This window comes from Sapajus apella, unplaced genomic scaffold (assembly GCF_009761245.1).
Source record: "Sapajus apella isolate SASKATOON/1434 unplaced genomic scaffold, GSC_monkey_1.0 scaffold189, whole genome shotgun sequence".
In the NCBI taxonomy this organism is placed as follows: Eukaryota; Metazoa; Chordata; class Mammalia; order Primates; family Cebidae; genus Sapajus; species Sapajus apella.
Window position 1 is genome coordinate 382,358 of NW_022437129.1, and position 62,325 is coordinate 444,682.

The window sequence follows — 62,325 nt, forward strand, 5'->3', positions numbered from 1 at the left end:
AAAAAAAAAAAAAAAAAAAAAAAAAGAAATAATAGGATAATCTGAAAAAAAAAAAGTTAAAATACGCATTCTTTTTTTTTTTTTCTTTTTAATCTTTTTTTTTTTTTTTTTTTTAAAGACAGGGTTTCACCATGTTGGACAGGCTGGTCTTGAACTCCTGACCTCAGGTGATCCGCCTGCCTTGGCCTCCAAAGTGCATGGATTACAGGTGTGAGCCACCACGCCCGGCCTAAAATATGCATTCTTAAAATGTTCAAAGGCAGGAGGTTTTGAAATAAAAATCGACAGCTATAAAAAAGAACCACGGGGCTGGGCACAGTGGCTCAGGCCCATAATCCCAACAGTACACTTTGGAAGGCTGAGGCTGGTGGATTGCTTGAGGTCAAGAGTTCAAAACCAGCCTGGGCAACATCGCAAAACTCTGTCTCTACAAAAAATACAAAAATTAGCTGGGTGTGGGCCAGGTGGGGTGGCTCACACTTGTAACCTAGCACTTTGGGAGGCTGAGGTGGGTGGATCACCTGAGGTCAGGAGTTTGAGACCAGCCTGGCCAACATGGTAAAACCCTGTCTCTACTAAATACAAGTTAGCTGGGCTCACGCCTGTAATCCCAGCTACTCAGGAGGCTGAGGCAGGAGAATCACTTAAAATTGGGAGGCAGAGGTTCTGCTGAGCTGAGGTTGCACCACTGTACTCCAGCCTGGGCAACAGAGCAAGACTCTGTCTCAAAAAATAAAAAATTGGCCGGGTGCAGTGGCTCACGCCTATAATCCCAGCACTTTGGGAGGCCGAGGCGGGTGGATCACGAGGTCAAGAGATGGAGACCATCCTGGTCAACATGGTGAAACCCTGTCTCTACTAAAAATACAAAAACTTAGCTGGGCATGGTGGCACGTGCCTGTAATCCCAGCGACTCAGGAGGTTGAGGCAGGAGAATTGCCTGAACCCAGGAGGCGGAGGTTGCGGTGAGCCGAGATCATGCCATTGCACTCCAGCCTGGGTAACAAGAGCGAGACTCCGCCTCAAAAAAAAAATAAAAATAATAAATAAATAAATAAATAAATAAATAATAAATTAGCTGGGTGCGATGGCACACACTTGTAGTCCCAGCTACTTTGGAGGCTGAGGTGGGAGGATCACTTGAGCCTGTGAGGTGGTTGTTGCAGTGAGTCAATATCACGCCACTGCACTCCAGCCTGGGCGACAGAGGGAGGCCCTATCTCAAAACAAACCAAAAACAAACAAACAAACAAACAAAAAACAGAGAAAAGAACTGAGTAAAATCTTAGAAATTAAAAATATAATTATTGAAATTATAAATTGTTTTAAATATAATTAAAAGTGCTGGGATTGCAGACATGAGCCATCACACTGGGCCTCACCTTAGATTTCTATACCCAGCAATATTCAATAGAAACATTCAAGAGAGCAGGTGGGAGCAGTGGCTCACACCTGTAATCTTACCGCTTTGGGAGGCTGTGGAAGGAGGACCAGCCTGGGAAACAAAGTGAGACCCTGTCTCTTCAGAAAATTAAAGAAAAAGAAAATTAGCCAGGTGTGGTGGCATGTGCCTGTAGTCTGAGCTACTTGGGAGGCTGCGGTGGGAGGATCGCTAGAGCCCGGGAGGTCTGCACTCCAGCCTGGGTGAAGAGTGAGATTGTGTCTCAAAAACAAACAAAATCTCTCTCAACAAGTTAGGTATAGTAGCTCAACACAATAAAGGCCATATATGACAAGCCTAAAGCTAACATCATACTCAGTGGCGACAAGGTAACAGCTTTTCCCCTCAGATCAGGAAAAAGACAAGAATGTACACTTTCACTACTTCTTTTCGCCATAGCACTGGAAGTCCCAGCCAGAGCAGTCAGTCAAGAAAAAGAAATACAAGGCATCTAAATCGGAGAGAAAGAAGTAAATGTTCTCTATTTGCAGATATCATCATCCTAAGTAGAGAAAACCTTACAGACTCCACCAAAAAATTATTAGAACTAATTAAAAAGTTGATTAACATTTCAGGATACAAATCAACATACAAAAATCATTTATGACTGGGCACGGCGGCTCGCACCTATAATCCCAGTATTTTGGGAGCCCGAGTTGGGTGGAACTCACAATGTTAGTTCAAGACCAGCCTGGCCAAGATGGTGAAACTTGGTCTCTACTAAAATCTACAAAAATTAGCCAGGCACGGTGGCAGGCACCTGTAATCCCAGTTACTCTGAAGGCTGAGGCAAGAGAATCACTTGAACCCGGGTGGCAGAGGTTGCAGTGAGCCAAGATCACACCACTGCATGCCAGCCTGGGCAACAGAGTGAGACTCAGTCTCAAAAAAAAAAAAAAAAAAATTCATATGTGTTTCTTTATAGTAACAATGAATGGTCTGAAAAAAAATTAAGAAAACAATTCCCCAGCCTGGGCAACATGGCGAAACCCCATCTCTACAAAAAAATACAAAAATTAGCTGGGCATGGTGATATGCACCTGTAGTCCCAGCTACTCAGGAGGCTGAGGGAGGAGGATCCCTTGAGCCTAGCAGGCAGAAGTTGCAGTGAGCCGACTCCACTCCAGCACCACTGCCCTCCAGCCTGGGCAACAATGAGACCCTGTCTCAAAAGAAAAACAAATCCATTTACAATTGAATCAAAAAGAATAAGATATTTAGAAAAAAAGTTAACCAAGCAGGTAAGAGATCTTTATATTTAAAACTACAAAGCATTGATGAGAAAAACTGAAGACACAAATGAATGGAAAGATATCCCATGTTTATGAATCAGAAGAATCAACACTGTCAAAATGTTCACACTATCAAAGTGATCTACATATTCAATGCAGTGCTTTTCAAAATTCCAACAGACTTTTTTCACAGAATAGAAAAACAATTCTAAAATTAGTATAGAACCACAAAAGATCTCAAATAGCCAAAGCAATCTTGAAAAAGCTGGAAGCATCATACATTCTGATTTCAAATTATATTATCATCATAATGCAAACAGCACGGTGGCTGGGCGTGGTGGCCCACACCTGTAATCCCAACACTTTGGGAGGCTGAGGCAGGAGAATCGCTTGAGCCCAGGAGTTTGAGACCAGCCTGGGCAACAGATCGCAAGATCCCATCTCTACAAACAACAACAACAAAAATTAACCAGGCATGGTGGTACGCACCTGTAGTCCCAGCTACTTAGGAAACTGAGGAGGGAGGATCGCTTGAGCCAAGGAGTTCATAGCTACAGTGAGCTATGATGGTACCACTATACTGCAGCCTGTGTGACAGAGGGACACTCCATCTCTTAAAACAAAACAAAACAAAAAACGGTATGGTACTAGCGATGAAAGACATATAGACCAACGGAACAGAATAGAGAGCCCAGAAATAAAGGACTATGCACCCCAAAGACAATACCAGAGAGGACGCTGGAATTATAGGTTAAAGAAATAAATCCTTGGGGATTACAGGCACCCACCACCACGCCCAGCTAATTTTTGTATTTTCAGTAGAGAAGGGGTTTCATCATGTTGGCCAGGCTGGTCTCGAATTTCTGACCTCAGGTGATCTGCCCGATTCGGCCTCCCAAAGTGTTGGGATTACAGGCGTGAGCCACTGCACTCGGCTGACACTGGTTGTATTTCCAGTCATTAGCAGCCATGTACAGATGCTTACAGCGGTAGTCCCAGCTACATGGGAGGCTGAGGCAGGAGGATCTCTTGAGCCCAGGAGTTCAAGTCCAGCCTTGGCAACATAGGGAGATCTTGCCTCCAAAATAAAAACAAATTTTTTTCAAAAGATGCTCCATGACTTACAGTGGGCTACCTAGCTACCTCACAACTATAAATTAGAAATATCCTAAGTTGAAAATGCATTGAATGCATCTAACCTACCAAACATCACGGCTTAGCCTGGCCCACCTTAAAGTTGCTCAGCACGTTTACATTAGCTGGCCGCTGAGTAAAATCATCTCAGATAAAGCCTATTTTGTGATACCGTGTTGACTATCTCATGGAATCTACTGGATGGTACTAAAAGTGGAAAGCAGATGGTTTGGTGGGAGTTGGAAGTGTAGCTACTGAACTCGTGTCGCTGTTGTACCATCGCAAAGCTGAAAAACCTAAGTCGGGGACCATCTGTATTTGACAAAAAGGAGCAAAACCCACGGGGTGGATGGTTCCCTAGACAGTCTCAATTATGAAAGGTAACTGCCAAAAAAAAAAGGTATGTGGGGGAGGGTGGTCCTCACCTGAGGCATGAGGGTGTCACAAGCTGAGGCTAAGCCAGTGCCAACTGCAATCCCAGTAATGTTCACCACCTACAAGAGAACCACAGACCTGGTGTGGCAGACGTTCAGGGGACGGTGCCAGTTCAGGGTCACATCAGACAGCTCCCTTCTTATGGAGGAACCTCAACAAGCTTGTCTCTAAAGGGCAACTCCCAGATGCATGCTTAAGGCTCTGCACTTTAGATCAAACGGGTGTCAACATCTATCCTGATTATTGAAAAAATGTGCCTTTTGCCGGGCACAGTGGCTCACACCTGTAATCCCAGCACTTTGGGAGGCCAGTAGTGGGTGGATCACAAAGTCAAGAGTTCAAGACCAGCCTGGCCAATATGGTGAAACCCCATCTCTAATAAAAATCCAAAAATACAAAAAAAAAAAAAATTAGCCAGGCATGGTGGTGGGCGCCTGTAGTCCCAGCTACTTAGGAGGCTGAGGCAGAAAAGTCACTTGAACCCAGGAGGTGGAGGTTGCAGTGAGCTGAGATCGCACCACTGCACTCTGGCCTGGGGGACAGAGCAAGACTCTGTCTTAAAAAAAAAAAAAATGTGCCTTTTAACTAAAAGACAATAACCACCTTGTGTCAACTGGGGAAATGTGAAAACTAGTTTTTCTTAAACAGTACAGCACATTATAATTTCTATATTTAAAGTTAAGTTGTGGGCTGGGCAGGTGTGGTGGCTCATGCCTGTAATCCCAGCACTTTGGGAAGGCAAGGCAGGTAGATCACTTGAGGTCAGGAGTTTGAGACCAGCCTGTCCAACATGGTGAAACCTCATCTCTACTAAAAATACAAAATTTGCCAGGACTGGTGGCAGGTGCCTGTAATCCCAGTTACTTGGGAGGCTTCATCAGGAGAATTGCTTGAACCCAGGAGGTGGAGGTTGCAGTGAACCAAGATCATGCCACTGCGCTCTAGCCTGGGTGACAGAGTGAAACCCTGTCTCAAAAAAATAAAAAATAAACAAAGTTGTGGTTAACATCTAAGGGTGATGCCCTGATCTGCCAGTAGGATGTGCATTTAGTAATAATAGCACACTTTTATTGAGCACATACTATGTGCCAGGCACTGCCCTAAGCCCCTCATGTACACGGTGCTAGGCCGCTAATCTCATTTTTTGTTTTGGGTAACCTGAGTTACAGGAAGTGTATGTCCCTTGCCCAGGCTACTCAGATGGTGACCTGAGGCTGGGAAGCCTGGCTCCAGATCCCAGGCTTTACCCCTCCAGGGAGGAACAGGACTAGTCATGTCACCCTCTTGACCAGCCCTCACCCAGTCCCTGACAACCAAGGGCATAGAGAGTAGCCCGAAGGTAAGGCGAAGGGGCACGCAGGGCGAGGGGCTGAAAGACCCTCATTTTCGTCCTGGGTCTCATAGTTAGCGGTGATGGCAGCCCCAGGTGAGTTAGTTTCTCCAGAGACCACCTCTCTGGCCTGGTGAACACAAACTCTGGCCCCCGCCACATAACTGACAGGCCACACACACTGCCCAGCAGGACCCCGTGACACCAGGGTCTCCATCTAACCGTGCTGCAGGAGGGCTGTGGCACAATGAAGACACACCACGCAGTGACCCTCAACTCCAGCCAGGGGGATGGCGTGACTAAAGCTCCCAAACACCTCAGACCGCCAGGAAAACGGAAAGGTTAAGCATCCCAATTTATGAAAAGTTTTGTGTTTTAAAAAGTCACACACAGCTGGGTGTAGTGGCTCAAAGCTGTAATCCCAGCACTGTGGGAGGACGAGGTGGGCAGATCACTTTGAGGCCAGGAGTTCAAGACCAGCCCAGTCAACATGGCAAAACCCCTTCTGTACTGAAAATACAAAAATTAGCCGAGCGTGGTGGTATGCATCTATAATCCCAGATACTCAGGAAGATGAGGCACAAGAATTGTTTTAACCTGGGGGGTGGAGGTTGCAGTGAGCCAAGATCGTGCCCCTGCACTCCAGCCTGGGCAACAGAGCAAGACTCTGTCTCAAAAAATAATAACAATAATAATAAAGTCACACAGAAGAGTAGGCGGATGGGGGAGAGGGAGAGATGTGTTAAAGGAAAAACAGTTACAGTTAGACAGAAGGAATACGCTCCTGTGTTCCACCTCGCTGCAGGAAGACTGCACTTACCACAGAGAGCTTCAAATAGCTGGAAGGAGGGTACTGAAGCCTGGGCAACATGACCAGGCTGTATCTCTACAAACAATTTTTAAATTAGCTGGACATGATGGAGCGCAACTGTGGTTCTAGCTATTCGGAAGGCTGAGGCGGGAGGATCGCTTGAACCCAGGAGTCTGAGGCTGCAGTGAGCTGTAACTGCGCCACTGCACTCCAGCCTGGGTGACAGAGCAAGCTCCTCAAGAAGGGGAGGGGAGGGGAAGGGAGGGGGAGACAGAAAGGAAGGAAGGAAGGAAAGAAAGAAAGAAAGGAAGGAAGGAAGGAGAGAGGGAAAGGAAAAGAAAGAAAGAAAAGAAAAAAGAAAAGAAAAGATGATATTGAATGCCTCCAACACAAAAAAATGAGAAATATGTTACTCTTCCCTCAGGCTCAGCCTACCCATGTAGGCAGGACCATGGCCTTGGGAACTGCCGCTTCCGCTGTCCTGAGATTTTATCAATCTGAGCTCTGATGTTAGACCTCTCGCTTACAACACACAACTTAACAAAAGATGGAACAAAAATTGCTACTCTGTCTCTGGCGTCAAGCTGCCCAGAACACCATGTTCCATGCCGTGCTGTCTACCTGCTGAGGGTCAAGGGAACTGTGGCTGTGCCTCAGCACCCCGGCCTGCCCTTCCCCCAGATCGAGGCGTCCACAAAACCGCAGCATGATTTCCAGTCTATCCGATGCCACCCTCACCCCCGGCTCCAGGCTTTCTCACCCATGTTCCTTTGACCCAATTCTAACAGCTATTTACGTATCCTTCTTTTAGGGAAGTATTTTGCAAACTAGTTCAAATTCTTTGTGGACCAAGGTGGAATATAAATAAATGTTCTTTTATTTAAACAAAACAAAACCACCTGGGCCGGGCACAGTGGCTCACGCCTGTAATCCCAGCACTTTGGGCGACAGAGGTGGGTGGATCACGAGGTCAGGAGTTCGTGACCAGCCTGGCCAAGATGGTGAAACCCCGTCTCTACTAAAAATACAAAAATTAGCCAGGCGTGGTGGTGGGCGCCTATAATCCCAACTACTGGGGAGGTTGAGGCAGGGAATTGCTTGAGCCCGGGAGGCGGTGGTTGCAGTGAGCCGAGATCGTGCAACTGCACTCCAGCCTGGGAGACAGGGCAAGACTATGGCTCAAAAAAGACACGCGCACACACACTTTTGTTAATCCTTTTATACTATGAAAATGTTTCAAAAGGTAGAAAATGTTTCAAAAGGTAAAAAATGTTTAATGTATTTGGCTTTCACAAATAGTTACCTTCAAAATTAGTCCATTATCTTCCTAGAAGCTAGTTACAACAGCCGAAATACCACCGCCCTTGGCCAAAGATCAGGAGCCCCTAATCAGGAAGAGGCTCCAGAAATTCCTGGGTTGCAACACACTGGCCTTCCCACATACCGTCTTCAGGCCTTTCTATATAAGTTTGGATTTGTATTTACTCTATTCCTGTTATTTTTGCATTGAAAACTAGGAAATCTTTTCTACCCTCATCACTGGGTGATCTGGGGGAGAAACAGAGAGAAACCACAAACCACATATAAAAACTTCAGTTCATTTCTTCCCCCAAGATGTCTTCTTAAATAATGTTAATGAAACAAATGAAAGAATAGGAGTCACAGGACCCTACACAACTATATAACCATAATGTGTTAACCCCTCCCCGTGTTACAGAAGGAAAAAGGGAGAGAAATGGGATGAGAGAGAAGAAAAAGACAAAATCGGCCAGGCGCTCACACTTGTAACCCCAGTACTTTGGGGGGCCAAGGCGGATGGATCGTTTGAGCTTGAGAGTTTAAGACCAGCCTGAGCAACATAGGGAGACCCCCGTCTCTATAAAAAAATACAAAAATTAGCTGGGTGTGTTGGTGCGCCCCTCTAGTCCCAGCTACTTGGGAGGCTGAGACAGGAGGATTGCTTGAACCCAGGAGGTCAAAGCTGCAGCGAGCTGAGATTGCGCCACTGCACACCAGCCTGGGTGACAGAGCAAGACTCTGTCTCAAAAAACAAAAACAACAAGGCCGGGCGCGGTGGCTCAAGCCTGTAATCCCAGCGCTTTGGGAGGCCAAGGCGGGTGGATCACGAGGTCAAGAGATCGAGACCATCCTGGTCAACATGGTGAAACCCTGTCTCTACTAAAAATACAAAAAATTAGCTGGGCATGGTGGCACGTGCCTGTAATCCCAGCTACTCAGGAAGCTGAGGCAGGAGAATTGCCTGAACCCAGGAGGCGGAGGTTGCGGTGAGCCAAGATCGCGCCATTGCACTCCAGCCTGGGTAAAAGAGTGAAACTCCGTCTCAATTAAAAAAAAAAAAAATGAAAAGGGCCCAGCGTGGTGGCTCACACCTGTAATCCCAGCACTTTGGGAGGCTGAGGCGGGTGGATCACCTGAGGTCAGGAGTTTGAGGCCAGCCTGGCCAACATGGCAAAATGCCATCTCTACTAAAAATACAAAAATTAGCCAGGTGTGGTGGCACACGCCTGTAATCCCAGCTACTTGGGAGGCTAAGGCAGGAGAATCGCTTGAACCCAGGAGGTAGAGGGAGGCTGCAGTGGGCAAGATTGCACCATTTCACTCCAGCCTGGGCAAAAGGGCGAAACTCTGTCTCAAAAAAAAAAAAGACAAAGACAAAATCAGGAGACATCCAGGTGAGAGTTCACTGGGATGACAGCACATCTGGAATAGGTGTTTCTCAGAAATATCTGGCCAGGCCACATCTGCACAGGGACCAATCTCAGCAAAAGTAAGTATGAGCTTGCAGGTCAGCAAGAGAAACTGCACCACAAGGGCCAAGGATGAGCTGGCACAGGATGTGGGAACAAGGGAGCAGAAAGGACGGGGGAGTGGTCGTGGGAAAGAGAAGAAAGGGAGTGATTTTAAGGAAATGAAGCTAGCAGGGCTTGCTGAAGGATGGCACTCTGGCTATAAAAAGGGGAAGTGTCTTGGGGGCTCCCGGGCATAGCTTCCTTCAAGCGCTCTGAGCTGGAGGAGTCCTGGCTGCAATCCCAGGACAAGGATGGAGATTCAGAGTTGGGGTACACCAACAAATTGGAGACATTTAAAACAGAAGGGGTGGGGGAGCAAGGAAAGGAGGCAGCCACCAGACAGGTGGCAGGAGAACCCAGGAAGGCTCAAGATGGAAACCCAGGAGGGACAGTCCCCAGCCAGGAAGGAGCAGGAGGGGATCACCGACAACTTTTCCTAGAGCAGATTAAAAGGAGTAGAACAAAGGCCGGACTGAATGACACAATGTTGACTTTCTGGCCAAGAGCACAGGTGCAAAGAGGCCAGAGTGGGGCTGGATGGGTAGATGGGTAGATGGGATGATTTGTTAAGAAAGGAGAGACTTGATATGCTTACGATGGACTGGGAACACTCAAAGGGGAGGCTGCTGCAGGAGAAAGGAAAGTTCCAGAGTGCAGGTGGAAGGCCAGCATGGAAGAGCTAAGAAGTCTGGGGTGGCATGTGGAAGGGTGGGTACAAGGAGGTCAGGGCCCAGTGCTCGGCCCAGGGCGGAAAGAGAGGGGCCAGGCAGAGCTGCAAGAGCAAGGAAAGATGAAGGGGTCACAGGCAGGGCCCCCAAGAGGTCAAGGGCAGGTAGGATGGGTATGGAGACTTGACTTGACAGGGCTCCAGGAATAAAGTTGAGAAGAGACCCCAAAATGAAACCTTAACACTTTTTTTTTTTTTTTTTTTTTCTTGAGACTGAGTCTCACTCTGTTGCTCAGGCTGGAGTGCAGTGGTGAGATCTTGGCTCACTGCAACTTTTCTGCCTCCTGGGTTCAAGCAATTCTTCTGCCTCAGCCTCCTGAGTAGCTGGGACTACAGGTGCACGCCACCACGCCCAGCTAATTTTTTTTTTTTTTTTTTTAGCAGAGACAGGGTTTCACCATGTTGGCCAGACTGGTCTCGAACTCCTGACCTCAGGTGATCTGCCCACTTTGGCCTCCCAAAGTGCTGGCTGGGATTAGATGCGTGAGCCACTGTGCCCGGCCCTGAGTGTTTGTTTTTGAGGCAGGATCTTGCTCTGTCGCCCAGGCTGGAGTGCAGGGTGCAATCTCAGCTCACTGCAGTCTCGATCTTCTGGGCTCAAGCGACCCTCCCGACCCAGCCTCCTGAGTAGCTGGGACCACAGGCGGTGCCACCACGCCGGATTAATTTTTGTATTTTTAGTAGAGACGGGGGGTGCGGGGGGGTCTTGCTATGCTGCGCAGGCTGGCCTCGAACTCGTGAGCTCAAGCGATCCTCCCGCCTGGAGCCTCCCAAAGCACTGGGATTACAGTCGTGAGCCACAGCGCCCGCGGACCCCGCTCAAATCCTAAACCTTGGCCGCCCGTCATCTCCTACAGAGGCGAAATCAGGCACCCACCGTGGCCGCGAGCATGACAGCGTCCAGCTCTACCTTGTCCACATGTCCACAGAAGATGGAGCTGAGGAGGCTGACGAGAAAGATCACCAACTGTGCAAGAAGCTGCCGAGGAGCGAAAAGCAAGGCGCGTTCACAGCCGCCCTCGCGCCCGAAGCCCGCGTCCCCTACTCCCTGACCCCCCGCCCCCCACACCCCCAACTCCCCAACCCCCACAGTGCGGCGGCTGCTCCGGACGCCGCACTCACCACCCGGCCCGCGAGCGCCGCCAGCTCGGCCGCATCCCGCCGCAGGTCTGGGGGCAGCGCGCCCCGCAGACACCGCAGACGGTCGCTCCAGCCCGGGGCCCGAGGCCGCTGGGGGGCGGCCGCGGGGAGCTCAGCGGGGACGGGGGGCGTCCGCGGCCGCGGGTGCCTCCATGCGGGCGCAGGGAGCGGCGGCGCCGGTATGGGACCGCAGTGCGGGGACAGCGGGGGGCAGTCCGGCCCCACCCAACCCCGCCCCTCCCGCCCGGACCCGAGCCGGACCCCCAGGGCCACTGTCTGCCCGCAGAACCCTGGGGGAGGGGGCCGGGAGGAGGTAGGGGGTCAGGAGGGCACTTGGGGGCTGATGAAGGGGGCTCGTGAAAGGGGTCCATGCGGGGAAGGACCCCTTGTGTGCTTTTGTATGACAGGAGTTTTTATCAGGAGAGTTTGCAGTCTGGTTGGAAGAGCAAAATGCCTTGGGGGTGGGCAGACAGGACGGAGCTGGTAATTCCATCCTCCCCCGCCGAGCTCGGGTCTGGCACTTTCTGAGATGCTTCTCCTGGCCTGGGCTTGAGGCCAGTTCAGGTATTTCGGGGAGAGGAGGGGTCCTGGCTGGCTGGGACCCCAACTTTCCTGCGCCTGGCGTCCTGAGTGGTCTCCTGCCAGCGACTGCTGTGGCTGATGGTTAAAGGAACCTCCTCTCATCCCCAGGGGTTCCTCCCCAACCTGGCAAGGGGAATGGCAGGGGGTGCTGGGTGGGGGGACCTCTGCAGTGGCTGCCCCCTGCCCCCAGGCCCAGCCCCGAGGGCCACAGTGCAAGCCTTTATCTGCCTCCCTGGAGAATGGACCACATGGCCCCAAGAACAAGGCACCAAGGGTAGAGAGGTAACCTGAAGGTTACCCCAACCAAAATCAGCAGTTGGGTGTTTTTTTACTCAAAGTAGGTAACTTTTTTGTTATTTCAGGAAAACGCCATGTCTAGAGCATTATGTGAAAAATGTGCAGGCAAATCTCGATTTAGTGTTTTATTTGGGAAGAAAGAATCGCAGTTCAGGGCATCCATGCAGACCAGGTGGTCCTCGGTATGTCCTAGCAACACAGAGAAGGCTGGAGGTTTCATCAAAACAAATGTCAGTATTGCTATTTGAGAAAGTTGATTGGCACCAGGAAGGGTCCTGGGAGCTGGCCAGCTACAATCGGTAAGCAACCGGGCAGGCAAAATTAGTCCTAGAGCTTCAGCAATTATCTCGGCGGTTATGGATAAAGCTGGTCCCAGCTTACAGCAGGCAGTTTCAGCAGCTGGATGTGCGGAAAATTACATTACTAGATTAATGTTATATGCCCGGGGTGCTTTTATCCCCTGCTTCCTGACTTACAGTTGGGTGTGATAAGAATGACTCAGTTTGGTATAATCCACTTTCACAGCACTGCATTTACTTAGTATGTCCTGAGGCTTGCTGAATCAACGGTGTGGACCGCACCCCAGGAAGCCTTAAGGCAGTAGGATTACTACTTACGCTAAAGACTTTATTAAAATTTTGTCCTCTGGCTAGGCGTGGTGGCTCACGCCTATAATCCCAACACTTTGGGAGGGCAAGATGGAAGGATTGCTTGATCCCAGGAATTTGAGACCAGCCTGGGAAACAAAAGGCTAGACCCCGTCTCTACAAAAAATAAAGAATTAGCTAGGCATGGTGGCACACGCCTGTGGTCTCAGCTACTCAGGAGGCTGAGGTGGAAGGATCACTTGAGCCCAGGAGGTTGAGGCTGCGGGAGGTCAGGCACACACCCCTACCAGGAATTATTAGTCTTTGTTTGGATTTCCACAGCTCCAAAGATTACTCAACTGTTTTTCAGTGCCCACAGGGCCTAGATTTAGACCTCAAATGAAGATTAACAAATGCCAGCTGGGCATAGTGGCATACCCCTGTAGTCGCAGTTACTCTGGTGGCTGATGCAGGAGGACTGCTTGGAGCCCAGGAGGTGGAGGCTGCAGTGAGCGATGATGACACCACTGCACGCCAGCCTGCGTGATAGAGCAAGACCTCTGTCTATTAAAAAATAATAATAAACCAGAACAAATGCCATTTGCCCAGCGAATAGTAATCTAAGACCTAAGGAAAGATATATTGTAAAATATATTTTAAATAATTCAGGCAGTAGGAATTCTTAGTTTTATGGGTTTGTGTCTAAAGCCATAGGCTGATGCAGTTAGCACAGTGGTCCTTGCTTCAGATAATCGTGGATGAATAGTTACTCATGTATCTTTCAGACACTGTCTTGGGCCAGAATACAGCTTGTCACCTTAGTTCCTTGCTTTTTTTTTTTTTTTAAATGTATCTTTGCATTCCAAATCTTCGAAATCCATGAGCGCACCTGAATGACATTAACTGAAAGGAAATTGTCACTGCTGGGCCTGTATCCGTGTGTAAGCTCAAAAGCATCCCCACTTGACCTGACTTTGCCTCCTGCGACATCACTGAATTCTGACATATAATCTCACTAAAATCCCCACCAGCAAGATTAAGAAGACCCCCAGGAGCAGAAGGCCTCGCCGCAGCACCAGCTGTTTCCTGGACAACTTCGCGCTGTCCCGTGGATGGACGGTCGGAGGTTGTGCTTGGTGCATCTGCTGATCCGACTGACTCTCGCCTGTCTTTTCAGCATCGTTCATTAAAATTCCTTCATGGTTTTCAGGGCACCCTGGGAGGAAAAAGTAATTTAGTAGCTCACAAGGGATTTTTTTTTTCCTTTGTACAAAGGGCTATGCATAAAAGGAATACTGAGAGAAATTAATTCAGTAAGCAATTGAATAAGATTGGCCATCCCACTTCCCACTGAGCATAAGTGGGTGGATGTTAGGAATATAGCAGCATCCTCATAGTTCTGAAAGAAAATCATATGGGGCGGGGTACAGTGGCTCATGCCTCTAATCCCAGAACTTTGGGAGGCTAAGACGGGCAGATCGCTTGAGCCCAGGAAGTCAAGGCTGCAGTGAATCATGATCACACCACTGCACTCCAGCCTGGGCAACAGAGAAAGACCCTGTCTCAGAAAAGAAAGAAAAGAAAAAGAAAATCATTTTGAACAGAACTGTACCAGCTCACACTTAACAAATTGCTTGCCTTGGTCGGACAGTTCTGGGTGCTCCTCAACCCTAACGTCTGTTGTATGAAGTAAGTGCCATTGTTCGGCCGGGTGAGGTGGCTCACATCTGTAATCCCAGTACTTTCCGAGGCAGGCGGATCACTTGAGGTCAGGAGTTCAAGACAGGCCTGGCCAACGTGGTGAAACCCTGTCTTTACTAAAAATAACAAACGTTAGCCAGGCGTGGTGACGCACGCCTGTAATCCCAGCTATTTGGGAGGCTGAGGCAGGAGAATCATTTAACCGTGGGAGGCAGAGGTTGCAGTGAGCCGAGACTGCATCACTGCACTCCAGCCTGGACAACAGAGTGAGACTTATCTCAAAACAAAACAACAAAAAAACAATAAAAAAACACACAAGTGCTATTGTTATGTGGATTTCACGAATGGGGAAACTGGCAACAGATGTTGATCCAGGAAAACATGGGCCAACCCTTGCCTGAAGATCATTGTCGAATCTGAATAAAACAAATTAAATATCATCTTGAAGGCATCGGAATGCAAACAATGTAATGAAGAGTCACCAGGGCAAGATCCAGGAGACGAAGGAGCCCAGAGGGGCCGCCCAGCCTCTGGGACTGCTTCAGATCAGAGAGTTCATTCAGATCAGAGAGATCAGAGGATGCAGGTCAGACAGATCTGCACCCCGACCACATGACTGAGACATTGAGCAGGGCTTTGGGGACTTGGGTACCTACCAAGAATCAGGCCCTGGCAAACCTATCTGTAGTTGAGCTTGGAACCCTGAAGGGCTACATCCACGAATGAAGGATGAACCAGGCCGGGCGCAGTGGCTGGTGCCTGTAATCCCAGCACTTTGGGAGGCCAAGAAGGGTGGATCACTTGAGGTCAGGAGTTTGAGACCAGCCTGGCCAACATGGTGAAACGCTGTCTTTACTAAAAATACAAAAAGTAGCCAGGTGTGGTGGCACACACCTGTAATCCCAGCTACTTGGGAGGCTGAGGCACAAGAACCACTTGAACCCAGGGGGCTGAGGTTGCAGTGAGCCAGAATCATCCCACTCCACTTCCAGCTACTCAGGAGGCTGAGGCAGCAGGAGAATCGCTTGAACCCGGGAGGTGGAGGTTGCAGTGAGCTGAGATTGCACCACTGCACTGCAGCCTGGGACAATGCAAGACTCCTCAGAAAGAAAAAAGATGAACCCCAGAAAAAGTAAACCAGGCCTCACACTGGCTGCAGCACACCTCAGGTCAGCTGGGTGCTCCAGAAAACTCCCATTTCCAAGACTGCCCTAGACTGCTGGTCACCCCCAGTGTCCAACAAAAGAAAATCCTCTCTGAAGATAGACGACATTCTTTCAGGCTCAAATTACTTCTACAGAAAATTTTCAAATATAAAGTCTGCAACATAATCAAAGATAACCAGGCCAGGTGTGGTGGCTCATGCCTGTAATCCCACTGCTTTGGGAGGCCAAGGCAGGAGGATTGCTGGAGGCCAAGGCAGGAGGATTGCTTGAGCCCAAGAAGTGGAGGCTGCAGTGAGCTATCATCGTACCTCTGCACACCAGCCTGGGCAACAGGGCGAGACCCTCTCTGTATTAAAAAAATTTTTTTTTCTTTAATTGAAACTTTAAAGAAATTGATTAAAATCAAAGATACTCAGATACACAGCACGGGAGCCTAGACAACATGCAGAGACACAATTGACCACTGACTGCAAATTAGCCATTCTGTGAAGTCAGTGTTTAAATTATAAAGGAGCAAGGATTACTGTGAGTGGGTGGCTAACTGCCTAAGGGGCCAAGAATGGGGGAGGGGGGAATTCCTCAATTGACTGAAGAAAACCATAACCACAATTGCATGATGTGCAGCAGAAGCAAAGGTCAGAGCAACAACCTGTTTTAAAGCCCACAAGTGTCTGCCTGATGAGCAGCAGGAGCCCCATTAAAACAAACGAATGTCAGTTTCCAAGCTAGGATAGCAGCACAGTACCTCCAAGTGTTGGAAATGCCTGCAAAGTGCTTGCGGAAGTACCACACATTAGGGGAGGAACTGGGGACATTTTCATCTGTATAGGTCCCAGTTAGTATACTGCAGTATACTAATGTGTGGAATTAAAGCAAATAAACTTTAAGTCAGTTTACCTTGAATTGGGTGTTACTTGACTTCATCACGTGTTTCTGAAACATTATTGCCCTATTTAAATGGGAGCTCATGGCAGCAAATCTAGCTGTGTCTCACTAACAGCCCCTCCAGTCCCACCTAGACGGGCCTGCAAGGGCTGAGGGAGTCATATCATACCTGGGTGAGGCAGATCCTGCGCGAGAGCAGAATTCCCACTCTGAGCCACGTTTACTTTCAAATTGGCATGTACCTGAGCCTGGAAAATGAAACTCAGTCAGTTCATCGGGCTTCATGATGGTGTTAATAAGGTATTTTACTTGACCACCTGGTTTAGGAAAAGCCAAGCCACTTTCCCTAATTGGCATGTGTAGCTGAAGCTCCTCTCATTCACCGGTCATCTTTCGTAAAGACTGAAATGGGGCCAGGCTCAGTGGCTCACTCACACTTGTAATCCCAGCACTTTGGGAGGCTGAGGAGGGAGGATTGCTTGAGCTCAGGAACTCAAGGCCAGCCTGTGCAACACAGCAAGACCCCATTTCAACTAAAAAATTAAAAAACAAACAAACAAAAGCCAGGCACGGTGGTGCATGTCTGATTCCCAACTGCTTGGGAGGCTGAGACGGTAGGATGATGTGAGCCCAGAAGGTTGAGACTCCAGCAGGCTGTGATCCTGCCACTATAGTCCGGCCTGGGTGACAGGGTGAGACCCTGTCTCTTAAGATTGAAATGGGGTCCATGAGGGGGAAGGTGGGATGGGAAGAGTACAGAGTGAAGGAGGTGGACAAGACAAGAGAGGGACCAAGATCACTACTTTATCTCTTTTCTCTTCCTTTTTTTTTTTTTTTTTTTTACAGAGTCTCGCTCTGTTACCAGACAGGCTAGAGTGCAATGGCACGATCTCGGCTTACTGCAACGTCCGCTTCTTGGGTTCAAGCGATTCTCCTGCCTCAGCCTCCCAAGTAGCTGGGACTTCAGATGCCCGCCACCACACTTGGCTCATTTTTGTATTTTTAGTATAGATGGGGTTTCATGATGTTGGCCAGGCTGGTCTTGATCTCTTGACCTCGTGATCCACCTGCCTCAGCCTCCCAGAGTGCTGGGATTACAGGTGTAAACCACCATGCCCGGCTCTCTTTTTTCTTTAAAAAATTTTTTTATTTGTAGAGACAGGGTCTCACTCCATCACCCAGGCTGGTGTGTAGTGAGCGGTGCAATCACAGCTCACTGCAGCCTCGAACTCCTGGGCTTAAGCAATCTTCCCGCCTCAGCCTCCTGAGTAGCTGGTACTACAGGCATAAGCCACCCGTACCTCGACTCATCTCATTTTTCTATCACCTCTTTCTAGACCTCACATTGACCCTAGAAAGCTGAAGGGAAGGATGCACCAAGTATCTTCACAAAACATCTGGGGATCATAAAAACATCAGGATGACTTTGATGCATCCCACCTTTCTCTTCCGTTCTAATTCTTGTCCTGACATTGGATTTTCCTGCACAAGGGGAACAGCCTGGCATGGGAGACAAGGAAGAAAGGAACCTCCTGTTTTTCTGGGAGTGGATAAAGCTGGGGTTATCTGGCCCTTCACATCTGAATTGTCTAGTGAAAACAACAAGAAAAATAGTATTCATGATATAAAAATAAAGAAAATGAGAAAAGAACTTTCCAAAATGAAAAAGGGAGAGCCGGATCAGAGCCTATTTTTCTAGGAAAGGAACCAGGACAGAATGAACATAGTTACCTGCTGACAGGCTTTTTCCCAATTTAGCTGAATAATAAAGCCTAGAAAACACACAGCTTGAAAGACTGTACAGATGATGATCCCTGACCACAGACCTAGAAATAGAAATATTTAATAGAGGTTAATTCCACAGAAAACCAGCTGCCCCTGGGGAGTATGTTTTGCCTATCTCACTTCTGTCAGCCATACTGAACTTCTGCTTTCATGGCCGACGTAGAGCCCACAGTGGGCCAGAGACCTCTACCCTGCTCCTTCTTGGGCTTCCAGAAGGTTCCGGAAGGTTCTAGAAATCACAGTACTCCCTGAGGCCTCCTCCAAAAGGGCCATCTCTTGTGGTTCAGGATTTCAAAACAAATATTCGGAGGATTTTTTTGGCCATACTGACTATAATGCTTGAGTATTAAGAAAAATGTCAGTTATAAGAAAATTAAAATTTCCCAGGACCAACTACTTCTGCCCTATTTTCCTCAAAAAAGGGGACTAACATTAAAAAAAAAAAAAAAAGCAGAAATCACTAGCTATGTAAATTAATAATGTTCCCTGCCTCAGAGTTCCTACCAGACCTTGGACCTTAACTTGCTTCTGACAGACTTTGCTGGAAGCTCCCAGAGGAGGGCTGTGCACCCAGAGATGACTAGAGAACAGCAAAGGCAGGCCTGGTGGGCACAGGTGGTGGGAAAAGCCCCATGGATCTCAAAGCACCACACAGGACACAGTGGGAGACGCCAGGTGAGGAGGGTTTTTGGTCAACAGTAAACTCATGGCAGAACCAAAAGCGCCAACAATAACCAAGAGACAAGGGCCTGACCATAATAAAAACAGACCTATTTTGGGTTCTGCCCCACAACAGACAGCCCAAGAAACCACCCCTCTCTACAATAAACCCAGGAAGCCAGCCTGCCCTAAATCAGACTTGCAGGAAGCAAGATGGCTGCCTCCGGTGACAATCCAGGAAGCTAACCAGTAAATTCTGTAACGATTGGCCCCAAATGGTCAGGACTTGATTAGCAACTGACAGCTTCTCTAACTTTGGTCCGCATTTCCAACTTAGAACCAACCAGAGAAAGTAAGATACATCCCCCTAACCAATCACACGGAGGCCTATTCCTAGTCAGCCCTCTCCAGCATCCCCAGATCAAGTCTCAGGGCACACCTGCAGCCTCCCCTTTTATCCACTGGGATGCTTTCCCACTCCTTTGCCTGCCTTTGAGTCTCTGCCCAAATACAAGTGGTGGCAGCCAACACCCTGGCTGAGAATATGCCTTTGCTTGTCTTGCTTGGTTGGTCCTGCTTTATTTCCACAGCTGTCCAGATCCATGTAAGGTTTAAGGTGGCTAGTCTGGGTTCCTGGTTTACTGATTAGGTACAAGGTTGACAGCTCTGTTTCTTGGTACCAGTCACATTTTTTCAGGTATGACTAGCTTGCCCTTTTGTTTGCTTTTTAGAGGCAGGGTCTTGCTCTGTTGCCCAGGCTGGAGAGCAGTGGCGTGACTACAGCTCGCTGCAGCCTCAAACTCCTAGACTCAAGTGATCCTCCCGCCTTGGCCTCCCAAAGCACTAGGATTATAGGTATGAGTGCACCCAGCCTAGCCTGCTCTTAGAATAGTATAGTTGGTGTCACCTGCTAGTCATATAAAAAATTATCAAAAGGAAGCTACTGGCTTCCTCTTTCAAATCCAGTGTTCTCAGTGCATAGAAACTACAAGCTCACCCAAACCATCTTAAACAGAAAATAACTAGCAAACTCCAGCTATAATTTGGAAGTTATGAATTAGATTTCTAGTAGTTTAGCATAGATCATTTAAAGATTTCTATTTGATCCAACCTAGGAACCCAAAGTAGGATGAATATTAGAATCCCATGGGCAAGGCCCAGGAATTTACATATTTAAAAGTCTCCCAGGGATTCTGAGGGTCATTATGATTTTCTGGGGTTGCTTCTGAGACCCTGCAGAATTCTGATGCTCTCCTACACCCTGTATAGGTATACTGCATACCATACTACAGGAAACACAAGATTCAAATCCAGTTCGTACCATACTTTCTTCTAACAGGTGGGTGGAAGGATTGACTACAGTCTTCTCATAGAGCCCTCACATCCCCAGGGCCCCCATCATTTCTTTTCAGTGATTCTCAACTTCTACTTTGCATATTTAGTTTTTTTGTTTTTTGTTTTTGAGATAGAGTCTCACTCTGTCACCCAGGCTAAAGTACAGTGGTGCCATCTTGGCTCACTGCAACCTCTGCCTCCAGCATTCAAGCGATTCTCATATCTCAGCCTCCCGAGTAGCTGGGACTACAGGTGCACACCACCACATCTGGCTCATATTTGTATTTTTAGTAGAGATGGGGTTTTGCCATGTTGGCCAGGTTGGTCTTAAACTCCTGACCTCAAGTAATCTGCCAATTCAGCCTTCCAAAGTGCTGGGATTACAGGCATGAGCCATTGTGCTCTGCCTGTAATCCCAAATATATTTACTTAACAAAATATACTGAGGCTCATCCCTCAGTATATTTTGTTAAGTGAATAGGTGAGCCAAGGACAGCACTTGGGATATGGATAGATTTATATTTAAAAGCAGATTCCTCATGCCTGTAATCCCGGATACTTGGGAGGCCAAAGTGGGAGGATCACTTGAGGCAAGGAATTTGAGACCCGCCTGGGCAACATAGCAAGACCCCATCTGTAAAAATGAACAAGAGAATAAAGTAGATTCCTCTTCTAAAAAAATTGAAGTCATAGACGTAGAGAATAGCATGATGGTTACCAGAGACTGGTGGCAGGGAGGGGAGGATGTGGGAACAGGAAGTTGTTAAGACACAAAGTTTCTGATAAACAGGAAGAATAAGTTTTGAGGTCAATTGCACAGCAGGGTGACCATAGTCAATGTACATTTTGAATCAACTAATTTCAAATGCCTTACCATAAAAAAGAAGTGAGGTGATAAGTACATTAATTAGCTTGATCTAATCATTCCACATTTATACATATATCAAAACACCACACTGTACCCCATAAATGCATACGATTTGTCAATTTAAAATGTAAAAGACATAAAAAAGAATTAAAAGTATTTCCTTAATATTTTATACTGATTGCATGTTACAATAATATTTTGTCTATATTGTGTTACATGAAATACATTGCTTTAAAAATAAAAATAGATTCTTATAATATTTGCATTAGCTATCCAATTGGCAAATCCAGAGTATGAATCATACCAGAAACTCAGCTAAATAATTTTCTGCACTATCATGCAAGCCCATTGAACTCTGCACTGGCAATTCTATTCTTTGAACAACTCCTGTATTTTTAATTAAAATATTATTGAACTTGAGAAAAATGTACCACCTAAAGGAACACACTGAACTGTAAGTTCCCCAGAGGTATCAGGTGACTTCTCACCACCTCAGAACCTGCCAAGTACGGATGGGTCAAAACAAGCCACGCTTTACATCAGTCACTGCTCACCCCGAAGATAATGTCCAACTTTTCATATCATCATTTATTAACTGCCAATATATTCGGAATTATTATTTTAGAAATCAAAGCTGGGCAGTCATTTATTTCCACACTTTTAGAAATGATTAGCTCTGGTAATTTCAGATGCTGTGGATTAAGCTTTTTCTTCCAAATGTGGGAAGGTGCTCGGGTCCACCGCCTTCCTTCTGTGCTGTTCACGTTGACCACGTGCATGCCCTTGTGGGGAGACCCACAGACACACAGCTGAGGCCGTACAGGGAGGGAGGTGGAGACTGCGGAGTGCGATGGGGGTGATGAGGAGGGCACTGGCCACCCGATGCCCTCCAAGGATCCAGCCACGCTGCCTGGTGAACGCACAGGGCGCTGCTTTAGGATGTACAGTGCCACTGTGAGTGCTGACCCTGTGGCACCCCATGCATGCAGGACAGACCACCTATGACGGCCTCCACCCTGCAGACTCACCCTCAGGGGCTCACACGCTGTCTAAAGAACAGCATGGAACATGCAAAAGGGACGCTTCCGAATGCTTCTTCAGCGGTCCCTGCTGTCACCCCCTTTGGAGAAGTGAGGGCTGGATGACTCAGAACAGGAGGTGAATAGAAAGGGCATCTGAGCTCAAGTTTGTCCGAGTGGAAGACTGCCTGCAGGGGTGGGAGGGGAGGACCACGGAGTCTTGGGGCCCTGGCTAGAGCTGGAGGCCACTTCCTGAACATCCTCTAAGCTCTCTGACAAAACACAGAATGGACGTGAGCGAGCTCCCAAATTTCAGAGGTGGGCCTCAGTAAAAGGCCTGTGTGCTCTGACGGTCATTTCCTGGGCTGGTGAGCAGCTAAGCCCTGCCTGCACAGGTTAGAGCTTACCCATCACTCCAAGTTTGGTTGCAAACATCAGCGCGATCCCAACGGGGAGGCCCACCACATAGTACCCAACGGCATTCACGACGGCTCCCACCTTCTGATTTCCACTCCCCCTCAGAACGCCACCGCTTGTGCACTGCAGGCAGAGAGCATCCCATCAGTGCCAACGAAGCCAGTTCTCCTGAAACACGCCCATCTCCTGAGCACTTCATATTCTGTAGGACTCTGACTCTAAAATCCATGATAAGATGACAGCATCCTTCTAAACGAATATGATAATAATATTCAATCTTCCTACCTACCCTGGCCCCTCCTCGCAGCTGAAATTTACCACCATCAGAAGAAATTCATAGATCAAAACAGTGCTTAGGGGACTGCTACATAATACTTACAGCAAGCGCTTCAAAGAGGTGGGAAACAGCATAAATTGGAACCACCTGAGCCACCAGATTAATGATGTCTCTGTTAGGAAAATAAAGCACATGTTGATTAGGAGCCAAAGTGGAGAAAGAAGTATATAGCTTTCTGGCAGGTGCAGTGGCTCATGCCTATAATCTCAGCACTCTGGGAAGCCGAGGCAGGCAGATCACCTGAGGTCAGGAGTCTGAGACCAGCCTGGCCAATACAGCAAAACTCCATCTCTACTAAAATATAAAGGGAACCGGGCCTGGTGGCGAGCACCTGTAATCCCAGCTACTCAGGAGGTTGCAGCAGGAGAACTGCTTGAACCTGGGAGGCAGAGGTTGCAGTGAGCAGAGATCACACCACTGCACTCCAGCCTGGGTGATAGAGTAAGACTGTATACTTGTAAAATATATATATATTATAAATATATATATTTATAATATATAAATAAATTTTTATATATATTTATAAATATATAAATATATATCTTAAAAGTATACATTAAAAATATATATTTATTAATATATAAATATATATCTTAAAAGTATACATTAAAAATATATATTTATTAATATATAATATAAATTATATAATATATAATATATATTTAATATATATATTTTAAAAAGCATATAGCTTTCTGCATGTAACACACATGTGCATGCATTGCCGCCAGCAGCCTAGTCAGGGACAGTTCTCCTGTTGCTGGGCCCATAGAGGAAACTAACTGCATGTTGTATCTCATGACTTTTAGGAAAAATACAAAGCACCACACTCTTGACTTCAGGAGATATGTTTCAAGACCCCCGGTGGATACCTGAAATAGCAGAGAGGACTGAACCCTAAATACACCGTGCTTTTCCTATACACTCATACCTACAATAAGGTTAGTTCATAAGTTCTGCACAGTAAGAAAGTAACAGCAGTAGGAACAAAGTGGATCATAACCACACGCCAGCATCGCTGCTCTTGTGCTTTGGGGCTCTTACCCGCACTGTGATCCCAGTGCAGTCAACCTGAAATAACCATCGGGTGGAAGCACACGCAGCATGGAGATGCTGGACAGAGGGATGATTTCACGTCCCAGGTGGGGTGTGAGATTTCCTCCTAATACTCATAACAGCATGCAATTGAAAACTTGTGAATTGTTTATTTCTAGAATTTTCCACTTAAGATTTTCAGACCAAAATTGACTGCAGGTGACTAAACCCTAGAAAGCAAAACCAAGGACAAGAAGGGGCTGCTGCATAGACCACTTAGTCAGTGTAGACAAATTAAGTGATTTGGTGACACCCCTCCCCCGTGCCCCACCAGCAACAACAAAAAGAAGTTTGGCTGGGCACAATGGCATACTCTTATCATCCCGGCAAGTTTGGATGCTATGCTTATCCTTCTTTTAAGATGATGCCACAGGCCAAGCCTGACTGTGCCTCTCAGTGAGCCTGAGTGAAACACTACAGAGTAAGAATTAAGTTCCCCCTACAGAACCAAGGTTGGTAAGAGCCATAGATATATTCTGCAGAGATATCCTTGGTTCCTAGAAATACAACTCCTAAAGCTAGAGACTTGGATTCTAATGCCTACACATGAAGGGAGACAGAAAAATGCTGCCCCTCACCTGGGGAAGCAAGAAATTCACAACACCCTTCAAGTGAGTTTGGTCACTCCGAAATAGAACCTAGAACACTGCCTGGCAATAAATATTTGTTTAATTAATAAATAAGAAATCCAGCACTGGGCCAGGCGCCGTGGCTCCCGCCTGTAATCCCAGCACTTTGGGAGGCTGAGGTGGGCGGATCACCTGAGTTTGGGAGTTCAAGACCAGCCTGACCAACATGGAGAAACCCCGTCCCTACTAAAAATACAAAATCAGCCAGGCATGGTGGCACATGCCTATCATCCCAGCTACTCAGGAGACTGAGGCAGGAGGATCGCGTGAACCCGGGAGGTGGGGGTTGTGGTGAGCCAAGATCGCACCACTGCACTCCAGCCTGGGCAACAAGAGCAAAACTCCATCTCAAAAAAAAAAAAAAGCAATCCAGCACTGAACAACATGATCAGTTCCTCCTCATCAAAAAGAAGAGAAATATAGTTATTTTATTAAAATTATATTTTTTGAATAGGTAACATGCACATGGTCAAAAAACGGAACAATATGAACAAGATAGTGAGGAAAGTCTCACTGCGATGCCCTTCCAGGCTGCTTACTACCAGTCCTGCTCCTCCAGGTGACAATTCTTAGCACTTTTCATGTTTGTCTAGAATCTATGAAAATATAAGCAAATACAAATGTATATTCTTAATTTTCCTTTTTATATTCCATCATTTCACATGCAGCATTCTCTGTATGATGTTCTGTACTTTGCTTTTTCCACCTGAGATATTATATTCACTTTGCTTTTTTGAGACAGGGTCTCACTGTCGCCCAGGCTGGAGTGGAGTGGTGAAATCATGGCTCACGGCAGCCTCAATCTCTCCAGCTCAAGTGATCCTCCCACCTCAGCCTCTCGAGTAGCGAGGACTACAGGTGAGCGCCACCATGCTCAGCTAAATTTTATTTTTTGTAGAGATGGGGTTTCGCCATGTTGCCCAGGCTGGTCTCAAACTCCTGGGCACAAGTGATCCTTTTGCCTCAGTCTCCAAAGTGTTGGGAGACTGAGCCACAGCGCCTGGTCTATATTCACTTTTACATTTCACCAAAGTATATTCTTTTCAATGTGCTGCTGAATTCTAATAATATTTTACTTTGGATTTTTAAATTGATATTAATACATAAGAGTGATCTGTGATTTTCTTTCTTTTTTAGGTGCAAACTTTGTCAGATTTTGGTACCCATGTTATATTTGCTTCACAAACAGAATACAAATTTTTGTTTTTCTGTGCTCTGAAATTTTCTATGATTTATGTACGTTCGCAATTCCCTATGTTTTGAAGATTTTATAAAATTATCCTTTGGAACCTTCTGGGGTTATGTTTTTGGCATTTTAAAATCGCTTTCACTTATTTCTCATCAGGAAATCAGTTTACTTAGACCTTCTATCTTTTCTAGGGTACATACTGATCAATTATGTCCCTAGAAAATGATCTGTTTATTCCAGGTTTTTAGATTTCCTTGAAAAAAGTTGTGCAAAGTGTCTTTTAGGATTTTTTTAAATGATTGTGTTTAGTAGTGCCACCCCCTTCATTTGTTAGAGGGGCCTTTTCCCGGCCCTGTGACTAAGTTAGGTAGAGTCACCTCTGTTTCACCGATTCTACCAGGTTGGGTTGATCCCGGCCACCTTACAAGTAATTTGATTCTTGAGTTTCCAATGTTTCCCTGTCTCATCAGCTCTATGGTTTGTGGGCCTCTTGTTTTTCATTCTTTACCTGCTGTGGACAGATTCAGTGTCCAACTTCTACCAAATTCCTACTGAAACCATCTGTCTATCCTGGTCCTCATAAAGTTCATCCCAGCCGGGCGTAGTGGCTCACGCCTGTAATCCAAGCACTTTGGAGGCCAAGGCGGGCGGATCACCTGAGGTCGGGAGTTCAAGACCAGCCTGACCAACATGGTGAAACCCCGTCTTAAAAAAAAAAAAAAAAAAAAAGGGCGGGCGCGGTGGCTCAAGACTGTAATCCCAGCACTTTGGGAGGCCGAGGCGGGTGGATCACGAGGTCAAGAGATCGAGACCATCCTGGTCAACATGGTGAAACCCCGTCTCTACTAAAAAAAATACAAAACATTAGCTGGGCATGGTGGCGCGTGCCTGTAATCCCAGCTACTCGGGAGGTTGAGGCAGGAGAATTGCCTGAACCCAGGAGGCGGAGGTTGCGGTGAGCCGAGATAAAGTTCATCCCGATTCCCTTTGTGAGAAAAGCCAAGTATTTACCGTCACCTTCCCCACTCATTCTGAGTGAGGGATCTACAAACATCTTTTTTTTTTTTTTTTGAGATGGAATCTCACTCTGTTGCCCAGGCTGGAGTGCAGTGGCATGATCTCAGCTCACTGCACCCTCCATCTCCCAGGTTCAAGTAATTCTCCTCCCTCGGCCCCCTGAGTAGCTGGCATTGCAGATGTGTCTCACCATGCCTGGCTAAATTTTTTGTATTTTTAGTAGAGACAGGGTTTCCCCATGTTGACCAGCTGGCCTTGAACTCCTGAACTCAAGTGATCCAGCCGCCTCAGCCTCCCAAAATGCTGGCATTATAGGCGTGAGCCACCGCTCCTGGCCTAAACATCTATTTTCCCATAACAAAACAGCTGAAGCTGAAAAATGAAAACCTACCATCTGAAGTCAAAGGACAAATGTGTGAAGGATAAGCCATGAAGTTAGTTCTGTCCACTCTGCCAGCTTCCTGAATCCATGAAGGCAAAGTCAATTTGCATTTTGTAACTGCTGATAAAGGCGTCCCAAATAAGAAGTATCCCCACAAAGTTTCTATATAGTCAGAATGTAAACACTAGCATCACTGATGAAGGAAAAAATTCTGCAGAGCAGAGGGGACTTATCCAAGAATTCCTCAGTCATCAATCTGAGAATGTGACTTTTGAGACAGCTCACTGGCGAGATTTTAACTTCAATTCAGTTTGCCATATTATGCAACTACTACACACCAGGCAGTTTGGCAGATACTAAGAAACGAAGAGGATTCTTATCATTGGAAACAAAATAATTAACTGAAAATGTAATTAACTGTACTGAAAAGGAGTTTCCACCTTTAAAACATGACCACCAGAAGCATAAAATCATCACCAGTGCCCATTGGTTGGCATGGTAGACTATGGAAACCAGTTCCTACACTGAATATGTTTTTCCCAAGTAACATCAGTGGAGCCGCTGATCTGCTGCAACAACCACAGGCAGCCCCCCTGTGATAGCATCTATCCAACTTAACCATTTCTTTTTTTTTTCCTTTTTTTTGGGACAGAGTCTCACTCTCATCACCCAGGCTGGAGTGCAGTGGCATGACCTCACCTCACTGCAACCTCTGCCTCCTGGGTTCAAGCGATTCTCCAGTCTCAGCCTCCTGAGTAGCTGGGATTACAGGCACCCGCCACCACACTCGGCTAAGTTCTGTATTTTTAGTAGACATGGGGTTTTGCCATGTTGGCTAGGCTGGTCTTGAACTCCTGACCTCAGGTGTTCTGCCCTTCTTGGCCTCCCAAAGTGCCAGGATTACAGGCGAGAGCCACTGTGCCCCACCGGAACCATTTCTTTATCACAGATTTCATTTTTCAAGAAAACCCCAGCACTCACCGGTCAGTAGTGAAAATGTACCCCACGTGATCCTTACAGCTTAACAGCAGGACACTGAAGCCTACAGCAAAGAGCACTGAAGGTGAAAACGGCAGAAGAAACAACATGGTCAGAGAGAGATCCACAGGAAGCGGGGGAGCCTGGGGTTTACATGCAGAGACTGCACCGGGAGCCTCAGGTGAAGGGGTCTCCGCACCTGTGATGAGCAGGGAAACCGTGGAGGACTTCCGTGCCTGCTCCATGTTTCCAGCCCCCAGAGCAGTTCCCACCCGGACACTGGCAGCCACGCTGAAGCCTGCAGGAACCTAAAACGAAAAAGAAACCTGCAACAACGCAACTGCAGCGTGAGAACACATGCAAAGAAGCAGTCTCATGCCCCACACCTGGTGGGAACACTTGGTCCTAAAAGTTTTGAAAAGACCAATCTGCAACATCCCCTTTGTCTAGCTGGAAGCCCCCAGGCTACGGTGGAAACTGAGCCCAGGTGATGATGCTTAGCACAGATGGGGCTTTTCTGCAGAGCTTCCAACCTCTGCCACATGGGGATGCTGCACATTCTTCCTCTGGGAGTAGGGGGATGCACTGACTCACCAGCAGCCCAGGCTTGTGTCTGGTTTGTTTGTTTGTTTGTTTTAAATAGGGACAGACTCCAGGTGTGGTGTCTCATGCCTATAATCCCAGCACTTTCAGGGGCTGAGGTGGATGAATCACTTGAGGTCAGGAATTTGAGACAAGGCTGGTTAACATGGTGAAACCCCATCTCTACTAAAAAATGCAAGAATCAGCTGGGCACAGTGGCACACACCTGTAATCCCAGCTACTCGGCAGGCTGAGGCAGGAAAAGTGCTTGAACCTGGGAGGCGAAGGTTGCAATGAGCTGGGATAGTACCACTATACTCCAGCCTGGGCAACAGAGTGAAACTCCAACTCAAAATAAATGAAATAAAATAAGTAGGGACAGGGTCTCACTCTGTCCCTCAGGCTGGAGTGCAGTGGCACAATCATAGCTCACTACCACCTCAACCTCCAGAGCTCAAACGATCCTGCAACCTCAGCCTCTCAAGTAGCTGGGATCACAGGCATGCGCCACCACACATGGCATGGTGTCTGTCCTGAGAGATCATCCAGGGATTCAGTTTAGAAGACAGGAGTGGTGGGCCGGGCGCGGTGGCTCAAGCCTGTAATCCCAGCACTTTGGGAGGCCGAGGCGGGTGGATCACGAGGTCAAGAGAACGAGACCATCCTGGTCAACATGGTGAAACCCCGTCTCTACCAAAAATACAAAAAATTAGCTGGGCATGGTGGCGTGTGCCTGTAATCCCAGCTACTCAGGAGGCTGAGGCAGGAGAATTGCCTGAACCCGGGAGGCGGAGGTTGCGGTGAGCCGAGAGCGCGCCATTGCACTCCAGCCGGGGTAACAGGAAAAAACCCCCGCCTCTAACAGATAAAACAAAAAAAAAAGAAGACAGGAGTGGTATTAAAGGAACTGCGGGGAAGCAGCCCTGCCTTGTGGTTAGGGATCAGGATTGTGAAGCCATATTGCTTAGGTTCAAATCCCAGCACGCCACTTATCAGCTACATCACCCTGAGCAAGATACTTACCCTCTCTAAACCTCCAGAGTTTTGTTTTATCTGTAAAAGGGGTTGAATCATAGAATCTATATCATTGGGTTATTGTGGGAATTTAATAAGTCCGTACATGCTAACTGCTTAGAAGAAGCATGTAGGAATTGCTCAATAAAGATTTACCATTATTATTTATAAAGTTAGCACTTGAAAAATCAATATTAATAAGGAAAAATGAGTCCTCACTTGTTGAAACACGAACATTGCCTTGGGATCAGAACGACTAATGACCAGCTTAAAGAAAATCTGACATAGGTTGGGGAATAAAAAAGTAATAAAAGACTGAGTCTCTGCCTAGAAATTCACAAGTAGGAACAAACATAGCGATCGCCTGACAGATTCTTTATTTATTACAAAAGGAAAGGCAGTAACTTGACAGCAGACACCTGGCAGGCACCACCTTAACCAAGAAATCAAAGTTAATCCTGGCAGGGTGCAGTGGCTCATGCCTGTACTCCCAGCACGTTGGAAGGCTAAGGTGGGAGGACTGCTTGAGCCCAGGAGTTTGAGATCAGCCTGGGCAATGTAACAAGACCAAAATTTTTTTTAAAAATTAGCTGGGAAAGGCCAGGCGCGGTGGCTCACACCTATAATCCCAGCACTTTGGGAGGCCGAGGCAGGTGGATCACGAGGTCAAGAGATCGAGACCATCCTGGTCAACATGGTGAAACCCCGTCTCTACTAAAAATACAAAAATTAGCTGGGCATGGTGGTGCATGCCTGTAGTCCCAGCTACTCGGGAGGCTAAGGCAGAATTGCCTGAACCCAGGAGGCGGAGGTTGCGGTGAGCTGAGATTGCGCCACTGCACTCCAGCATGGGTAACAAGAGCAAAACTCCATCTAAAAAAAAAAAAAAAATTAGCTGGGAGTGGTGCTACACACCTGGAGTACCAGCTACTCAGGAGGCTAAGTGAGAGGATTGCTTGAGCCCAGGAGGTCGAGACTATAGTAAGCCAAGATCATGCCACTGTTAACAGCCTGAGCGACAGAGCAAGATGCTGTCTCAAAGAAAACAAAAACAAAAACAACACCACCCCCAACTAAAAAGGTCACATCACCAACACCGAGACAGATCAACATCACGTGCCTCCTGATACAGTGCACTAAGAAGGTCACAGCATCACTTCCGTAGCTTTCTTGCCCAAAACGGACAATCTAAATCTATTTATAAGGAAACATCAGCTGTACCACATAGAGTGAACTTCTACAGATAATGGCCTATGTTCTTCAAAAATGCCAAGGTCAAGAAAGATGAAGGAATAATGAAGATCTGTTCCAGATTAAAGGACACTAAAGAGACGTGACACTAGGGAAACTTAGTGATACAGGACATCACCAGAGCAATTGGTATTGTTTTGTCCTGACTGTATTGGTATTGTATTTGGACATGGACTGTGTAGATAGATCAGAAAGAACAAATGGGGCAAAATGTGAACAACCGGTAAATCTGAGGAAAGGACATACATCTTTCTGTTGATTAAGAAGAAATATAAGTGTAAATTCTTACAAGCCTATTGGAAAGTATATGGAAAGACATGCAAAAGACATAAAGTCATACTTTTGTTTCACTTTTATGAATCTTAAAGAAATAGTCAGACAAGTATATAAAGACATTTGTCCTAGAATATTCCTTGAAGAGCTGTCAATATTGAAACGTTGGAAATAGGAAATTGATTTTAAAAGTACACCACGTATAGTGGAATTCTATATACCATTAAGCATTTTGACTTATAGTTAATGAATTTACTCAAATATAAAATGCCAATAAAATATTAAAAGTGAAGTAAAATATCCATGTTAAAAAACTCTGCCAAGGATAGGAAAACAAAAACGACCATAGGTCTGCAAGAGAATAATTATTTATTTATTTATTTATTTATTTTTGAGACGGAGTTTCGCTCTCGTTACCCAGGCTGGAGTGCAATGGCGCGATCTCGGCTCACCGCAACCTCCACCTCCTGGGTTCAGGCAATTCTCCTGCCTCAGCCTCCTGAGTAGCTGGGATTACAGGCACACGCCACCATGCCCAGCGAATTTTTTGTATTTTTAGTAGAGACAGGGTTTCACCGTGTTGACCAGGATGGTCTCGATCTCTTGACCTCGTGATCCACCCGCCTCGGCCTCCCAAAGTGCTGGGATTACAGGCTTGAGCCACCGCGCCCGGCCGAGAATAATTCTCTAAAAAAAAACAGGAAATGTGTACTCTCTGTACTTTTAAAACACAACCAGGATCACAGGGAAAAAACCTAAGTGTTACCACTGCAAAAAATGCCAAGCGCATTTTCTGGGTTGAGTTTTTCCCCACATTACAATCTCCCTTTTCTGTTTTTATGTTTTAAAAATGGTACGTGCTTCCTTCAGAATCTCCAGTTGATGTTTTCAGGAAAACGAAGTCAAAGGAAAGCTTCCTAATGACTGGTGTTCCCTATGATCGAAAAAGTCTGACTCATACTCCACTGTATGCATAGAACTCATTTTGTTTATCTCTCCATCCACCCATGGACACACAGGTTGCTTCCACATTTTGTCTCCTGTTATGCTCCTGTGAACATAGTTAACACATATCCCTTTAAGCCAGGCACGGTGTCTCACGCCTGCAATCCCAACACTTTGGGAGGCCAAGGGGGCGCAGATCACCGGAGGTCAGGAGTTCGAGACCAGCCTGACCAACATGGTGAAACTCTGTCTCTACTAAAAATACAAAATTAGCAGGATGTGGTGGCGTGCGCCTATAATCCCAGCTACTTGGGAGGCTGAGGCAGGAGAAACTCTTGAACACTGGAGGCAGAGGTTGCAGTGAGCCAAGATCATGCCATTTTACTTCAGCCTGGGCAACAAGAGTGAGACTCCATCTCAAAAAAAAAAAAAAAAAAAATCCCTTTAAGACCCTGCTTTCAGTTCTTTTGGGGATCTACCTAGGAGTGGCCATGCTGTGTTTTCAGAGGCTTCAGAACCAGGCAGGAGCAGACATGGTGGCACACGCAGAGTGGTATTTATGGTCATATACCCAGTCTCATCCCTCTGCTAAGCAACCCACATGGCCCCTCAAGGCATTTGTGTTGTGGCAACTGAAAAAGATTCTAAAAATATGGAAACAAAGGGAAGATTCGGCTGGGAACTGCGTTAGGAGACGGAGAAGCAGCAGATCATGAGCAGTCTCTGTCCAGCCCCCTTCAGTTCCCAGGGAAGATCCAGCCATAGCAGAGGTACCCTCCCATGCTCAAGGATGGGACTGGACTTTTGTCCATCATTTTACCAACCATTCACGTACTGCCTGTGCTCACCCATCGACTCTTTCAGATACCGAGCAAGGAAACGCCTGGCACCTCCCCACGGCTGGCCCCCGCTGCTTACCATGTACACAATGATGGCCAGTTCATACACGATGGACTGAGCGCCCAGCTCCACCATGCCGAGGATGCCTGGTGAAGAGAGACAGCTGTCGCCTTGCACTCAGACAGGGCCCCCGGGTTCCCACCAGTCACCGCCATCCATCCTCATACGGACCGCTGAGGAAGCTCCCGACCTCATAGGCCCACCACTCCATGCACAGCATCAGCATGCTGGGGACGGCCAGGCGGAGGAAGGAGGCCCAGTCCTGCAGGCACTCGAGTGACCAGCCTGCGGGCGGGACACACACATGTGCAGTGGATCTGGCCATCAGGCCGGAACTCAACCCGACAAAACCCACGTCCCAGTTGGAAGACAAAAGGCAGTCGTTACCTCCCCATGTCGCTTGATGCAGTTTTTTCCCAAGGATGTAGAGAAAGAGGAGTAGAGCCAGGGTGTACTGGGAAATCAAATTCGCCAGTGCGGAGCCTCTGGAAAGAACAGTCCCAGTGAGAGGGAGGTACCCTCCTGCGCCTCTCCCTGCCCCACCCAGTGAGGAGGGGAGATTCAGCCCCTGCTGTGCTGTCCTCAGCAGGCCCTGAGGTCTTCTTCCCGGAGCAGCATCACCCTCCCTCCCTGGCAGTGCTTCCCACAGTGGTGCAAGAAACAGCCACGCATGGACACAAGAACCAGCGGAAGGGCCCGCTGTTCTCCCTCCTGGAAAAACCACATGCAAGCCATCCCTTCTCCCTGTCCCGAGAGTGTGTTAGACTCACATCACCCCAAGATGCAGTTGATGGAGAAACAGATAGTTGGCGAGGGCATTGACAAGGTTGGCTGCAACTCCAGTCACGATCTGGGGCAGTACAATTTCCTGGAACAAGGACACCGCATGCCACCCTTGAGATCCACAGAACAGGACGGCCTTTCTGCCAGCCAAGCACACGCCAGGCTCCAGCCGGCCCGCTCAGCAGGTGTCACAGGCATAGCAGGGGGCCTGGACTGGGAAGGCCCTTTCTCTGCCTTCTCTCTTGGAGGCATAAAGTGTGGAGCTCTGGCCACAGAGAGACACAGGCAAACCATATATAATAACAGGGATGGAAGCAGAGAAATGGCTTGTTTCCAACAGGGCAAGGACTGGCAGGGCCTCAAAGGGTCAACAAGCCATCTTTGACCCTGGACTATAGGAGAAAACGAAAATTTTCTTGACCAAAATAGAAATTCAGAAAGTTGACCTAAGATCTTGAAGAACCCAGAGTTTCATTCTAGAGTATGGAACGGATTCCAGCATATCTAATTCTCAAAAGTACAGCGACGGGAGAAGCATTCAGACTATTTGGTGTCTCAGAGGAAGGCGGGGCGTGAAAATAAAATTACATCAGACCAAGGAAGTAAACCTCTGTCCCGCCACGCATCAGGATGGAATAACAGAGACAGATAAAGTCAGTGCAAAGGGAAGAGGAAGCATCCTTTCTCCCAAGGCCACGCTGTCCCCACAAAGTGACATTACTCCCCTATTGGAATGACAAGTGCTTTCTGACTCATTGAGAAACTTTGTTCTCTAAAATCGTTGAAATCAGCCAGGCCTGGTGGCTCACGCCTGTAATCCCAGCACTTTGGGAGGCCAAGGCAGGTGGATCACGATGTCAGGAGATCAAGACCATCCTCAATAACATGGTGAAACCCCATCTCTACCAAAAATACAAAAAATTAGCCAGGCGTGGTGGCGCTTTGATCTCAGCTACTCAGGAGGCTGGGGCAGGAGAATCGCTTGAACTTGGGAGGCGGAGGTTACGGTGAGCTGAGATCGTGCCACAGCACTCCAGCCTGGGTGACAGAGCAACAACCCATCTCAAAAAAAAAAAAAAAAAATCCCTGAAATCAGACTGTTCAGAAACATTGCTGTTTGAAATCAGATCAGGAAAAAGAAAACATCCCACTCTTGCCTAGAGGCTCAGTATCACTTTAATATAAAAAGTAGCCTCGATTTCCAACCCAGGCCCAGAGCTTCATGGGAGTTCCTGGATGTGACATTCTACATCTGTCCACCTTCGATATCCTTCTAACATTGGGTTTACAAAGGAGGAGCACCAGGTCCATGTCACAGCCCAGACCTATGCTGGGCCCCTCCCTCACAGATCTGCTCAGCACCTATGAAACCATGGTGTCGTTTAAATGTCACTTGAACCTCACCCTTCTTCAGCCCTTTATAATAACTCTTCCTTTGGTGAGGCATCCCACGGCCCCTCTGGTCTCTCTCAGTGTGACAGCTTGGTAAACCCAACTGCAAACCCACTGGCCTGCAGGTCTGTCTCTGGTGGTCTCAGGCTGATGGGGCCCGGCCTTGCGTGGCCACATATTTATGGGGAGACACTAGTTAGTTTTTAGCAAGGGAATTAGTGGTCAGATTTACTCTTCAGGCAGATGGCAGTGGATGGAGACGGGTTAAAGTCCTCTGAAATGACACAGAGGACAAACGACAAGAAATGAATTCAGGGCCGAGTGTGGTGGTTCACGCCTGTAATCCCAGCACTTTGGGAGGCCAAAGCGGGTGGATCACCTGAGGACAGGAGTTTGAGACCAGCCTGGCCAATGTGGTGAAAACCCATCTCTACAAAACATGCAAAAACTAGCCAGGTGCGGTGGCACACATCTGTAGTCCCAGCTGCTCAGGAGGGCTGAGGCAGGAGAATCGCTTGCACCCAGGAGGTGGAGGTTACAGTGAGCTGAGATCGTGTCACTGCACTCCAGCCTGGGTGACAGTGAGATCCCGTCTTGAAAGAAGGGAAGGAAGGGAGGGAGGGAGGAAGGAAGGAAAGAAGAAAGGAAGGAAGGAAGGAAGGAAGGAAGGGAGGGAGGGAGGGAGGGAGGGAGGGGGGGAGGGAGGAAATTCAGGTGGTGGCATGGAGGATTGGAAGAGCAGGCAGAAGCTTAGGACCAGGTGACTGACCAGGTGTGGGAGGGAAGGATGGAGCTGAGGGTGTGACAGGGAGGACAGGTTACTGAGAGTGAAAATGGCCGAGGCCACGCAATTCCACCCATTGCCACAGAATGCAAGAAGGCAGAGGAGCAGGCCTGTGGGAGGACAAGAGGAGGAGGCCAAGCCTGCAACATGCAGCATCTGCATGCCCAGTGGAATGACCTTCTCCTCCTCCTGCAGCTTCCAGACCTGCAGGCTCTCTTCCCGCCCCCTGCCCTTCCCGGGGCATTCACTTTCTCCAGACTCCCAGATGCTTCTCTTTGGTTCTACGCCCAGCTAATGGTCAGCCTGTCTTCCTAGGGAAGGGCCCCAGGGCAGAAACTCCTTCCACCCTGCGGCCGGACAGCCCCTGCCATTTCTACAGAACCCAGCCACCATCCTATCCCCACTGCTCCCACAGAGCAAAGCCTTTCTTCATCATAGACCCTCACCATCGTTTGTTTGGATGATGTCTGTAACTCTTGCCTCTTCCTCTGCCAATATTAGTTAATTTCCCAGAACTAAATGCCCCAGCAGAGGACACAAGCCTGGCGCGTGCTGACCCATGGCCAGCCTACCTCTCGATGCCATCATCTCACTCTGTCCCCTACCACCGCCGTGGCCTAACGAGACTCTGCCGTCCCGGCCCCTAGGAACAAGCTCACTGCCCCTCTGTCTGGGATGCCCTGCCTTCCTTCCCGACCTTGGAAACCCCACGTGTCCTCTGTAACCTTGCTCCCAACCGCGCTCAGCTTGTGGCTCCTACTTTCAGGCCTTTCCCTGTGCCCCGGAGAACCGGAGAGAAGACTTTCACACGCACTGTCCTCAGTAGGCCACATCAGACCCTGAGCTTAGGGCCATTGCAATTGTTGGAGGACTGAGTCTGGGAGGAGGCCCTGCCTTGCGACGGCATCCCCTGCCTTAGACAAGCATCTAGACGGAAAGGAGACCGCCCAGAGCCGGATGAGATGCACAGGTTTCCTTCTTTCTAGTCTACACCTGTTTCTGACATGTCATTCTAACACTAATAGGGATTCCAAATGTTCTTGTTTTGTTGATAGAGTAAAATCCTGCCTGGGTGCAGTAGCTCATACCTATAATCCCAGCAATTTGGGAGACTGAGGCAGGAAGATTGCTTGAGTTCAGGAGTTCGAAACCAGCGTGGACAACATAGCAAGACCCCATATCTACTTTAAAAACATTATTTTTTTTTGAGACGGAGTCTCACTCTGCCACCAGGCTGGAGTGCAGTGGTACAATCTCGCTCAATGCAACCTCACCTCCTGGGTTCAAGTGATTCTCCTGCCTCAGCCTCCCCCGAGTAGCTGAGACTACAGGCACACACCACCACGCCCAGCTAATTTTTGTATTTTTAGTAAAGACGGTGTTTCATCATGTTGGCCAAGATGTTATCGATCTCCTGACTTCGTGATCTGCCCGCCTCAGCCTCCCAAAGTGCTGGGATTATAGGCGTGAGCCACCGCGCCCAGCCTAAAAACTTTTTTTTACTAGGGTAATATCTTAACTTTAAGAACACTGCAATGGTGGGAAACTTCCTCCCTTCCTCCTCCCCACCGGCCTCTGTTTCATGTGCCTGGGGAACCTAACAGTGTGGCTGGGATCTATTGCCAGGTACCCCTGTTTATCTGGACTTATCTGGAAGAATGTGGAGAGTCCCACATATATTGGCTTCATCAGTCTACTGCTACCAAGCCAGGGCAACACGCTGGGGCCCTTGGCCACAACTGTTTAGTCACATAGGAAGAGTTGTGGCTGACGTTAGGTATCATTGGAGTTTGAGCTGTCAGGTCCTTGCTGAGAAAAGTGGGGCCATTCAGACAGAACAGAGTAGACAGGCAGGTTCCCTCACTACCGGACGAGGCGTCCCCAGCCTGTGCTCTGTCCCGGGAGCAAACAGGCATGCACCCTTCTTTCCAGGACACTGGTTAAATGCAGAGCCAAAGAACACTGCAGCTCTGATCCCGCCCTGCCAATGACAATATTTCCAAGTGGGCATTGGATACAAGTTTTCCAGAGCCAAATATAACATGTTCTTTCCTTGATATCACTTAACAAATCTCTCGACATCCAAGTCCTGTGTGCACAACACTGAGAAAATACCTTTCAGTGGCTCCCAGCCGTGAGCTCTCTCCACCCTGGAGTCCCTGGTCCCGGAGTATCTTCAGGGCCCCCATTCCCAGAAAGGTACAAACTCCCATGAACCTCCCAAAGGAAGAGAACACTCAGCATTACCTGGTTGAGCAAATATTTAACTTGTAACAAATAAAGAAAGGTTGCCTACAAGAGAATGAGAGAGACGAATGTTAGTGTTTCGGCCTTGCCACACAGCAGTGAGGTCACATGGCAGGGAGCTGGGAGCCACAGCCATGCCTTGGCTGCCCTCTGCTCCCGCACGGAGCCACAGAGACTGGCATTTCAGGATGGGGCTGAGGCCAGGGGGTTATGGCCCAGGGGCTACCCAATTCTCCTTTATGGGTGAATATGCCCCAAGCGTAGTCCCTCCATCTGGCAAAAGGGGATGCAGCTTCCCTGGTTGCATGTCCAGGACTCTTCTGGGGACACTGGCATGGAAAGGGGCCCCTGGGCAGACTCCAGGTGGGCACCTCCATATAGTCTGGTCTTATGTGGTGGAATCATGAAAGACTGTCACATTGACACGGTTTCAGGATAAATGAGTGAGCACAATGCCAATTCTGAGGGCAATTGGTGTCCCTAGATCCATACATTGAAGCCCTAGAGTCTCCAATGTGACTATTTGGAGGTCTTCAAAGGGAGATTAAATTAAAATGAGGTTTTAGGGTGGGGCCCTAATCCAATAGGACTGGGGGATGAATGCATGGGGGACAGCCTGCAGAGCGGGGCCACTGCAGCCAAGGAGACAGGCCACAGAGGACACCAATCCTGCCGCACCTTGACCTTGGACTTCCAGCTTCCGGAACTGTAAGAAAATAAAGTTCTGTCTGGGCACGGTGGCTCACGCCTGTAATCCCAGCACTTTGGGAGGCCGAGGTGGGCAGATCACCTGGTCAAGAGATCGAGACCCTCTGGCCTACATAGTGAAACCCCTTCTCTAATAAAAATACAAAAATTAGCTGGGTGTGGTGGCGCCACCCGTGGTCCCAGCTACTCAGGAGACTGAGGCAGGAGAATCATTTGAACCCAGGAGGCGGAGGTTGTAGTGAGCTGAGATCACACCACTGCATTCCAGCCTGGGAGACAGAGCGAGACTCTGTCTCAAAAAAAAAAAAAAAGGAAGAAAATAAAGTTCTGTTGTTTAAGCCCCCTAGTGTGTGGTATTATATGATGGAAGCCCCCAAAGACTCATGCATCTACAGTCTCCAACTAAATGACAAACACTTAGCTCTTAGGTCAGGCGTGGTGGCTCACACCTGCAACCCAACACTTCAGAAGGCCAAGGCAGACGGATTCCTTGAGCCCAGGAGTTAGAGACCAGCCTGGGAAACATAGTAAAATGCTGTCTCTACCAAAAAATGCAAAAATTAGTTGGGCATGGTGGTGTGCACCTGTACTACCAGCTAATGAGGAGGCTGAGGTGGGAGGATCACTTGAGCCCAGGAGGCAGAGGTTGTAGTGAGTGAAGATTGTGCCACTGCACTTCAGCCTGGGTGACAAGTGACATCCTATCTTAAAAAAAAAAAAATATATATATATATATATATAACCTTACATGGCTGAGAAAAAAAATAGCAAGACTTTGTCTCTACAAAAACTAAAAAATTAGCCAAGTGTGGTGGCATATGCCTGTAGTTTCAGCTACTCAGGAGGCTGAGGCAGGATGATGCTTCAGCCCAGGAGGTCAAGGCTGCAATGGGCTATGATGATGCCACTACACTTCATCCTGGGTGACACAATGAGATCCTGTCTTAAAAACACCAAAAAAATAAAAAATAAAAGGCCAGGCGTGGTGGCTTACACCTGTAATCCCAGACTTCGGGAGGCCAAGGCAGGCAGATCATGAGTTCAAGAGATCAAGACCATCCTGGCCAACATGGTGAAACCCCGTCTCTACTAAAAATACAAAAACAATTAGCTGGGTGTGGTGGCACACATCTGTAGTTCCAGCTACTCAGGAGGCTGAGGCAGGTGAATTGCCTGAACCCAGGAGGCGGAGGTTGCGGTGAGCCAAGATCGCGCCATTGCACTCCAGCCTGGGTAACAAGAGCGAAACTCTGTCTCAGAAAAAAAAAAGAAAGAAAGAAAAGAAAAGGAAAAAACACTTAGCTATCATTGTTCATTGACCATACACTGCTGTGTCAAACATTAACCCATGCTTATGGTTCTGTGTGGTCAAACTCAGCAGACCAGAAAAAGTCTAAAGGTTCTAAGTGACACCCTCAGGGGTTGTGAAATGGGTGAAACTTTGCTCAGTTTGCATTTTTCTCCATGGATGATTCTGGAAGTCTCTCCAGCTCTACTCCAGGCCTCCTGGAGTAGCCTCGATCTTGGTGTTCTTCGAGATGAACATCTGTTTTGCCTTTAACAGGCATAAACAAAAACAGGCTTCCTCGAAGGCACCAACGCCACAGAAGAGAATCATCTAAGACTGAGCCAATACATTGGACTCACAGACACGGCGGCTGCCTTGCACCCACAGACCCCAAGAAGGGAACCTCTTAGCCCTTGAGCACTTACAGGAAGAGCTGGAATGAAGATCGTGACATAGGTCTGAGTAAGCCTAAGTAACGAAAAGAAAACAAAAATTGTGACGGAGGCCTTGGTTTCAAGGGAAAAGTAGGCAGAAGAAAATAACTAGAACTGCCGTTTGCATTCTTGGCTCTTTCAAAATTAAAGGGCTTACATTGCTGGAGTAAATGTGAAAATTTACATATAAAGCTTGTCATCTTAAAACCCAGATAACCTTTCTTGGTTCTTTTGTGTCTTTATGTTTAGGAAGGGTTTTTCAATTTCAGCACCATTGCCAGGTAATTTTCCACCTGTTGTGGGGTACTGTCCCGAGCACAGCAAGATGTCCCACAGCCTCCTGGGTTCTACCAGGAGTACTCCCTACTGCCAGCTGTGATAACCAGAAATGTCTACAGACATTGCCAAATGTCTCCTCGGTTCAGAGCCACTGATCTAGATAAGAGCTTTGAAAGCTCTTACCCGGCCAGGCACGTGGCTCACACCTGTAATCCAAGCACTTTGGGAGGCCAAGGTGGATGGATCACAAGATCAGGAGTTCGGGACCAGCCTGGCCAATATGGTGAAACCCCGTCTCTACTAAAAATACAAAAATTAGCTGGGCATGGTGGCCGGCGCCTGTAGCCCCAGCCACACGGGAAGCTAAGGCAGGAGAATTGCTTGAACCCGGGAGGCAGAGGTTGCAGTGAGCAGAGATCACACCACTGCACTTCAGCCTAGGAAACAGAGTGAGACTCCATTAAAAAAAAAAAAAAAAAAAAAAAAGAATCCTGGGAGGTGGGGACCAGGGTACAGGTGGGTTTGAAAGCACTCAGCTGATTTTAATATCAACCAGGGTCAAGATATACTAAACTTTGAGCAAACGCCACAAACTACCATCCACATGGAGGGTGCTTGCAAATCTATTTTCATTCAAAACTCACAGCCATGCAGGTCACCCAGGAGGGGAGTGGGTACATCTCGGGTGCCAGATGTGAAAAGTACTGAGACCTAGAAGACGTCATCCAAGGAGAGATTAGCACCACTCTGGTGTGCAGCCTTGCCCCTGGCCTTGGCTGCACCCAGACGGGATGAACTTTCTGTGGGATGGACACCCAGTCCCGCCACAACAGGTCCCATCTTACCTGGACACACCTGGGTCCTGCCTGAAGAGCAGCAGGATGTGTTGGGTGTTGAGAAAGAGCGCCCAGCAGGGGAAGCAGCAGAGGAGCAGGATGAGCGCGCTTCGCTGCAGGATCACGCCCACGTGCTTCAGGTTCTGACTCCCGTACGTCTGGGGTGAGCACAGCCAAAATGAGCCCATTAGCACGGACCCAGCACCCAGCCATCCCCCAGAAGCCTTCAGTCATGCCTCATAAAGAAGCAGGTTGGGTTGAGCACAGTGGCTCATGCCTGAAATCCCAGCACTCTGGGAGGCCGAGGCTGGCAGATCATGAGGCCAGGAGATGGAGCCCATCCTGGACAATATGGTGAAACCTGGTCTCTACTAAAAATACAAAAAAATTAGCTGGGCGTGGTGGTGCACGCCTGTAGTCCCAGCTACTCGGGAGGCTGAGGCAGGAGGATTGCTTGAACCCAGGAGGCAGACGTTGCAGTGAGCCAAGGTCGCCACTGCACTCCAGCCTGGTGTCTGGTGACAGAGTGAGACTCTTGTCTGGAAAAAAAAAATTAGCCGGGCGTGGTGGCGAGCACCTGTAACTGCGGCTACTCAGGAGGCTGAGGCAGGGGAATCGCTTGTACCCAGGAGTCAGGTTGCAGTGAACCGAGATCCTGCCACTGCACTCCAGCAAGACTCAAAAATAAATAAATAAATAAAATAAGAAAAAGAAAAAGAGAAAAAGAAAAGAAAAGAAAGAAGCAGCAGGTTGGCCAGGCAAGGTGGCTCAGGCCTGTAATCCCAGCACTTTGGGAGGCTGAGGCGAGCAGATCACTTGAGGCCAGGAGTTCAAGACCAGACTATGCAACATGGTAAAACGCCATCTCAATAAAAAATTGGTTGGGTGTAGTGGTGCATGCCTGTAGTCCCAGCTACTTGAGAGGCTGAGGCAAGAGGATGGCTAGAGCTCAGGAGTTCGAGGCTGCAGTGAGCTGTGGGTGTGCCACTGCAGCCTAGCCTGGATGACAAAGCAAGACTCTGTCTCCAAACAAAACAGCCAAATTTTGCACATCTTTTCAAGTTGTGCACATCTCCCCCAGCTCCATGTTCAGTGACATCTCTGGTGGGTTGAAATTAACCAGAGGAAATACTTACACACCTGAAATTGGCAAACACTGCCAGTCACGTGTTTCTCCCTTCCCCCTTTCCCCCAAGACTTGGTTGCTGAACATTTACCAGCCTGCCACTGGGTGGGGACAGGAAAGTTGGGTTTTAAGAAGTCCTCCAAGCGACTCTGATGCACGCTCAATTTAGAGAACCACAGAACTATACCAAATTCAAACCAAACACGTGGGGAGCGATAGAGGGGAATTTCACAAAATGCCCCCTATTTGTTCAACATACAGTGTAAGACAGTCGTGCAGACAAACACTAGTTTACAAGGCTGAAAGAAATCCAGTGACATTTCAAATAAAGCAGGCCAGGAGAAGCGGAGTCGCTGGCAGACAGACACCGCAGGTGCTGCCGCTGGGCTCTTGTTGCCAGTGGGGCTCTGCCATCTACACTGGAGAAAAGGTGTCTGAGGTCACTGTGAGCGTGTGGCCACTTCCATTTACCTGGGAGATGAGGGTGTCACAAGCAGAAGATAAGCCAAAGCCCACCGAGACACCAGTGACATTGATAACCTGTAAACAAACCCAGAGATGAGTACCTGCAGAGTTAAAGGAAGAAAGGAAGATTAAATCCCTGCGTGTGTTGATCAGAGCCTGCAAAGCTCCTCCTTCAGCATTCACAAGGCAATTTTATCAACTCTGTCAGCTGCCTGAGCCCCCAGTCAGACTGAAGCCATTCTCACAGGTTTAACAAAAATTCTGGACAGAACTAGAGTATTCATCAGGCTGCACTTTGACCCACTTCCTTATAACCGAAAGTCACGTGGCACCAGACACTGACCATGTACATCCCCGTTGTTCCTACAGATGGGATTTCTGGTGTCACAGTCACAAGGCTATTGTTTAAGAATTGTTGACCCAGGGCGGTGGTTCATGCCTGTAATCCCAGCACTTTGGGAGGCCAAGGTGGAAGGATCGCTTGAGCCCAGGAGTTCAAGACCAGCCTAGGCAGCATGATGAAATCTCATCTCTACAAAAAGTACAAAAACTAGCAGGCATGGTGGCATGCTCCTGTAGTCCCAGCTATTTTTGAGGCTGAGGTAGGAGGATCACTTGAACCCGAGAAGCAGAGGTTACAGTGAACCGAGATTACACCACTGTACACCAACCAGTGTCAAGACCCCCATAAAGGAACTGAATCAGCATGAGAACAGTTTCTTCACATCCCTGTCGCATGACTTCACACTGCACTCTTCAACCAATCGACAATCACACTTCAGCCCATTCGAAAACCCTTAAAAACGCTAGCCCTAAACTCTTCGAGGGAGACAGATTTGAGGTTTCCTCATTCAGTGGCCTTACAATTAAACCTCTTTCACTGTTGCAACCTGGCATCTTGGCGTATTGACTTGCCATGAGCAAGGCGACAAACCTATTATGGCTATAAGATTTGGCTAGGTTAAAGGACACGCACAAGCTTAGAAGGGGAAGAAAAGTCTAGGCCAGAGGTGATTGCCCAGACTTTCTCTTTTAAAAGTCATTTTGCTCTCCAATTTCGGGGCTCAGGGACACTGCTTACTGGAATGCAATGACACAGCAGCACAGAAGAGTCCACCTCCTGGAGACCTAGCATGGCCCGCGTCCTTACCCTGGAGGGCACTGGGAGCGCAGAGGCAGTCTGAAGTCCAGGTTAGTGCCAGAGCCTTTCCAGATGTGCTCACCTTCACCAAGGGTCAGCAGCAAACCCTAAAGCTTCGGGGAGCCCAGGGCAGTGCCCCCAAACCAGGGAGTGGTATCACAGGATGTCTGACGCATACCCCTTCTGGAACCTGGTGCCTCCACCTGATTCTACAGCAGGGAACCCGTGGGCAACAGCCCAAACTGCACCCAGTCTGGAAGCCCTGACTTTGATAAGCCTTTGGCCACATCCTGTAATTCCTTGGCCAAAGAGAACCTGCTAAGCCTTGCTAAGTGCGTTTCTGTCTTCCCTTCTATTGCAAATACAATACTTAAAAACAAAATGGGGTGCTGGGGGCGGTGGCTCACCCTTGTAATCCCAGCACTTTGGAAGGCCGAGGTCTTCCAAAGATCACTTGAGGTCAGGAGTTCTAGAACAGCCTGGGCCGACAAGGTGAAACCATATATATATAGACACAAAAATTAGCCAGGCGAGGTGACAGTCGCCTGTAATCCCAGCTACTCAGGAGGCTGAGGCAGGGAGAATTGCTTGAACCCAAGAGGCGGAGGTTGCAGTGAGCTGAGATCATGCCACTGTGCTCTAGCCTGGGCGACAGAGCAAGACTCTGCCTTGTAAAAACAACAATGGATAATTAAGCCTGGGGTTGTCCATGTTGTCCCCTAAGGCCAAAATAAAATAAGCCATATGTACTCATAGCTAGTTCCACATACATTTGGTGACTAATTCCCAGCAGTCTTGCATAGTTCACAGGTAGCAAATGTAATGCCTGGTGAGACCAGGCAGATAAGTGAAAGTGTGTCTCCATCAGGGCTGGAGCAAAGGGGAAATGCATCCATCAAAGAGCCATTGAATACACTTTTGTAGAAACACCCAAACTAGACAAACCAAACCCTTCGGCCTCGCATGGCCAGTTGACAACTCCTGGCTGAGATGGATGATATGTCTCTGGTTTGGGGGGTTTGCATCTACAATACGGAGAGGATTTGGAGTTCCTCTCAATTTTAAATTTGGACACAAAGATATGGACTTTCGCCTTCCAGACCCATTTCTAGGTTAGGACTCTCAGTAAGACAGACAACTGAGTGGGGAGCATGGGGGGAGTCACTTCCTCCTGAGGAAGTCAGACTTGAACTCCCCTTTTACTGTTCCCTTCCCCGAACTGTGGGACCAAGAGTGGGAATCAGAGCACCATGAATCACAAGTAAGATGATGGCTGGGCACGGTGGCTCACGCCTGTAATCCTAGCACTTTGGGAGGCCAAGGCAGGTGGATTGTTTGAACTCAGGCATTTGAGACCAGCCTGGGCGACATGGTGAAACCCCGATTCTACTAAAAATACAAAAATTAGCCAAGTGTGGTGGTACACACCTGTAACCCCAGCTACTTGGGAGGCTGACGCAAGAGAATCGTTTGAACCAGGAGACAGAGGTTGCAGTGAGCCGAGATCACGCCACTGCACTCCAGCCTGGCGACAGAGCGAGACTTCATCTCAAAAAAAAAAATAAAGTAAAATAAAAAACAGAAATGAGAGGATGTGGTAGACAGAATAATGCCCCCTAAGATGTTCCCATCCTAATCCCCAGAAGCTAGGAATCTGTGAGGTTATATGGCAAAGGGGAATTAAGGCTGCAGCACCTTGATTTTAGCCCATGAAACCCACTCCAGACTTCTGCCCTCCAGCACTGTAAGAGAATAAGTCTGTGAAGGTTTCAGCCACGACCTTTTGGTGATTGGTTACAGCAGCAGCAGGAGACAAACACAGGCAGCATTGGTAAACCTGCCAGAAAGCCACCACGTACCGCGATCGCCAGCGTGACCGCGTCCAGCTCCAGCTTGCCCAGGTGGCCGCAGAACACGGAGCTTATGAAGCTGATCAGGAACACCATCAGCTGAACCAAGAACTGGGAAGAGAGGGGAATGGGAAGGGAGGTGAGTGCCCACCATCGCAGGAAAGCCTGGGGGCCCAGGGGTGACCCCAACCCAACGACACCAGTCAGAAGTAAAGAAACCCAGCTTCAGTGAGCCTCTGCCGCCTTTCATAGGCAAATGTACAATTTCTGGGGCTGGGGGTGGGGGCCTCTTGAGATCTCAAAACAATTTATTTGCAACCACGGGGTCAGAACCACTTTTTTGAGAACCTCCCAGCCTTTTCGGTTTTTCACTTCAGTTTCTCAAGCTACAGAGCACATTAAGTTTCCTCTGAAATCTGCAGAGGCTGCCTTCTGGGATAACTCCCTTGTTATCCAAGATTCCTAGTGTGGACTGGAGAGAATACGGGATCCAACAGCAAGAGCCCACTCCAGCCAGGAAGTCCGCAGACGAGGAGCTGAAGATAGCGATGAGATCGTCCACCTGGAGTGCCGGTGGAATCGGGATTCTCAGGGGGAAACAGAAGAGGCCCACTGAGCACTTCGCATTCTAGGAAGCCTCAGATGTGAAGGCAATTTCTGGAATATTGAGCCATTTCTTCCTCGAAATTCCAGCAGGCAATTCTATGAATTGCTCCACAGCGCTTTCAGTGCACCATTGGATAACGAGCTTATTTCTGGAGGTTAACTTAAAATCACCAGATTTTAATCACCTGCCCCCCACCCACCAGACCCAGGCAGTCCAGTATCTCTCTTGGGGAAGCCCCTCTCCCCTGGCAGGCTACGTGGCCCAAAAGGGGGGGTTCACATGACCCCTGCTCCCTAGGAGGAGAGGATGGGTGCCTTAGGACTTGCTGCTGCCACTGCTGCCTATGTCTACCCCATGGGGCCCTCACTGAAGCTGATGCCCCAGAGTTGGCGATGCTTGCTGCTGGTCCAGCTGCAAGGCCGCCTCTCACCGCCCTCAAGCAGTACAGACTCCCCTGTGCTGAGCCCACAGAAAAGTCCCTCTTCCTAGGGCTCCAGTGACTTAGCTTCTAGAGCTGACCTCCACCAGGCTCACACACAGCCCATCTGCCAGCTCTGCAACCACCTCCAAATTCAGGCCCCTGAGCCATGATGGTTCCCATCACCTCCCTCTTTTCCTCCCCAGAATCCACACCTAGGGAGAGACCATTTTCAACTCCTGTGATGGGCCCAGACCTTCAAAGCATGCAAAGCCTGTTTTTAACTGTGTGTGTGTGTGTGGTAGCGGATGTATCTTTCTTTTAACGTTGTCTACGTGACCCAGACACCTCCCTACCACAGAAGCCAGGTGTGAATGTCATCTCCAACAGTCGCCCAGCTACTGAGCAGGTGGAGCACTTTTGTAAGGCCCTGCGTGGGTAATCCAAAATAAGACTGAAGATGGGAATCAAAAAGGGGTGGGGTGGAGGTGCCAATCAAAAAGGCTGACATGAAGAACCAGATGCTGTAGACTCTAAAGCTAGAGCCAGTGGACGTCCCGTAGGCCTGTACCAGCAACGGTGACACATGATTTAGGCGTTGTCACCACCCTTACAGATGTCCCCTGTGGTTTCATTAGGTGGAGCTTGGTGTCTGTTTCAATTGTGAATTCATGTACCTTTAAAGGCCACAGGGTCCTTTCTACGTGTGAACTCCGCATCACTTCCAAATCTTTCCAGCTTACTGCGCTTTAAGCCTTTGCACATCATCTGTCACAAGCGGTTGTGTTCACAGAATCTGTCTTCTCCTTCCCCGTGGAACATCGCGTTTCTACTCCATGGTTCCCTGCCTCCCTGCGGGCCACCTGTGAGCTGTTTCTCATGGCTTCGTATGGAAATGTCCTCAGTCACCCCTACTGCCCAGCCTTTGGAGTCCCTCCCAGATTTTGCCATCACAAATTGCATCACCCTGAACATCTTTCTCACTTGGGTGGGGGCCGGTCCAAAGGTGAGAATCATTGGATGTCTCGGATACAAAAGGCCAGGAAGTCGAGCTGAGCTAAACTAATCCAGGTGAGATGAACCTTCAATGTCAATGCCAGCAAAAACGTTTTTTTGAGAGCTGCTGCGGCTCTGCCGGGGTTACAGCAACAACCTTGTGCTCTGACTGCCTGAGTCAGGCAGTCCATCCTGAATGTCCGTGCCTGGGATCTCGGCTTGAGTCCGGATTTGCTAACCTCTTCTCAGGTCCTGGTTTCAAGCCCTTTGGGTAAATACTTGGCCACAGACTGTGAATCATGTACACAAGGGTCACCTGGGAGCCTGTGCCCTGGCCCATCGCAAGACCCAGGAGGCTAGGCCGAGCTCAGTGGCTCACACCTATAATCCCAGCACTTTGGGAGGCCGAGGCAGGTGGATCACCTGAGGTCAAAAGTTCAAGACCAGCCTGGCCAACATGGCAAAGCCCCGTCTCTACCAAAAACACAAAAAATAAGCTGGGTGCTGTGGTGTGTGGCTGCAATCCCAGCTACTTGGGAGGCTGAGGCAGGAGAATCGTTTGAACCCTGAAGGCAGAAGTTGCAATGAGCTGAGATTGCACCACTATACTCCAGCCTGGGTGACCGAGAGAGACTCTGTCTCAAAAAAAACAAAAAACAAAAAACGACCCAGGAGTTTGGTGGGGCTGAGGAATCTTCATTTCAACATGTCCCCACGCTCCCTCACACACACCCAGGCTAGGTGCATGGGGTCCTGGGTCACATTTTGAGCATGCTCCAGACCCTCTGGGACTGTGCTGTCGCAGACGCATATCTGCGCCCAGGGAATGAACCAATTCTGAACAAAGACCTGTTCCACTAGCTGTCCCAGCAGCTGCTGTCTGAAGAGCAGCCTGAACTGGCAGTGGCTTGGACAGAGCCAAATGGATGACAGAAATTGCCAGAGTGGGCCGGGCCCAGTGGCTCACGCCTGCAATTGCAGGACTTTGGAAGGCTGAGGCGGGAGGACTGCCTGAGCCCCGGAGTTCGAGACCAGCCCAGGCAACATTTTGTAGTGATCCCATCTCTAGAAAAAAATACCAAAGATAGCATGTGTGGTGGCACGCACCTGCGATCCCAGCCACTCAGGAGGCTGAGGCAGGAAGGATCACCTGAGTTCAGGAGTTTGAAGCTGCAGTGAGCAGTCCATACCACTGCATTCCAGCCTGGGTGACACAGTGAGACCCTGCCAAACCCTGCCAGACTGACTGTGCTTCCATCACTTCTTGTCACTGCGACCCTGCTCAGATTTTGGCCAGACAACAATAAGCAAGCTTGGCAGCCAGATTAAAAACCTTCAGCACCTGGCAGCTTTAGAGGGTTCTCTCCAGGGCAAGGCGCCTCCAGACCGCTTCTCCTACCCCCTCCCATGACTGCTGAAAGTTCACTCACCGGAAGGAAACTGAGAGGTCACCTGGGGTAGCCCCCCCCCACCTTTCTTTTACATGTGAGGAAGCACAGCCCAGGAGTTTTCGCAAGGAGCCCAGCCACGTGACTCTCAATCTCAACTCAGATGGTTACTTACGGCCACTGTCTTTGAAGCACAAAGTACATCCAAGCACTGGGGGGACAGGTGTGAGTTAGACACCACTGCTCCACTCCCGCCCCGTGGGACCCACAGTACAGACGGTCCCGACTACACGATTTTTCAACTTCGCAATGGTGCAAAAGCCATGTACGTTCCGTAGAAACCATACTTGGAATGTGGAATATTGATCTTTTCCCGGGCTAATGACGTTTAGTCTCAGACTTGCAGTACTGGTCAGGGCAGTGGGCCACAGCTCCCCATCAGCTCTGCCATCATGAGGGCAAGCAGGTGACACTCTGCCGTGGAATGTGTTGCCAGTATTTTTTGGGTATTTTGTTTTGTGTTTTCATACATCCTGTCATGACTACAAAACGGCCATCTTGTGTCTCCTGCTTCTGGGGAAACGAAGGCAGCTATGACTCTTATGATGGAACTCAAGATAATTGGCCAGCATGGGGGTGGCAAGCCCATCACGGCCATCCACGCAAGTCAGGACTTTCACAATCCATGATCTCATCCTTTTGGTGCATGTAACCCCATCATAAGCCAAGGAGCATCTGTAGAGTAGGGAAAGACGTTCAAAATGCAATAAATAACATAGCTCAGGACATGTGCGTGATGAGCTGTGGGGTGCGGCAGGGGAGTCAGAGAAGGTTCCTGGGGGAAATGAAGTGGAGCTGAAACCTGCATGACGAGCAGGTTAATGTCAGGTAGGCAGGGGCAAGAGACTTGTCTGCCAGGGAGGACTTCCCAGGCGGAGGCACTGAAAGGAGGCTGGGTGGAGGATGTGGCCAGGAGATGAGGACCAGAGACGAGGCTGGAGGGCTGGCTGGGGCCAGGCCATAGAGGGCCTTACAGGACCAAGGAAAGGGTCCGGAGCAGGAGGCACAAGCTCAGATGACCATTTGAAAAGAACTCGTGGCTCCATGTGGCGAATGACAGCGGAGATATAAAGAAGTGGATCCCTCTGAGAGGTATTTAAGGAGCTAAAACCTAAGGCCTTGGTGAGGATGGATTAGAGGAGGAAATGGGGAGCAGAGGCGGTGGGGGCCAGACCCACCCAGCTTTCCTCTTTCCAGCTCCTGCCATCTTTGACCACTTCCTCACAACCATTGAATGGGAGGAGTCACCTTCCCTGAAGGTCTTCCCCCACTTAGGCCTAGGCCTGTCTGTCTCCAGCCAGGCTTCTCCTGCTGAATCTGGTGTTAGTAACTACTTCCTGATCAATATCTTCCCCATGGCCTGCAGGATACAAACCAAAAGGTCAGCCTGCACTTTCTCCTTTGTGAGTCCTGGGTAAAGCGGGTCTCTCCAGATCCCCCACCTCACTCCCTCAACCTGCCTGCCTGCTCTGATATTTCTGCTCCACAGCCATAGAAAGCCTGCCAGCTCCTTCCCACACAAGTGGAAACATTTATTTGAGTTGGAGCCTAGACTATCCCACGTCTGTTACATCCTGGGCAATGCCTGGGGGTCCGTCTTTGGGGTTATTTTTCAGAACTGTTGCCAGCCAGGTGATGAGAGGCTGTTGACAAAGAGGAGGCACAGCTGGAGTGCCTGAGGCCAGGTGTCTGCACACTCTCTCCCTTGCAAATCCAGTCTTCCTCAAACTTTCCCCAGGATAAAATGGGTGGAGCTTTTGAGAAGTAAGCACCATTCAGCTCACACTTTCCTTTGTGCTATGGGTTATTCTCTTTACAAATGCCTCATTTAGAGTAGGGCAGGGTGGCTCACACCTGTAATTCCAGCACTTTGGGAGCCCTAGGCAGGCGGATCACAAGGTCAGGAGTTTGAAACCAGCCTGACCAACATGGTGAAACCCCATCTCTACTAAAACTACAAAAATTAGCCAGGCATGGTGGTGGGTATCTGTAATCCCAGCTACTCAGGAGGCTGAGGCAGGAGAATTGCTTGAACCCGGGAGGCGGAGGTTGCAGTGAGCCGAGATCGCGCCATTGCACTGCAGCCTGGACAACACAGTGAGACTCCATCTCAAAAACAACAAACAGCAACAACAAAGGCCTCTTTTAAAAGCCCAGTGGGAGACCTCAAGGGTCAGGGTTAACTTGAGAGATCTGGAAGGGAAAGGGTGAATGAGAGAGAAAATTACAGCAGGGAGAGCCAGACAGGCATGTTCCTTATGTTATGTTGGAGGCTTGGAGAAGAAAGTATTGGACAATGAGCATAGGAACAGAAGGGGGTGGTCTCTCCTTATCCCCTGCCCCTTGGGAAACAAAACTTTACAGCAGATGGGATTGGAGATGGGAGACAGACCCAGGGGAGTCCACATACACTTCATCAGAGACTAAAGAGGTGGCAAAGCTCTCCACATTTTCAAAAGCAGAGACACACACACAAAGGACTGGAAGCAAAGTTCCTAAATGACCTCTCAGTGGTGAGATTTCAGAGGTTTTTTTTTCTTTTGTTGGTCTTGGTTTCCTATATTTTTTCTACAGCGAATAGGCATGACATTTGTAAGCAACACAATCATATATAGATGTATGTACGCACAGAGAAAAGGTGGGGTCCCCGGCAGGTCAGTCTTGTGGTCATCCCTGGAGACCTGGAGAGGTCCCCCACATCAAGGAGATCAGGCTACTGGGAGGGGTTTCAGAAAGCTGCCCTGTTATTATTATTATTGCTGTTGTTATTAGTGCTGTACTATTAAAGCAATAACAGGCTGGGCAAGGTGGCTCATGCTTATAATCCCAACTCTTGGGAGGCAGAGGCAGGAGAATCGCTTGAGCCCAGGAATTCAAGATCAGCCTGGGCGGCACAGAGAGACCCAGTCTCTAACCCCAAATACAAAACTTAGCCAGGCATGATGGCGTGTGCCTGTCGTCTCTGCCACTTGGAAAGTTGAGGCTGCCGTGAGCTGTGATCGCACTACTGCACTCCAGCCTGGCCGACAGAGCAAGACCCTGTCTCAAAAATAATAATAATAATAAAGCAATAAGAGCCTTAGAAAGCCACTTCTCACAGCAGCTCTGTGAGGGGGTGCTGGGACAAGACACGATTATCATCCCCATTTTACAGATGAATATGCAGAGGCCAGAAGAGGTTAAGAGGCTGTTCCAATCCGCACAGCTGCTTCCTGACTTAACCTTCGGAGGTCAAAGCAGGGCATGCAGCCCCAGGTCTTGAGATTCCAAATCATGAGGTTGTTTTGTTTTGAGACCAAGTCTTCCTCCGTCATCCAGGCTGGAGTGCAGTGGCATGATCTCAGTTCACTGCAACCGCCACCTCCCAGGTACAAGCGATTTTCAAGCCTCAGCCTCTGGAGTAGCTGGGATTACAGGCGCCTGTCACCATATTCAGCTGATTTTTGTATTTTTAGTAGAGATGGGGTTTCAACATGTTGGCCAGGATGGTCTTGAACTCCTGGCCTCGTGTGATCCACTCGCCTGCACCTCCCAAAGTGCTGGGATTACAGGCTGAGCCACCGCCCGTCGTCCCACATCGAGTTCTTTGCGGTCTGTGAGAAAGCATCGCTGATGGATCTTCATCCCATGGCTTTGACCTCCGCATTTCTCTTGCTGTCCTGCGCACCACAGCGAGTGTCACAATATCCCACACACCACAGATCCCACTCCGGGGGCGCAGCGGCGCCTCAGCCCACACATGTGCAGAATCTCAGCCTCAAAGCCAAAAGCTTATTCACGCCTTACGTGCGCATTGGCTGCTGCTTGTCCTGCCCTTCGGTTTCAAAACCACCGAAGCTGGCAGGGGAACGTGGATAGGATTAAATTTTTATGGTTTTTAAAACCACATTACTTTTAGAAGACAAGGCAGAAACAGCCCTAACCTAATGATTAAAAAGAAAAGACTCCCACAGATAAGAACACCGCGGCCCCACAAAGAACCACATTAAAACCCTGGTTTTCTCTCACATATAATGATTGGCGGGAGCGGGTGGAACAGGACGCCTCTGGTCTCCGCAGACGTTGACTGGATTCCGGAGAAATCGTTTAGCAGCTCTAAGTCCACGACAGACCACGCACCCCCTCCTCCGTGCCTCGGGATTATTTAGATCGCTGAGCTCCCGAAGTTTTTACCGCTACTTTTCAAAGAAACAAGTTCCCTCATCTTTTGAGGTTCAGGCAAATTGCTCTTCGTTGGCTGGAATCAGCTCCCAGGGAAGGCACCCGCGGGTGCAACTGCAGCCTGGACCTGACTGAGCCCCGTTGGGTGCAAATATCCCGGCTCCCCGGTGTCTCCAGGCGCAGGAGGCGGGAGTCGCCGGCCTCTCCGAGCCAACGTGCGCCCGGGCGCGTGCCAGCCGTGCCCGCAGTGCCGCGCGGGGCCCCCAGTAGTGCGGTGCGGAGCGGAGGGCGGCCGGGACGCAGGAGGAGGAGCGGGGGTGCCCGACTGGCTCCCGGTAGGATGCTTCCCGGTGCCCGCCCGCGGCCAGCTCACTCTGTCCCTAAACCCCACCAAGCCACCCGCGGAGGCAGGAGTCACCAGGCCGCCAGCCCACCGGGACCGGTCTCCCACTGAGGCCACCCTACTCACCGCTGGGCCCGCTAGGACCAAGAGCGCCCGCAGCTCCTCTCGGAAGTCGGACAGCCGCAGGCGGCGAGCCTCGCGGAGCTCAAGGATGGTCTCCGGGCCTCCGCGCGCGGGCACGGGCGCGAGCTCCTCAGGAGCCTCCATGTGCCAGGCGCGCTGCGGCCGGGGAGGGCGGAGGCCTGCTGTGGGGACCGCGTAGCGCAGCCTGTTCTGCAGTCCCCGCCCCTGCCGACCGCCCAGAGCCCGCCCCGCGCCTGGCGCCCTGGGGCCAGACTGAGTGCGCCCCAGGACGGCAGTCTGCTACCTTGGGCTCGCCCCTTGCAGCTCTCTCTGCAACACTGCGGACGCCTGCGGGTCTTGCAAAGACCAAGGAACTCCTGTATTTGGAAGGCAAAGTTTGAAAAAGCTCTGTTGGAAACTAACGGAACGCGCTCCGGCGGCTGGGTCCTCCAAGTCTCGGACGCCAGGGCTCACCCCTGCTCTGCGCCTCTCCTGGGGGTTTCAGGTTCTGAATGCCTTGGCGTGGAAGGACCCAGAGGCCTCCAGCCAAGACTCGGTTAGCAGCCCGCGGGGTACACTGGTTGGGCGCATTTGTTGTGCAGATTGAGTTGGGTACATTCTTTGATACTGGTTTGGATGTTGCATACTCTTCTCCTCTCATCGGTTGTTCCAATAGAGAACTTAGAACCTACCAGGACAGAGCAACATGCTCCTATTTACCAAGTAGCACAGTTGGCGCCCATTGGTCGTGTTGGAAGTTTATCCATCAGTCTGCTATGGGAGGACGAGAGGCTGGGGCTCAGAAGGGCACAGGCAGCACGCTTGCCTCCCAGAGCCTCAGTTTCCTCATCTGCAAGGGTGAAATAACATCTCGTCGCCAGCTGTGAAGATTAGGGTTGCCTGGGCAGAGGACCTGAGTCAGTGCCGCCTGCCCTCAGCCTGGCACCGGCCATTACCTAGTAAGTGTCATTTACCAGGACCTGAATAATTTCTGTAATAATCCAAATTCCTTCTGTTGTAAGTGATCCAATGTAAGTAGAGAAAACGGAAAACAAATTTTTTGGCTCACGTAATCAGGAAGTTTGGATTCTGGGATTTAAAAACAAGATTATTCATGCTGTCCCTCTCCCCATCTCTGTACCTCTCTTCCTTTCTCCTCGCCCCTTGGGGTTCTTTATATGGTTTCTCTCCGTCCTCTGCAGGCAGCCTTTCTCTTCTTGTGCAGGTGACAGTAGCCTCCGATACCCTCATTCCTATCTTTCATCTGGTAAACCAGAAAGTAAGGCCCTCCCCTCTTCTCTTCTGGCTCCAAACTAAAAAAACAAAAAACTGGGAGAATATCTGATTGGCTCTGCTTAGTTTTCTTGCCCACCTCTGAAACAATCGCCCTGGGTGGGAAAACAGGGTCTTATGCTTGGCTGGCTCTGGACCATGCATCCAGCTTTGTACCTATGGGGTTGGGTGCTATTTGTGACCAGTCTCGTCCCACCAGAACTGCACGTACGGAGTAGAGAAGTTTCCCAAAGGAACTGAGAGTCTCAACAAATATCCGAGGATATTCACTAGATCTCTGATCACTGCTGTTCTTTGATAGTCCTCTGGAAGTCCTGACTGATGTAATAAGACAGGAAACAGAAATGTAATGTACATGAGGAAAGAAAAGGCAAAGGGATTACTCACAGTAGAATTGCCAGACTGCGCCAGGCACAGTGGCTCACGCCTGCAATCCCAACACTTTGGAAGGCCAAGGCAGGAGGATCACTTGAACCCAGAATTTTGAGAACAGCCTAGGCAACATAGTGAGATCCCATCTCCTAAAAAAAAAAAAAAAAAAAAAAAAAAAATCCAGACAACCCCAAGAAATAAAATGTGAACAAAAGCTAATAGAAATGATAAAGGGGTTTAATAAAGTTGCACATAGAAGTTCTTCAACAAGTCATAGCAGTCCTTTCTTTAATAATAACATATATGAAAATATTAAAAGAAGGAATCTTTCACAATAACAACAAAAATAAAAACTCCTTGTGATGCAAAGCATAACACCTCACTCCTTAAAGGTGGATTGTACACAGTGACTTCCTCCCAAAGAGTAGAGCAGGAAAATTAATTTTCAATTAATATATTAGGTTTTAGTTCACTTTTGTTAATTCTATTCTTTTAAAATTTAATAGAATGATGCTAAAAGTAACTGACAGTGTAAACAGGAAAAGATATAACAAAAATTCTGAAAAAGAAAAGTAAGGAGAAGAGAAGTAGTTCTATTAGCTGATAGATAGTTTTTAAAACAACGCGTGGCTGGCTGAGCATGGTAGCCCATACCTGTGGCCCCAGCACTTTGGGAGGCTGAGTTGACAGGATTGACTGAGCCTCAGAGTCTGAGATTGCAGTGAGCTGTGATTGCACTACTGCATTCCAGTCTGGGCGGCAGACTGAGACCCTATCTCAATAACAAACAAAAAACAATTTTTTTAAAAAAGAACTCTGTTACTTGGAAAGTGTTGGGATTTTGATTGATATTGCATTATATCTGCAAATTTATTCAGAAAGAATACACCTCATTAAAAGACTGTCTTCTAGGGAGGCCGAGGCAGGTGGATCATCTGAGGTCAGGAGTTCGAGACCAGCCTGACCAACATGGAGAAACCCCGTGTCTGCTAAAAATATAAAAATTAGTCAGGCATAGTGGCACATGCCTGTAATCCCAGCTACTTGGGAGGCTGAGGCAGGAGAATCACTTGAGCCAGGAGGCAGAGGTTGCGGTGAGCCAAGGTTGCACCATTGCACTCCAGCCTGGGCAACAAGAGTGAAACTCCGTCTCAAAAACGTAAATGAAATAAAATAAAATACTGTCTTCCAGTTTAATCATATCCCTAGTCTAATCAGTACTCATCTAGGGGAATGGGAGACTGTTTGGACTAGGGATATGGTGAATTTGTTATTGATGCTTGATAAATAGTCATAATTATGTTCATATGTGGCTCTTAATTTGCCAAAAGATATTATTAAAAGAATGTATTAAAGTTAAATTTCATCAGATTTTTTTTTTTTTTGAGACAGGGCATCTCTCTGTCACCTAGGCTAGTGTGCAATGGTGTGATCTCTGCTCACAGCAGCTTCAACCTCCCTGGCCAAGCAATCCTCCCACCATAGCTTCCTGAGGAGCTGGGACTACAGGCATGCGCCACCACGCCCAGCTAATTTTGTATTTTTAGTAGAGATGGGAGTTTCTCCATGTTGGTCAGGCTGGTCTTGAACTCCTAACTTCAGGTGATCCACCCGCCTCGGCCTTCCAAAGTGCCAGGATGACAGATCTGCGCCACCATGCCCAGCCCCAATTCTCTTTTTATTGTAGGATTAATGGTGGTCATTGTGGCTAGCTCCCCAACATTCCTTTCACCCCAAATGACTCCTTTTAGCCAGTCACAAGAATCTCATTTTCCTCATCAGGGGCCTACATAGGGCAGGCATGACCCCATTCTATTTAATATATTTATATATATATTAGAGACAGAGTCTCACTATGTTACCCAAGCTCATGATTCAATTCTAGCCATGAAACTTGAGTGAAAATCTGATGGCATTTCTGGAAAAGATTTCCTATTTCTAACATTCAGGCAAAAAAAAAAAAAAGGCCCCTATTTTCTCCTTCAGATGTGGTATCCAAATTTTTTATTTTTTTGAGACAGAGTCTCACTCTGTCTCCCAGGCTGGAGTGCAGTGTGTGATCTTGGCTTACTGCAACCTCTGCTTCCTGGGCTCAAGCAATCCTCCCACCTCAGTCTCCCAAATAGCTGGGACCACAGTAGGGTATCACTATGACTGGCTCATTTTTATAGTTTTTGTAGACATGGATTTTCACCATGTTGCCCAGGCTGGTCTTGAACTCCTGAGCTCAAGCAATCCACCCTCCTCGGCCTCCCAAAGTGCTGGAATTACAGGTGAGCCACCACACCCAGCGGTATCTGAATATTCTGCCTGAAAGTGTGACAGCCATGATGCTGCTGGCCCCAGATAAAGCCAATATAAGCAAAGGGCAAAGCCAAGAGGACCACAGATATTCAATGAAGACTCAGAGAGGGAGAGAGGGAGGCAGAGAGCATATAAACAGATGATTATAAAAGGCAAATATCTGTTATTGGCAAGAAAGGGGAAGGCTTTTTAAATTTAGACACACAGGCTGGTGCAGTGGCTCACACCTGTAATCCCAGCACTTTGGGAGGCTGAGGCAGGAGCGTTGTTTGAGCTCAGGAGTTCAATATTAGCATGGGCAATATGGTGAAACCCCATCTCTGCAAAAAAAAATACAAAAATTAGCCAAGCATGGTGGCATGTGCCTGTAGTCCCAGCTACTTGGGAGCCTGAGGTGGGAGGATCATTTGAGTGTCTGTGGGGGGAAGGCTGAGGCTGCAGTGAGCCATGATCATGCCACTGCACTCCACCCTAGGTGACAGAGTGAGGCCCTGTCTCTAAAATAAATAAATAAGCTTAGACACACAGAAAGAGAGCCAACTTTTTTAGTTTTATTAACTTTGCCCACAAATCTTAAAGGAAAACACAGAATTCAAAACTAACCAGTTGGTTTAAGCTACAGGTATCAAAGGCTGCTTTCCACTCCAGGGAGAGAAAAAGCCATTTTCTAATTGCGTAACTTGCACTCACACTGTCTATAAACAATAAAGACAAAACTGAGGAGCCGGGAGACATTGGGATCTCCAAGCAAAACACACAAAGCAAAACAACCACCACAACGAAAATCCACCCACAATAATCCAAATTCCTGTTCGGTCTGCTGTCTGGCAGAGCGCGCCTAGTGGTCAGATCATGAAAACCTCATGGAAGAGGGCATAAGTCGCTGTATGCAAATCAGAACCCAAGCCAGAAACAGACCTGGCCAAGAATCAGACAGAAACTAGAAAGTAAAACAGAAACAAAGCCAGCAAACAGTCAAAAAACAAACAAACAAAACCCCACAGTGTGGGAAGAAAGTTGCTCAGGTGCCAATGCAAAAGACTAAAGCCACAATCTGTCCCAGCATAATAAATGATTACTTAGATACAGCAATGATGCCAGATATATTTACTGATTATTTAGTTACAGCAATGATATATTTACTGATTACTTAGTTATAGAAATGATACCAAATATACTTAGAAACAATCACATAATTATATAATCAATCTTAGTAAATCATTATTCTCTATTATTAATCTTTAGTATTATAGCATAGAAACATCTTAGCCTTATAATATAGACAATCGGGTGAAATATAATTAGGAACTGAAGGGACATTGTGAGAAGTGATCAGGAGGCGGGAGTAGGAGCCTTGCGGTGGTGCCAGCGGCTGGGAAGGCGCCCGTTACTTAGCAGGCTGTGAAGGGGAGTCTCCCTTTCACTGGGGAGTTCAGAGAACACTCTGCTGTGGCTGGTTCTTGAGGAAGGCCTGACCTCAGCCAGGCTGGCCCGCAGACACCCAGGGGCTTAAACGTCTCTTCGCGGTGCTGTGCTCCGATGGTCACCAGCCTTGTCCACTTTCATGTTCCACTTTCCCACCCGATGCTCTGTTTAAGTTCTTAAAAGTCATGAGAAACAAGAGTAGATGAATCCTAAAAGCCTTTGATCTTTCTGATAAGTGCATAGAGAGATAGTGAGGTATGTGTCCCCCCTCCTTGCAGCGCCTACCTGAGAGGGGGGGGGGGCCCTGTAATTCACCCACGTGACCTCCTGTACTATACCCACGTGGCCCCCCGTATCATAGGTACGTGATTTCTTTGGCCCCGACCAATCATGTCAGATGAGTCACTCTCCTGGCCCTGCCCCCTGCCTTGTATACAATAAATAGCAGCTGGTCCAGGCATTGGAGGCCACTGCTGGACTCCGTACGTGGTAGCAGTGGTCCCCGGGCCCAGCTGAATTCTTGTCTTATCTCTGTGTCTTGTGTCTTTCTTTCCTGGGATCTATGGTCTTCGCACACAAAAGAACACCCACTAGACCTTGTGGGGCTGGACCCTGCACCACAGGATTCGCGAGAGTTAAGCTTTATTGCCTCACGAAATTCATCCCTATTGGGAGGATCAATGGATAAAATGAGTGTAAAGTGCACTGTGAACTCCATTTTTTTTTTTTTTTGAGACAGGGTTTCACTCTGTCACCCCAGGCTGGAGTGCAGTGGCGTGATGTCGGCTCACTGCAGCCTCAAACTCCTGGGCTCAAGCGATCCTTTCACCTCAGACTTCTTAGTAGCTGGGGTTACAGGCACACACCACCACTCTTGGCTAATTTTTCACTTTTTGTAGAGATGGGGTCTCCCTATGTTGCCCAGGCTAACCTCAAACTCCTGAGCTCAAGCGATCCTCCAGCCTCCACTTGCCAAAGTGTTGTGATTGCAGACACAAGCAGCCATGCCTGCCTGTGAACCCTGTTGAGCATGCAAATATAAGCCATCACCATTAACGTCATCTCCAAGAGCCACACACCATCTTCTCTGTTTTCCGCATGATTGCTCCGGAATGATCTGAGGCAGGTATCTTCAGATATTTCCTGTTCAAAAGGAAATTTCCGTAGCTGCTTCTGGGAGGTCGACTTTATCAATGATCCCCTTTTGACTAAAGTCCCCACATCCTGCAAACGAGGTGTCCAGAACAAGTCCCGCTTCCCTGGGTATGATCTGTTTCGAGAATCCAATACGCCCTTCATTAGGAAGGTGGGAACAATGAGAAAATGTGGATAATTTTTACCAACCTTTTTGATGAGTTCCTTTAAAAAAGAATCACTGTAGCTCAACATATATAAATAAGAGTGCACAGATCATACATGGACAGCTTGATGAATTTTCACAGAGTGAATACACCTGCGTAACCAGTACCCAGATTAAGAAATTGAACACTACTGTCACCCCAAAAGTTCCCTTGTGGCCATCTAGTCACTAACCCTCCCCCAAATGAAACTACTGTCCTGGCATTTTGCAGCATTGTAGTGGGTTGAGGGGTGACCCTCAAAAAGATATGTCTGGGGCCGGGCACGGTTGCAGTGAGCTGAGATCTTACCACCACACTCCAGCCTGGGTGACAAGCGTGAACGTGAAACGCCATCTCAAAAAAAAAAAAAAAAGAAACCCCTACAGCCTGTGATTGAGATGGAGTCTCACTCTGTCACCCAGGCTGGAGTGCGGTGGCAAGATCTCAGCTCACTGCATCTTCCGCCTCCCGGGTTCAAGCAATTCTTCTGCCTCAGCTTCCCAAGTAGCTGGGATTACAGGTGCGCACCACCGCGCCCAGCTAATTTTTGTATTTTTAGTAGAGATAGAGTTTCATCATCTTGGCCAGGCTGGTCTCGAACTCCTGACCTTGTGATACACCCGCCTCGGCCTCCCGAAGTGCTGGTGTTATAGGCGTTGAGTCACCGCACCTGGCTGACAGGTATTTTTAAAATAAAATCCAGAAGAAGAGAAGACACAGGCACAGAGGAGAAAGCCAAGCGAAGATGGAGGCAGAGACTGAAGAAGCGTGGCCGTGAGCTACAGAATGCCTGGGGTGCCGGAAGCTGGAGGACGCGCAGAAAGATTCTGTCCAAGTGTCTTTGGGGGGAGTGGCTCTGCTGACATCTGGATTCAGAATTCCCGACTCCAGAGCTGGCTGTTGCTGCTGCTGCTGCTGCTTCTTAGGGTCTTTTGGTGAACACATGTTCTCATTTCTGTTGGGCATATGCCTTGCAATATATCCTTCGGTCAGGAAGTTTTCCAAAAGTTCTTCAAGCGGTTGTTACCAATTTCTAAACAATGTAGGAGATTTCCATTCGCCACACTTCCTAACCATCACTTTATATTTTTCATTATAGCCATTGAGGTATGTGTATAGTGTATCCTGCTTTGAATTTGCATCTCCATGAGGACTAATGAGATTAATGAGGTTGGTCATCTTTTTTTGTTTTTTTTTTTTTTTTTTTT

At 48.4% G+C, this 62,325-nt stretch overlaps 1 protein-coding gene across 2 annotated transcripts; it reads right to left on the reverse strand.

Annotated features, from left to right (window-relative positions):
- Nucleotides 1–12,051: 12,051 nt before the first annotated feature.
- SLC47A1 (solute carrier family 47 member 1) lies at nt 12,052–54,624 on the reverse strand. 2 transcript variants are annotated; one of them, XM_032269217.1, is made up of 17 exons: nt 54,387–54,624; nt 46,297–46,398; nt 43,303–43,371; nt 41,715–41,863; nt 40,582–40,624; nt 38,161–38,205; nt 33,725–33,822; nt 33,342–33,439; nt 33,126–33,239; nt 32,973–33,040; nt 28,189–28,297; nt 27,993–28,068; nt 22,742–22,811; nt 22,353–22,485; nt 18,010–18,104; nt 16,448–16,526; nt 12,052–13,742 (listed from the first exon to the last, which is right to left on the reverse strand). In XM_032269217.1, the coding sequence occupies exons 1-17, from the start codon at nt 54,525–54,527 to the stop codon at nt 13,516–13,518; spliced, it is 1,716 nt and encodes a 571-aa protein (XP_032125108.1). In that variant the 5' UTR covers nt 54,528–54,624; the 3' UTR covers nt 12,052–13,515. The 2 variants fall into 2 exon arrangements, with proteins under 2 accessions (XP_032125108.1, XP_032125109.1); XM_032269218.1 differs by lacking the exon at nt 18,010–18,104 and having other exon boundaries at nt 13,555–13,742.
- Between the last annotated feature and the right edge of the window lie 7,701 nt (nt 54,625–62,325).

What these genes read in the sequence shown, in the direction of transcription:
- SLC47A1 (XM_032269217.1), bottom strand. Translation starts at nt 54,527, where the DNA reads ATGGAGGCTCCTGAGGAGCTCGCGCCCGTGCCCGCGCGCGGAGGCCCG. An exon ending in GTGACACCCTCATCTCCCAG is followed by an intron (nt 41,864 to 43,302) that starts GTAAATGGAAGT and finishes TGCTCACCCCAG; the next exon opens with ACGTACGGGAGTCAGAACCT. An exon ending in GCATCAAGCGACATGGGGAG is followed by an intron (nt 33,240 to 33,341) that starts GTAACGACTGCC and finishes TCCCGCCCGCAG; the next exon opens with GCTGGTCACTCGAGTGCCTG.